This window comes from Stegastes partitus, unplaced genomic scaffold (assembly GCF_000690725.1).
Source record: "Stegastes partitus isolate 25-593 unplaced genomic scaffold, Stegastes_partitus-1.0.2 Scaffold671, whole genome shotgun sequence".
Classification (NCBI taxonomy): domain Eukaryota; kingdom Metazoa; phylum Chordata; class Actinopteri; family Pomacentridae; genus Stegastes; species Stegastes partitus.
In genome coordinates this window covers 28,325-100,413 of record NW_007578402.1, presented here as the reverse complement: position 1 = coordinate 100,413, position 72,089 = coordinate 28,325, and the positions used below count along the sequence as shown (strand labels likewise).

At 40.3% G+C, this 72,089-nt stretch overlaps 3 protein-coding genes across 3 annotated transcripts in view; 2 read left to right on the top strand and 1 right to left on the bottom strand.

Annotated features, from left to right (window-relative positions):
• sh3kbp1 (SH3-domain kinase binding protein 1) overlaps nucleotides 1–7,310 on the bottom strand; it is a 60,350-nt gene extending 53,040 nt beyond the window's left edge. The window contains exon 1 of the mRNA XM_008290400.1: nucleotides 7,130–7,310. Coding sequence (XP_008288622.1) covers nucleotides 7,130–7,133 — 4 coding nt within the window. The 5' untranslated portion in view covers nucleotides 7,134–7,310. The remainder of the gene's footprint in view (nucleotides 1–7,129) is intronic.
• A 10,380-nt stretch (nucleotides 7,311–17,690) lies between these two features.
• On the top strand, nucleotides 17,691–40,043 carry tfr1b (transferrin receptor 1b). The gene is made up of 19 exons (XM_008290399.1): nucleotides 17,691–17,745; nucleotides 21,383–21,434; nucleotides 21,659–21,860; nucleotides 23,629–23,863; nucleotides 26,301–26,438; nucleotides 27,285–27,369; nucleotides 28,002–28,124; nucleotides 29,279–29,374; nucleotides 29,489–29,628; nucleotides 30,099–30,268; nucleotides 30,357–30,476; nucleotides 31,164–31,249; nucleotides 31,336–31,399; nucleotides 31,485–31,552; nucleotides 31,636–31,703; nucleotides 32,232–32,322; nucleotides 33,827–34,054; nucleotides 34,155–34,304; nucleotides 36,811–40,043. Exons 2-19 carry the CDS (start codon nucleotides 21,399–21,401, stop codon nucleotides 37,021–37,023), a joined length of 2,313 nt encoding a protein of 770 aa, XP_008288621.1. The 5' UTR covers nucleotides 17,691–17,745; nucleotides 21,383–21,398; the 3' UTR covers nucleotides 37,024–40,043.
• Nucleotides 40,044–42,681: 2,638 nt separating this feature from the next.
• On the top strand, nucleotides 42,682–71,577 carry tnk2a (tyrosine kinase, non-receptor, 2a). Its single transcript, XM_008290398.1, has 20 exons — nucleotides 42,682–42,758; nucleotides 49,930–50,092; nucleotides 50,281–50,351; nucleotides 51,591–51,797; nucleotides 51,943–52,092; nucleotides 52,559–52,654; nucleotides 53,005–53,186; nucleotides 53,331–53,457; nucleotides 53,577–53,723; nucleotides 54,999–55,093; nucleotides 55,512–55,706; nucleotides 57,464–57,555; nucleotides 57,680–57,724; nucleotides 57,816–58,051; nucleotides 62,666–62,869; nucleotides 63,021–63,673; nucleotides 66,265–66,406; nucleotides 67,219–67,314; nucleotides 67,906–68,033; nucleotides 69,243–71,577. Exons 2-20 carry the CDS (start codon nucleotides 49,930–49,932, stop codon nucleotides 69,247–69,249), a joined length of 3,036 nt encoding a protein of 1,011 aa, XP_008288620.1. The 5' UTR covers nucleotides 42,682–42,758; the 3' UTR covers nucleotides 69,250–71,577.
• Nucleotides 71,578–72,089: the final 512 nt, after the last annotated feature.

Genomic DNA, 72,089 nt, shown 5'->3' with positions numbered 1-72,089 from the left:
GACCTCTCCAGCAAGAACACGCAGAACTGAAAGCTATACACGGTCGAATATGTAAACAAACAAGCGTGCACAAATGAATAAACCATTCATCCAGCCACCTGGCGAGCCGTCCCTCAACAAAATGTCCTTCGGGGCTTATTTTTGTGTTTGCTTTCAGTCAGACGAAAATAAAAAAAAAGTTTAAAATCATTCATGTAAAAATCACGCTTTAGGAACGCTTGTGTGATTCCAGTTTTTCCCTGAATGTCTGCAACGCAGGTAGTACAAAGTCAGCATGACGCATACAGCCACAGTAACTGGCTATTGGGAGTTTTAGAGTGCATATACAGATCAAGAACTATCTGTGGCGTGACCCATACCTCCTGTCTGATCTAAAAATGAGCCAAAAGATGGAGCGTACATGGAGCTGAGGCAGGCTATGCAAACATCTTTGGACCATGGACTGCTTTATAAGAACACCCAACTCTTACACAACGCAGCCTCGCACTTAATTCTGCATAACTTTAGGCCTTCATATAGGTAAAAAGGTGAGTTATACAAATAGCCACCACTCATACAGCTGTCATGAACAGGAAATGTAGCTATAGGGACCAAAGCTGGTTTTGCACCAGGTTGTAAATGTGTTTATTTCTATTGTAAAGTTGGACATTTTAACATGGGGGTCTATGGGGATTGACTCACTTTTGGTAACTGCCTCAAGTGGCCATTCAAGGAACTGCAGATAGTCAAATTAAACTAGAATTACTTTAGTGTGTTTCGATCTTTACTTTTGTTTGCGTCTTTGTGTCATGCCAGCGACCATGAACACCATAGAAGTACCTTTACATCAACTCAGTTCTTTGGCTGTCCTTCAAATACCTCCGATGAAAGTTCCTGCAGATGACTCAGAGGGATTATTCAGTTTGAGTCACTGGAGGAGATTTAATACGAGATACGGGAATGATTGTTAAACACTGATCTTTTTTTTTTTAAATGGCAAAGTAGACGTGATAGGTATTAACCAACTGAGTCAAATCAGCAGGCGGGTAGAACTGGTGCTGTGGAGGTGTACATTATGTTGGGCTTTTAAAGACTATGGTCAGCGTTAATTAAATATGATTAATACATGACTGATAGTAGCAGGGAAATCAGTAATTAGTGTCAAAGTGAATGCCTTGAGCTGAACAACCACTACTTAATGAAATGCATACAAAAACACATGCAAACACATTTTCTGCCGCTTTCCTCCAAACATCACACACTAAGAATCGCACTTTCACGTACACACACACACATATATATATATACCTTGTGACTTGCTTTTGCGGCTGCTAATGCTTGTAAAAATGTACTGAATGTGTCATATCACATATAGCTTTCTTAACGCCAACCCTCGGCACGCACGCACACACACACATACCGGCCGCCGAGGCCTGATCCTTGTCTAAACTGTGCGGGCAGCTGACGGCGGGGATGCAGTGGGGGGAGTTTCGGGATTGGGTAACCATGGGAACAACAGCATAAAGGGGTAGGTATGACTCAGACACAGTGGCCTCCTTCCCCCCCCCCGAAACTCCTTCACACATGTATACAATATTAAATGCACAACATGGTGACACTAGGCAGAACCAACCACTTCTTGTGCGCTAAAGTGGAAGGTCAGAGCGTCGCTGGGAGTTTACATCACGGGCCGAGGAAGCCTCGCGCAAGACATCAAAACAGACAAAGCAGATGACTGTAGTCCAAGTTGGCCTGCTGCTCAGATGGCGAGGATACGACGCTGGCATCAGATAACGACGGAGATTAGTCGCAGCCGAGACAGCGACGTGGCACAAATGCCATTTTCCTCTTTTTGCTCTCGGGTTGCGATGTCCGTGGGGAAGCGGCGGACACCCTGGGAGCGGAAAAGGGGGGAAGGTTCTGCAGCAAGAAGTGCACACGGGTGAACTGATGGCTTGTGGCAGTTATCTCGCAAACTACATTACAGTACATCTGAGTGGCAGAACGGGACGACACACTGCAGTCCGCCCACCCACCCACGTCCGTCAGCGACACATGCACTACTGAAGAGCACGACAGCTTGTGGCTCCGCACATCACCGAGTGCAAAGACGGGTGCAAGTTAAAAGTGACACAATGTTAATGCCAAAGAGGAGTTCTGTCTCGTGTGAAGCAATGCAGAAAGAGCCGAGTCCCCTGGTTCTGATTTTACACGGCAAACAGTCTCGGTTTTTATTGCCTGCGTGATGTACAGCACAGCACGACAGCATCAGAGGTGGAAAGTACATTTACTCAAGTGCGATCTGAGATACTTGCACAGGATTTACCGAAAGCATCTCTAATTTATGCAGCTATACGCATACCGACGTCCCTGCAGAACCTCTCTGATGCAGTGCACAGGCTGGGATTTAAAGACGCACTAATTAGAAAGATACAATTAAACCTTTTGCAACGGGGAAGCTCTTTAAAATGTTTTTTATCTGCTGCACAAAACAACTTGTGCACGTAGCTCATGATGTTCTACAGAAATCTACTTTTGTCAACCTTGGAGGCCTCCAGAACTTTACACTCTGAAAGGTGCCACTTTGCATAATAAGTAGACAGTATAGGTGCAAAGCTGCCATACAGCAAGAAAATCTGACAGATGTGAAATGCTCTGCAGAGCTCTGTTTGCACATTTTCATGCTTTTATTTTCAAGAGTAAGTGCGGTAATATTCCCAATTTTTCTTCTTGTCAAGTAATCCCATGAAAACACCAGTATCGTCCAAGTATTTCATGCTCATCGCCTGCCGTCATTATTGTCCAATTAAAGGCACGTCACTGAGCCACAGTGTTGCACAGGACGGCATCCTGCTCCAGTGCCATCAACACACTCCGAAGTTTATTTTGACTAAATCCCTCACACACCGTCCTGCTGCTGTCAACACTTGCGCGCTAAATCTGCAGCAGAAAATAGTCCAAGAAATCTGTTATTTACTCTTGTCTGAGTGAAACGTGATTGATTTTGGTCTTCAGTAGGATTTGCTGACAATAATGAAAACCAAAGACAGGCTGCAGCAGATGAACCCTAGTAATAGTTTATACACTTTCACCTGCTTTGACCTGGAAAGCACCAGAACTTAACTCCATATTTAGCCTCGATCCCTGTGTGCAGGATCGACATACCAAGAACTTGTTTAAAATGCCATCGCTGGCTTGTGAACGCAACATTAAGATACAAATCACATGTGATTCCACGTGAACGGAGATTGCATCTAACTGTTAAGACGATTAGCCCCTTTTTAGCTCGCATTTCTGTAGCTATGAAGCTAAATAAGTCAAACGTGTAGCAGTTAAAGACATGTTTTTCCTCAGGAGTTGATGGTAAATACCACAGATCGAGAGGAAAATGAATAATGTGCGCATGTTAATCAGGTGAACAAAAGCAAAACTCCAAAGTAGGCCGCTGTTTGCTAACGCACCAACAGCTGCCTGCTAATGATTGCTAACCCATTTGGATAAAATGTGATTAAGAAAGCAAATACATTTTTTTGTACCCTAACAAAACCTTAAACTGTTCTAGCTCCAATTTTAGCTTCAGTAGGCAAAAACAATTAGCTTAATGTTAGCTACTTCCCTCCCCGAACACATTCAACATAGCTTCACATGCTAACATACAACAACTGCTAACAAGTTTGGCTCAAATACGCGGAAGAAAGCAATCAATACTTTTAATTTAGGACTTTACTAAAACCTGAAAAGCCTGAACAGCCAAAGCTACAATTTAAGCTATGATACTAAAATATAATTAGCATGGTTAAGCCCTTTCCTGATTGCATCATATGCTAACACACTCCAACATGCTAACAAGTTTGAATCATACTATTCAGAAGAATTCACAAATATTGTTTATTTTGGTTCCTAACAAAACATTCAAATAATTTAACAAGCTAGCTGAGCTTTTAGCTTTGAAGGGACAAAATAACAGGCCTAACGTTAGCTTTGTTAGCTTGGCTGCTTCTTTCTACCGATTGCTAACACGTTTCGATCAAACATAAGGACTAAAGCTATCTTGGACCTTACCAAAGCAATAAAATACTTTTACAAGTTTAGCTGGTATTTTAGTAGTTTAAACTTTAACAGTTTTTAGCAGGGCTGCACAATTAAGTGAATATTTAGCGCAACTTTAATTTTAGCTTCCGACAATCCCATGAACATGATCAACCGCAATACCGGTGTTTGAAATGCTACGCTATGAGACAACAACCCATGCAGATAAAAAAAAATGTCTTTTTTTTCCAATTTGGGCAGCACTGCTTGTTTTTTTTTGTTGTTGTTCTTGTTTTTATAACAGTACTGGCATTCAAGTATCCAAATGAGCCAGAGTTTCTTTCGGTTTGTGGCAGAATGATAATGAGGTGCGGCCAGCCCATTCTATCTTGCAAGACTAAGAAAACACGTTATTTCACTGTTTCCGAAGCAATTTTTAGTCGCACACCTGTCTGAGTGTGGTACAGGTAAGTGGGGAGACTTGAGGCTATCAATAAGCAGACGTTCACCAAGTTATTTTGGTTACATTCATATTTCAGTTGTAGGAGATTAATTCAGGTGTGGAAGAAATCTTATATTGATGCAAAGATTTGTACATTAGCATCTAAATGGGCGGTCCTCTACCTGTAAGTGAAAGTGAAAGCAGCATCCTGTTTATTCAAAAGTAAAAGCCCAACAAAAACAGTGTTTTTTAAAAATCTATAAGTAATTGTTACAAATAATCGCGATCTCGATATTGATCAAAATAGCGTGATTAGCATTTTGGCGATAATCGTGCAGCCTAACTGTTAGCTTTTCAAGAATTCAGTCTACGAATACATGGCTATTTTATGGAAATGCAATTTACAGAGAAGTAGAGCAACATGCAACTTGTTAGAAAGATACAGAGCTACAGTGGTTAGTAAACTAAAACAGAATAATTCTGCAAATTTAAGCAAAAATGCAAAATACTGGCTGCACCCAGCTTCTTAAATGTCAGGATTTGCAGCTCACTTGTATCACAAACGGCAGTAAATGAATCACCGGTTTGGGCTTTGGGAAGTTAACTTCACTACTTCTCACACACTAAACGGTTAATCAGTAACTGCAGCCCCTCTCACTTACACTTGTACACTCATGTTTGTGGTAATGCACCGTTTCTACGAGGCCAAAAAAGACATAGAGGAGGCCTTGAGAAGACGAGAGGCCGAATATCTCGACGCCTGCAGACAAAAGCACAAACTCCCACTCAAGTGGTCAAAAAAAAAAAAAAAAAACACACTCGAACAGGAACTGAGACGGGCCCGTAGCGTCCTCTCAACAGCTGCGTCAAGTTTAGATAAGGGGAAGCTACACATTCAGAGCTCCGCAAAGCCGCGCTGACATTTCGCTAGTTTACAGCCGACCCGTGTTTAGTTGTGGGTGAGTCTCAGCTCTGCCGTCGCTGATGATGTCAAGAGCAGCTGTGTGTTTCTGTCTGTAAAACATTCGCTCTGGACCGGAGCCCACTGGGAGTCCAAGCCACCCACTCCAACTGTGGATCGGATCTCAGGCTTCAGCAGATTCTCCCACATTAAAGGAAAAATTCCAGCCATTCTCTGCTCGTCGCTCCGCGGCTTGCGACAAAGTCCGCTGTATTCCCTCAACTCGCGTTATCTATTTCGAATTCTCGCCGAGTCCCAGAACGCCCGGTGACGAGAGGAAGAGCTCGACGGGTTCGTCTTCGGGGCTTTGAGTGTAGGTGGGGAGAGCGATGCTGGCGGAGAAAGCGAGAAGGAGAGCGAAGGTTTTTTTTTTTTTTTTCAGTTTCGCATGAGAAAAGTGAAACATTGTTTGGCTACGCAATAAAGGAACTGCTGCTTTCACACGTGTAGCTGTTGAATATATATGCGAGAAATGGAAAGTTTTGAAAGCCTCGTCTTTATATGTGAGGTCACAGTCGAGTGTCTTCTTGAAATCTGCAGCAGCGACAGAATTACAGAAATAAGGACTAAAACAGCTAAATGCATTGACCCAATCTGTACTGCCCAGCTTTTGCAGGAGAGGTCAACGTAAAATGACCTTTAAGGTGCGTTTAAGGACCATTGGAATTTCCATTTTGGCTAACTTTGCAGGAAAACAGTGCATATTCAGATACTATTTTACACTAACTGAATCAAAGCAGCCTGTAGAAGCAGGGAATGAGGGGATTTAGGTGCACTGACATATGATGAAGTTTCCCTCTGAGGACAGCCATGCATCCTTTGTTTACATGCATCCAGCAGAAAGCCTGCACGCAAATCCAAGGAGAGGGGCTGCAACTAATGAACATCCTAATGACTGGAACTCCTCTGCAGAGACATGGGATGTCTCATAAGGTCAGAAGATATAAAAGTAACACGCGAGGAGAAAAGGAAGTCAAACCTCCAGCTTTGCATGCATTCTCTGACAACCGGCACGTTTGCAAACCCACTTGACTGATTGATTGATTACTGGAGCAGCGGATCTGCAACCAATTAATAGCCATGCATTGTGTTCAGCAGCAGCAGCAGCAGCAGCAGAGCGGTGTCGTGGGAAATGATGGCGAAGATGAGAACAGTCAGGCCTGTTTCGTCCACAGAGGCGGAGAGCTGGAGAGAGCCAAACACTGTGCAACACAATGGGGCACACACACACACACACACACACACACACACACACACACACACACACACAGAGTGAATGTAAACGTGTCAACATCTGCAACTCATCAATGTGACCCGCCGCTTTTTTTTTTTTTCCTGAAATCGCAAAAATCAAACCCTGCGCGGCCGAGCTGCACACCCACGCGTGGCTTCTTCTTCTTCTCTGTTTTTTTATTCTCTCTCTTCTGAATCATGAATAAAGCATCGGAAATGCGCGACAGAAGCCTGCGGTATCTTCTTCCAAACAGCCCCGCTATGCGTGAAGGGGAGGTGAGGTGAGGAGCGCGGAGAGGGGAGGGGAGGGGAGGGAAGGAGAGAGAGAGGCTGCGCGCATCTGGACCGGGCGTTGATTCATCCAGATGCGCAGAGGCGCTGGAGGCTATTTTAGGTCTTTTCTCCAAATTGGAAGCAAACGAAAACAGAAGAAAAGAAGAGAAAAAAAAGGGGGGAGAGAAAAAAAAGGGGGCGTCGCATCTCACCCATTTATGTGTCCCGGTGTGCTGGCAGTGCTCCTGGAGGCTGGTCGGTCGCAGGGAAGGGAGCTTGTCTCAGGTACAGAGAGGGGGTTTTGCGCCGGACTGAGCCCCAGCCTCCTGCTCCGTACTACAGATCCGCTGAAACGGGAGGAGCGTCAGACGAAACCATATTCCTTCCTCTTTTTTCCCTCTCTCTCTCTCTCTCTCTCTCTCTCTCTCTCTCTCTCTGGTGACACGGCAGAGGAGGCAGAGCGAGTGGCCAGAAAACGGAAAAGCGCTGATGATCAAATCTCTCTCTCCTTTCTCTCTCTCGCTCTGGCTCGCTCTCCCTTTTGGTGCCTTCAAGTGCGCCGCGTAAACTCCGGCTTCCCCATTTTCGATTCCGTGAGCGCGCCGTGACGCAATGTGTCGCACCACGCGTGATGCGCTCCGGACAGATGGCGGTGACACAAACACTGTGTTCTGGGACAGGAAATCTCACTGCTCCATATGAGCTGCTGTAGCATGCGCCGGAAAGTTGAGCACGGTCATTCGAGTTCAAATATTTGAGTAATTTTCAGAAAATCGGATCCCTTCTGTCACCGAGAGCCACAGCTCACACTCCATTCTCTTCTTAGGCTACTTTATTTATAATAATAATTTAAAAAAATATAAATACATGATGCGATTCCATTTCAAAATCTAATATTTGTCTCATTATTTTAACCTTAATATCTAAATTAGTCCAATAAATGTCTACAATGCATATTAAAGGGTCTTAATCTCAAGATTAGTCAAGGAAATGTGCTTTTTATATAACATAGTTGGCTCTTAACTTAAATTATGCAGGTTAACTTCTATAATAAATACTATTTTATGGTTTAGATTTGATTTAAACTTGTTCGGTAAAACCATGGTTCAACATATGTTGTTTCAAATGTGTCACATAATTAATAGTGACTTAATTTGACATTTTATAATCTCGCTAAATTGTATTTATTGGCAGAGTGTAACAGTACTGAAACTTCAAAACAAATGTGACACTTTCTTTACTCTTTCTGCCTCCATCTCAGGTGAATTTTACCCTTTTTTTTTTAACTTCATTTCTGTTCAAATTTAGATTTTACACACAACACCTGTAGCTATATTTGAGGTTAAATGTTTAACATTATGAAAATGTGTAGAAATTTGTTAAAATTGGCTCCATTCCCACCACTTACACCAGTAAAATATTGCTTAATCATCAGATAGTCTGATGTGTACAGTCAAAATAGGACTTAAAGGACACATTCTGCTGCATAAAGGCTACTTTTAACTTCTTAAATGACATTTTACTTATAATTTCTTACTTTTACTTGAGTAAAACTTTAAATGTAGTCTTCTAATTTTGGTATTTCTACTTTTGCTTGCAAAACATTTGAATAAGTCCATTAATATACTGTTTGTAGCCTACTACTGTTATACTAAGCAGTTCATTTAAATGTGAATTTGATTCGACTCAGTAGTTTCTTTGCCCTCTGGCCTTAAAATATCTCTTTTCTGGGGAAAATTGTCAGTAAACTCCGTATCAGCTGATTCTAATACTTTCTTGTTGGGTAGTTTATGTGAGTTGTACTAATAATGGCAATATTTCCAACAGCCTTTGAAAGCAGCATACGTCTTCGCTCAAAGCCTCGCACCTGTGTAGCCCAAATCTCGCGATAAGCAGCTCTAATGAATGCGAAGCTACCCCAACATCACTGTGAGGGAATTACAGCAGCTTATACTGATATGATCTTAAACTGAGTAATTGATATATTTTACTGTATTGTCAGTGTAATGCTGTGACTAATTGTTTTTCATTCAAAAGTTTTTGTTTTAATTTAAATGATTTAAAATAAATATATTAATAAATCCTCATATACAGAAACACTCCCCATGCTGATGCAGTGCTGTTGCCCCCCTCTGGATCAAACCACATGCAGAGGAGAATGTGCTGGCGGCAGCAGAAAGAGGCCAATGAAATGATGCAGCGATAGCAGAGAGAAAGAGATGAGGAATTTAGATTTGCCCCCCTCCACCCTCCACAATCAGCTGTCACTTGGCTGCAGTACAGTGACAGAACAAGCTGCTGCACACACAAAGAAAATCTGATATGATAAAGTGTAGCGCAGCGCAGAAATGCCATTCAGACGACCGGGGATGGGTTATATTTGTAAATGCATCTCAGGTATCTGTGACGCAAGAGATGCTTGTCTGACCTTGAATGTATCAATGATTTTGTGGACAGTGCTGCAAGTTGATATCTACAGCACAGAGGCTACTGGAGAGTTCACAGCGTGTAGTGGTGTAGTTCCAAAGTGCAGGTGCTGTCAAAAAAACGAGCTCACGTATGTGTAGAAGCCTTTAATTAACCGTCATATTCTGGATTTCTTGTCAAGATTTCGAAGAAAATATTGCCATTAAGTCCCATAATACCCTACTTTATTGTCCATTTTACTCTAAGTGGGGCCAAAATGTCCAAAACGAACATTATGCTGTATTGAAGGAGGCTTAATACTTGCAACTGAGACCATAAACACGTTAGAAAAATGTTGACCGAGGTAACAAATCAAGGGAGAAGTAGCATCATTTTCTCATAGATTTGTATACATCTTTTTGCAACCAGAGAAGTCGCCCCCTGCTGGACATTAGACAGAATGCAAGTTTAACACACTTTCACATTTGTTTCACTTTGCAGACCTCGTTTCCCTGTTATCTCTGTGTACATATGCAAGTCAAGCATATGAGCAGATGCCTATCAGTCCTATAGGGACTTCTGTCGTCTCAGATGTGTTTGTGAAACCTCTGCTTCAGCGAGCACACATCTCAGTTTGCATACCAGCACTGTAACATTGCAAACATGAGGTTGGATATCAAGGAGTTAGTATTTGTTGCAGCTTTACCAAAGAACAGCAAAGATAGTTTCCCGATATGTGAACTTGGGAGATTCTGCAATAGTTTTTTGTAAAGCAAATGACTGAATAGGAAAAGGGTTTGTGTTAAATGTATCCGAAAGAGGACTCTTGGTGTAAGTCAAGAAAATGCCAACACATTTTAAATAATCCGTCAACATTAGGTGCTTTCCAACAGAGAAACAAGATTATTGTGACAAATTTACTTAACAAATTTAAATATTAAAGACTCTAACAATATTTGTGATTACATAAATTTATCAAACCAATTTTAGAATTAATGGCAAAAACCTGCAATAATAAATAATTAGATATTGGCATTAAGTCTTTGCAATGTTTTATACAATTAAAGTTAAATTGACAGATTTCAATATTAAGGTTAAAAAAAACTATGATATTTTATATTCTACCAAATTACCTGACGAATGCAAAGTTAAGGCTAGAGCTTGGAATATTTGCTATTTGCAGAAAGCCCAATAAATCCAAAGAGTCCCAGTGAGCAAAGAGTTTAGGACGAGAGTCTTGATGTCTTTCCAAGAAAAACAAAAAACAAAGAATGAACCACGAAACCTAAACTAAGCAGTCAAACTAAACTCCTGTTCCTAACTTTGCTAAACAAAGGGAATGTTAAGTGAGTTTGTGGGTCAGTTTTAGTGTCTAAGCAGGTAGTAAAACGTGTACCTCCATACTGTTACAACAATCACAAAAACTATAAATCAAATTCAGATGTAGATCTATTTCTCTTTTGTATATCGTCTTATCAAGTTTGCCAAGCAAGCTAACGTGCTACTGTAGCTTCTTATTTAACAGACAGGAATGAGAAAGTGTGACTTTAACTAACTTACTCATGCTTTGAAAACATTAGCTCAGTTATCTTAGCATTAATATGCTAAGCTAATTGTCACCTGGCTCTAAATTGTTAGCTTAGCATAATGATTAGCTAATGATTTAAAAAAAAAAAAAAAACGGAACTGACGTACTCATAATTTGTCAATAGCAAGCGTCAGGCTGCTAACCAGTTCAAGAAAGTAGCTAACCGGCCTTGATTTACTCCAGTAGGACATAAATACAGTTTTGGGGTATGCTACTTCAGTAACCAGTTTCTATTTTAGCATGTTTTGGGTGCAATTATTGTACTTTTTTCTCCATTATATTAATTTAACTGATCTTACACATGAGTAAATTTAGTTTAGCTGCACACATGGTAATACGTCAATGCTAAAAGTCAAACCTTATAACATATCACTGACCAGGGACACTACTTTTGTCCATAGCTCATTGCTATTTAAAGTAAAATAAATGCAGGATTTACCGTCAGCGTGTTGTCATTATTTTACTTAATTGACTACTTCAGTGTTGCGCCTGTATTTCTATTGTCAGTAACACAAGATTGTCGTTTCCTTTGTGCACTGTGGTTGCAGCGGCAAATAAATATCACACGTTTGATCCCACAACAGCCCACAACATGTATTTAACACCAAAGCTCCTGAGTAACATGTGGAGCGGTTCTCAGGCACTGACGTTGTGACAAAAGATCAAACACATCTTTTCTCACTCAGAAAAGATGTAATCTGTGCTGCTGCTGCTTTAAGAAATTGTTTTTTTTAATCATCCAGCGATGCAGGTTCATTTTCTCCAGAGAGGGGAAGTAATTTTAACACAAAGCACTGAGGTGACACCATCTGGGACGGTGCTGCTATTGCACCATGTGCTCGGCCCCAATTACATTTTGCCGCCTCCTGTGGAGTGGAAACACGGTGAGAAGTCTCAGTGTTGCAGACAGTGTTTCCAGCACCGTCATCCCTCCTCTGCATGCATGTGTTTGATGCTGCCCGCGATGTTGCATTTAAGACAATTAAAATGAACTTAAAATGAACATGAGTTGACTGGGGAGACCATTTCCATGATTAATAATATTTTTTAGTGCAGATTTCCATTCCGATTCGTTATTTTATGGGTGTTCTGCTGCTGTGCAATGATTATATTTGTGAACTAATTTCTGTAAGGGTGCTCCTACACAAAGTTCCCCAACGGATAATAACCAAAATCTATCTTGATTTGATAATATATTCATAATCCTCAAGGTTTGCCCACAGTTCACACTTGCTCATTACGAGTCGTTTACTGTCCTATTGCTACTACACTGACTAGCCATGGTAAGCAGCAGGTCTGATATTTATGACAACAATCTCATTTTTACTTTTTCGGTGAGTAACATCTTGCAACAAAGACAGTCTGTAATTTACTTTAGGTTGCATGAGCATAAAGGGATCAAGAAGACCAACAGCCCCACCTGGGGGATCACATCGAGGATTACCATCATAACCATCATAAAAACCTGGAATATTGCGTGCAAAATTGATGATAAAGCGCACAGAAGCATAAACCAACTGCTTCATGGAAAAAATCGCATGAATTAAACAAACAGAAAGACGAATTGCTGGAAAGGGGGGGAAAAAAATGATAACCAAGTTCCCTAAACTAATTAAAGAGAGAAAAAGTAGTGTTTCAATGCAGTAAAGAGCTGCAATAGAGTGTAAAGGATACATGTAGTCACTGTGATGTCACCCCACTGGTTTGTAGACTACAATTGTAAAGCTTTCACTTTGGTATTTGGCATCGTTTTGGTCTGTTGAAGCTGGTGGATGTGATATAATGACGTAGTAATGGCCTGTCAGCCCGACTGTAACACTTACAACCTGCTTTATTGTTTATATTATTATAAATATGACCATAATTTACAAAACGCACATCATGTCGCATTCAAAAAATCTTAAAAACTAGCATCTGAGACCATAAGTGCATCAGGGAAAATGTTTACTGAGGTAATAAATCAAGAAAGAAGTATGGACATCAAGAGGAGTCGCCCCCTGCTGGCCATTAGAAAGAATGCAGGTTTAAACCATTTACATGTCTGCTGTAGGTTTTAAACCTAAAAGCTACATCTACCTTTTATATACATTCAGTGTTTTGCCACAGATGCGTACAAAAAGCCCTAAAATGTCCCTGTGTTATTACTGACATAATCTCACAGGGGGTGCCTCATGCTCGCCCCCACAAGAAAATGGTTCCCTGCTTCCCTACAACAGAGAAAGTCATCCATCCATCATTTATACACCGCTTAATCCTCACTAGGGTCGTGGGGGGCTGGAGCCCATCCCAGCTGACTCAGAGCGGTGCTATCTACCGCCCCACCGTGCAGCCCCAGACAAAGCCAATGAGAGAAATTATTACTAAACAGCCCAGTTGTTCTAACAGTAAAGATAACAAGTCATACAAAGAAACCAGTAGACCAAACAAAAGAGGAAGGAAACCAGCAGCAGGTGGAACTACAAAAAGGGAGCAGGAAGTAGCCAAACAATGCTGCATCTCAAAATAATGCATTTCAGTTGTTGGTACCTCTGAGCTCTGTACTTCTGTACAAAGCAGGATTTGAAGTTAGTAAGGTAGCTTCAGGTTTAACGCTGGGTTTTCAGGGCGACAGCTGCGTTTCACTTCTCGTCACTGTAACCTATGCTGAACGCCTGATATATTCAAGATAACAGATCAGTGGTTTTAAAACACTGCCTACTGACCCATCAGATCTCTCAGAAGAAAGCATCACCATTCCTGGGACAGTACGGGTTGCAAGAGGCGCACCTTCAAAACCATTTAATTGCTCTGTAGGCCTTTGTATATCCATATAATCCGAGAACAGAGACTGATAAAGTACTAAAGCCTTGCAGACTACTTCTTGACTTTATAAGATTTGCTTTAAGTCCACTTTTCAGTTCAAATGATGCTTTCATGTTTGTTCTTGATTCTTCCTAGAACTGTCGAACACCACCAAGCAACTGAAAGCTACAAAAACTACAAGCTTACGTTGCATAATGATAAATCTTGAAACCTTTATCAAAGCAAGTTGTACAAAAAAACAGCTTTCTTTCCTGGTTTTGGCTGCTGCAACACAACCAGGCAGGTGTGTCTCTCTTAGTTCTAAATTCCTCATCTTGGTTTAGGATTATAGATTGTTTTCCTGGTGAGAAATGTGTGACTCTAAACCTGCTCATGTGTGTGATTGGTCATCTAGTGACAACTCTCAATAGATTTCTTGAGTATGTTGAACTTGCTTCATAATACAGGCCTCTGTGGGGTCTTAACACATTGTCTTACTCAAAAAAAAAAAAAAGGGTGGGTTCGAGCACAGAATATACCTAACAAACATGTCAGATCAGACAGAAGTCAGTCAACCAAGGACGCAGTGTAAGGATGCATGTTAGGTGATCGGTTTAACTACAGTACATACCTGGAACACCAAACACCACGAGCCAAGACAGAAGCAACAGCCCATCTGGCCCCCCCAAAAAAACAAAAAACTAATCAAAGACCAACAGGTGTTTTATATAGTCAGGCCCTGATTGGGGAATTGACTTGGAGGAGGAGTCAGGTCTGGGGCTGCGTTCACAGATGCTGTATTCACCGACACAAGGTGAGCATTTCCCACCACAGTGAGGCCCGATCCGACATTCTGCATCCATAGACCAACACACTTTGATTCACATGTCTCCCAAGTGTGTGAAGGCATCGATGTGGTCCACTGTAGAGTAATCGAATGCATGATGTGGATTTTTCAACGCTAAGTTTATGCCCCTGTCCTGCCCCCTCCACAAAATAACCACCAACCAAAGGTGGATGGTGCAGGGAAGAAGTCCAAGCTTATCTGTAAATAACTGCATCTGGCTGGTTACTAATTGTTTGCATTTTCAGTCAAATGTGGGATTCACAGATGTTTGCAGCTGTCCTGACTTTTCATAGTTTGCTAAAATGTAGAAGCACCATCAGGTCAGAAACAGAGAAGTGATCGACTGAGCAGCTGCTCAAACTAAAAATGAAACACGAGGCATGTGCTGTTTCCAAGCAGCACATGTTGTCATGTTAATGCGTCCCATTAGACATTTTTGTACCATTTTAAGTCTTTGTGAAGTCACACACTCAAACACTGCAGCTGTGACATGAGATACGTTTTTAAGGGTTTAATGTTCAGGCCTTAGGAGTAAAACTGGACTTCAGTCATTGAATATTGCTGACTAGAAATCATATTTAAAAGTTTTGTAAATGAAATTTAAGACATTTTAATGTCCACTGAACAAGATCAATGCTTTTGTACCTTATAAAGATCTGCAAATACCCTGGATTCAATTTAACTTTGCACTTTTTAAACCTGATCTGTTGACACTCATGTTTTCCAGAAAATAAAGTCCTATTATAGAAACAGGATTCTTGCCCTTCACATTTGGCGAAGCACACCTGTATCTGTATGAAATGATGTCTCTTATGTAGGCAGGTGTCTGATGCATTTGTGATATTCTCTTTAAATGCTGTGCTCAGGCCTTTTTATTCTTTTTTTTTTTTTTTACAAGGAGCTTTTGATCAGTGAGGATAAAGTGCAGCTTTTTAAGGCAAAGCTTTCCTTTTTTTTTTTTTCTTTTTAGGTAAATCTGATTAGATAAAACAGAAATGTGGGGCAGTAATTCTCATACAGTCCCTTATTTACTGACTCAAACATCTCCCCATGCCAACACTTCCGACATTTTAAAGTGATACAGCAAAGTCATCTGTACCAGTCTGTGCAGATAATTACTGAGAAACCATCTGCGATGCAGCTCCACAATGAGCTCATGTTCCTATAAACGTCTCCCTCCGTATGATGTGGTGATTTCCCGTCTGTTGTCGTTTGCTGATACAGAGTCACAAAGTGCTTTAACACAAAACATATGACAATTCAGCAGTTTATTTTCCTGCTTGTTGCATTAAAAAAAAAAGGTGGACTATGAGGGGGAAAAAAAGTGCAACAAAATGGATGAAACATTGTGTGCCAACAGTTCATATCTTGAAGGATGAGTGCCAGAGGAATGTGAGAGGCATCAACACGTACTGAGCAAACTGCATTTCTGTGGAGCGCCACAGCACGTACATGTACCACTGCATTGCTCAGGTGCCTCAGTTGTTTGTTTGTCTTTTTAAAGGAAAATGTTAAACGTTCAAGCTGTTTTTATGACAAACTAGAATTTGAATCACAAAATTTTATTTGTTTTACTTCAAATAATTGTAACAAAAAAAACATCTAAATTGAATTTCATAATCTGAAATTAAATTGATTCAAACTTGGGTTTCAAGTGGCACATACTTTGCAAATATGCATAAGACACAACAAAAAAAGGAAATAAAAAAATAGAGACGATAAAACAAACAAGCACAAAATAATACATATAAACAAACAAAAAAAGCTTGCTCATCTGGGATTTTTATATATATATATATATATATGCAGAGTTGTATTTGTACCTTTTGGGGAGGTTTAATCCTTAATATCTGAATTACTTGGGCAAATTTAAAAAATTAATAATGCTGATTAAATGATTTAATAAGCAACAAACAAAAAAGTTTCGCAAACATTATCTGTCTGAATTAGTTTAACCTCTTTTTTTTTACATTAACTTTTCTTTTTACTCTGTTTTCGCTGTTTTTTATTTTGTTTTATTTTATTTAAAAGCTTCCTGCTTTGCTTTTTTAAATTTTCAACAAACTTTATTCACAAACAGAAAATGTACAACAACAATCAACATGTGCTTGAGAAGAGGGAGAGAGTAAAAAAGCACAAGTAAAGGAATGACGCAAAGAAAATTACAAATCATATTGCTCCCATAAGGCTAGGAGTTTCACAGCTTCAGTTTTAAAGAGTCCATATAACAGTTCAGATAGGCTCAGAACACATTAAAATTGGGGGTTCTGTTTTACAGATTTACTGGTATGTAAATGAAACTTAGTAAATAACACAAGAACGTTAATAACATATCTTTTTTCAGGAATTTGAACATTAAACATTCCGAATAAAATATGCTGAATATTAAGTGTAATACGGATATCCAGTTTTCCAAATTAAGGTCACACCCAAAGGACTTACTGTAAGCACTATCCCAAAAAAGGTAAGTTAGTGTTTCACTTTCAAGATGACAAAGAGAACACAGAGGGTGGTTATCTGGAATGTATTTCACTTTCATGACTGAATAAACAGGGTAACATCGATGTAATGTTTTTAATGATACTTCTCTGACTTTATTTGACACACAAAAAAAATCTTTGACAACAAGCAGGTTTGTTCCCAATCTATACCTGTGTACAGTTTTTTCTAAAACAACACAAAAGCAGGTCTACAATGGGTCTAACATCTGGTTTCCTAGTTAGCTTCCTGCTTCTTTTTTTTTTTTTAATTCATAATACACAAAATACAAAATAAACAATCTTACTTAAATTAACAAAAATGACAGACAAAAGCAACCATAAAAATCACATAATAAACACTAAGTGTACATACACCAAATTAAAATACAAAGAAAATCCTCAAATGGACATACAGGAATAGATCTTGCATTACAGCTTTTTATTTATTTATTTTTAGACACACTTTATGTCATCATGAGAATAACTTACCCTATTTCATTGTATTTTATTACATATTTTGATTATATCTTCATTATTCTTAGTATTTTTCTTTTTGTAGTTTTTTTAATTTTATTTTTAGCTTCCTGCTTGTCAGGCACGTCCTCAACGGCTGACCTTACGTAACCGATTACGAAACGACGTAAGGCGGAAGTATTATCGCCTTATAAGGAAGGAGGCGGCGCTCTGACCCGAGAGCCCCGGGAAGCTGCAGAGCGCGTCGTGAAGGTGAGATGACTTCCATCCGCCATACATTTATTTATTCAGCCATTCATTCATTCACACCGTAATAACTCACTTATTTGTTCAGCTGTGGCGTGTCTGCCGTAACTTCTGTCTTCCGTGAAGGCGCGACACAGCGGACACACACACAGGAGAGACGTTTAGCTAACTAGCTTATTCACTAATAATGCCGCACCATCACCTGCGCTCCTTCTGTCACATTCACCGTCAGGCTGCGGCTCAAAATCCCACAGAGGAAATATTTAGCGGTTTAATTTTTAATATTTAATTCCCGTTTGGGTCTATTTGTGTCTCTAAATTCTCTCCTAGGTAATAAATATTAAGACTTAACAGCTGCTCAGACGTGCTTTCAATTCATCCAGGAAGAGCTTTCATGTGGAGCCACATGTGGCCTCTCCCATCGTTTCCCCTTCAGCCAATTTCACCTCTAATTTACTTATTTTCAATTTACAAATCATAACAAACGCTCCTAAGCTTGTTTTGCATTTAATTCAGTCATGTCATCCACAATAATGTGACTTGATGGCATAATAGAGGAATGATGCTGCATTTTCAAGGTCCTTAATGACATTTGAGGCTCTAAAAATCGCTTTTATTAATTATTGAAGAATTTTGCTCCAGCAATTTCACTGAATTATTTCATTTCTACGTGTTATTTTATTAGTTAAATAAGTGAGAAAAAAATCCCTAATTTTATTAAGCTAAAATGCCAATATTTGTTTTTTCCAGCTTCATAAAAACCTGAGAATATTCAGCTTCTCTCTACATTTAATACATATTTTCATACATTAAATGATTGTGGAATGTGTGATGATTAGTTAATTAGATAAACTGATCATGAAAGAATTATTTGCAGCCCCTGTTATGTCTGCAAGGTGAACTAAGTGGGATATTTTACAGCTAATTAAAAAGAAAAAAACAACTTTTTATTCCCTAAAATGCCAAGATTTGTTTGTTTTGTAGCTTCTCAATACCTGAGAATATTCAGTTTTTCAGTGTTTAATATTGCGAGTCAGAAATAAATTATTTGTGATTGACGTTTTCCCACTTATGTGTGATTTTACAAGGTTTAATTAGATTAATTTGTAGTGGAAAAAGTACTTGCAGCCCTACTTGTGTCCACGATGTGTATGGAACAGGACACTTGAAAGCTGTAAAAAATAAAAAAGAAAGCACTTCACTGATTAGCTGAATGTTTAAAAAAAACATATTAATTTCTAATAATGGGACACTTATCTTGTCTTCTCTGGTTTTAGCTTCTCAGTTTTGTGAAATTATTTGTCTTTGGTGTGAAGATGATTTTGAAGACTTTCTATCAGCTAAATGTTTAATTAAAAAAGCAATAAAGAGAATAATCTGCAACAGAGTAGTTTGTTGCAGATGTGTAGTGCTCCATCTGAAATTGTGACTCCAAAATTGTGTCCTAAATAATAGAAACAGCTCTGTGTGATGCAGTTCAGCCTCAGCAATTGCACAAGACGACATGAGATCAAGCTGAATCCGCCGCCTCTCGAATGTTGTTTCAATGAAAGTCGATCACTGTAACCTTCATGAAAGGAGGATTTATTGCAGGACTCAGCCGGGACGGGATGCACCTGTCAGGCTGCCATCAGCAAGAGCACAAGGAAGTATTTCGATCCTGTGCAGACAAAAAAACCCCAAAAACTTCAGAAGTCTTTACAGAACAGAGGCGGGACATCTCAGGCTGATGTGTAATACTGTTGGCTGTTATTTCAATATCACAGTTTTCAGTTGGGGAGAGGAAACCATCACCAAGTCAGCCACATGTAGACCGTAATCGTCCAGGAAGACTCGTAGCTGTTTCCTCCTTCTACACGTGTTGCGTTGGCGCGCAACTACGAGGAAGTAGACAAAGACTGAAGTACAGACCGAGGCATCACTGGCATGTTTTGAAATGCAACAAAGCCAAAAAACAAAGTGTTGTTGTGTTTTGGGGAAACAGAAGCTGAAGGTCGCGTTTTCCTGGTATTCGTGTGTTTTGTAAGCGAAGGGCAAACCAGTTTCTGGATGTCATCTGAGACTTTACGGTAAAAACGATATCGCGTCAAGACAGGAGGCTTTTGTAGCGATGGAAAAACGCCTTCGTCATTGATGAAAAGTCATTTTTAAAAAAGCTCTAATCATGTCGTCTATAGAGCTCAGAGCACAATCATTTGATCAAGCGATGGTATAAATAGTCGCAGCTTGGTTTCCTGTTCAGCAGCTGATTAATTTAGCGTTTGCTGCAGCTGTCAAACATGTCAAACAAAAGTGAAAATAATGTCTGTCACAGTAAAAATCTGCCCAACAGTTAAACATTAAATTTACCTTCACAGGGGAAAAACATCATCCACAATTCTTTTAAAAATTGAGCTGCCTGAAGGGGTTTATTTTACTAACAAAAAAAAGACTTGATAAATTAATGATAGAAATGGTGACTGTTTACATTTTGTTCATTACCTTGTTGATTGTTTCAGCTCTACATTTGTCACAGTTTGTCAGACTAACACGTAAATATGTTGAACACTGCGTTACCGTTTCTGTATCAGGTGTTTAATGAGAAGTAAGGCTGAAATAAATTTTTTTCATTTTAATTGGGTCAATAAAATATCAGAAATTGGTGGAAAGTGTTAATTTTGTAATTCAAAATGGCATCCTCAGATGTTTGTTTTTGTTCATAACGTAAAGACGTTTATCTACAATCATCACCAGCCTTCTGCTTCACCATCTCTGATGTGCAGGAAACTTTTTTTAATGCCATAAACTATGGACATTTCAAATAGTTTTAGATTAACACCTCAGTACTTTTTGAGATACTTTATTATGCAAAAAAAAAAAAAAACAAAGTATGAAAAGTGGATCGCCAGTTTAAAAAAATATAATAATCACCTGGGAAAGTATTTTATATATCAAGCTTAAATGTCACAGATAACATAAATATGAATATTTGATGCTATAAATATATATATATATATTTTAGATAAATCAGTGATGGTTGAGCAGAAATTGTTCTCACAGTCAGATGATTAGAGATGAGTGACCTTATTTGGCTTACAGTCGTGGGGGAGTTACAAAACTGCAAAGGTGTAATCAGATAAATCAGCCTTTTTCCTTTTATAAAGTTGCTCAAACTAGTGAAACAATTATCAGGAATAGTTGACCATTAATCAAATACATAAGTTGCAACTGTAATGAGCGTTCTCTTTAACATCACACACTGATCAGAATCTAATCTCATCATGAGTCCATCTGCAGCACTGCTCAAAACACAACCACACAAGTAAAGCTTGTCAAATCCTGTATGAGTCTGTGTACAAAACACACATAGTGCAGAATACTGTATATAAAATAAGTTCATGTTTTTTTTAAGCATAGTTGGTTCAGCTTGTTTTTCTGCCTCCGGAAATGAGTGACCCTGTTTACACAGAAAAGTCTCTCCACCCTGCAAAAAACCCCGAACAGTCATCTGAATAGCAGCTCTGTTGAAATCCTCCTCACCTCACGTCCTCACCCCCTCCTTCCTCCTGCCCTCCTGCCCTGCTTTCAACTCTCCTCCTCCATGTGCTTTCTTAATTTACCGCTCACAGCCTCATCGCCTCTTTGTCTCATATTCTGTCTTCAGAAGAACAACATCGGTGATGATGGATCGAATGAGGTCGATGTTTAACGGCATGGTGAGTGCATCCAGAGTTCATAATTCACACATTCGTCACATGTTTTTGTGCCTAGAGAGGAGTTGCTAAACGGGTAGAATCAACATTAATGTCTAATGCTTCATTTTGCAGTGGCCAGTCCTGAAATAATTTGACCTTTGCAGCCTCTTGGCCGCCCTTCCTTTCATGCAGCTGCCTAATCAGGAGCGCATTGCTCTCATATTTTTTGCTCTTATCTTCTCCAGGTTAAAAGCGAGCGGTACAGCAGGTTCACTCTGCAGCAGGCGGAGGACGGAGAAAGACACGCTGAGGTCAAACTGTCAGACTGTGGCACTGATGACGCCACAGAGGCGGGAGGCTCTCCGACCTTCAGGCCAGCTCCTCTGCAAAGGAGCCACCGTACTCTCTTCTGCGTGGCCTTGGGGACCGTGGTGATATTTTTTTTTGGTAGGTTACTTTTCAACTTTCTCTTCCTGTATTCTAAATTAGACTGTTTTAGACATTGGTACGACAAGTAAGAGTTGTTCTCATTTTAGATTGAGTTGCTATTTTTTTTTTCCTGGTCTGAAATTCTATAAACTGTCAGGAAAAAAAATCCGTCCATCATCTATACACCGCTTAATCCTCACTAGGGTCGCAGGGGGCTGGAGTCTATCCCAGCTGATTCAGTGCGAACTACACTTAGAGACAGACAACCAAGCACACTCACATTCACACCTACAGACAATTTAGAATCACCTATTAACCTCAACATGTCTTTGGACTGTCTGGGAGGAAGCCAGAGAACCCGGAGAGAACCCACGCTGCACGGGGAGAACATGCAAACTCCACGCAGAAAGATCCCGGGTGTCCTCAGCGGGATGCAAACCGGCGACCTTCTTGCTGTGAGGCAACGATGCTAACCACCGTTCAGCCCAGCAAAAAAATGGCTTGTGCAATTTCTCAGATATCTGCTTTGTCTAAATTGACCAAAACTGAAAAACATTTAGTTTTTTCAGCGTAGAAAACCTTCAAGTTTTCACATTTGAGAAGCCAGTGACAGCAAAGTTTTACCTTTTATTCCCCCCCAAAAGGAAATCACTCTTAAAATAAAGGGTACTGTTACTCTGCTGGTTGCTGTTTAGGTCTTCTTTTTTATGCGAACTTTCTGTCGGCTTTCTAAGCTACACGGTATCAAGTAACAAATATTTTCATGAAAAAAAAGTCAACCAGACAGCTTTTTTTCCAGATTAAAACTTGTCACAAAGAAGTGATCAGTGCTCCTTACAAGGTCTTGCATATCTTGCTTTGTCCAAAACTATAAAGTATTTACATTTCTGTTATTTAAAAAAAAAAAAAAATCACTGAATTAAAAATGAATAAGTAATTCAAATAATTCTAATAAAGTGTAATTTTCAAATATGTTTAGAAAATATGGGAGACTTATTGTAAATAAATGAGTATTGATGAGTGAACTCCCTTTTTTTTTTTTTTTAAATTGTGTATTGAAATTAAGCGCGTCGCAATAACTGGATGTTACAAGAGAAGACTGTTTCTGTACCAGTGATGACACAGTTACAGCTTCTCTTTGCTCTACATTAAGCTGAGCAGATTCTGAGCGTTTTTCCTGCTCATGATACAAGACAGAAACGCAGATAGGAAGCTGTCGGTCATGTAGAGTCATTTAAACATGAAGAAGTGTATTTAGGTCTAACACCGTTCCATAGTGAAGAATACGTGGACATCGCTTTAGTTTTTGGTCAACTCGAAGTATAATTAATGTTGTTATTTCATATTCTCTAATAAATGCCAACAAATTAATCAGTTTTCTGATCTGGGCGAGGCAGCAGACCAGGACCGAGCATTGAAACACATTTTCTGCATCACCAGCTGAATGCGTTTAGTTTACAAAGCAACGCACGCACTTTGAATTACTGTAATTGCACGACTTCATTCAGTGGCATCTCTAACCTGCGGCTCAACAGGTTTGCAGATATAACGTTGTTCCTCAATTGAGAATCGAGAATACGATCAGAAAAACAGCACTGATGAAAAGGTGGTGGTTTTTAAATCCCAAACTCAACTTCTAAGTTCCTTTTTTTTTTAGTTATTGTAAGTGGTTGGAGCAGAAAATGTAAACGCTCTTTTTCCGTCTATGTTTGTATGCTGGGAGCAGATGGCAGATGAGCGGCTTTATATAAGTTTTTAACCAGTTTGGTGTCTGTTTGTGTTCCAGGATTTCTGATTGGCTTCATCAGCCACAGTCAACCCCAAGCGGAGCCGGTGAACTGCAGCACGACAGCTGCTCCAGTTTCTACATCTCCAGGTGCTCCAGTGACTAAACGTCCAGTTGCTCCATCTCCAGTTGCTCCAGTTGCTCCAGTTGCTCCAGAAGTTCATCTGGACTGGAAGGACATCACCCAACTCCTCACACAGAAGCTCACCAGCCAGGCCTTTGACAAGACTCTGAGGTACGTTGTCAGCTTTTAAACCACACAGGCTTGATGTCATCACACTGACGGTAAAGCTAAGAGAACAAACTACCAAATCACTGTAGCTGCAGGTGCGGTTTCCTTTCCTGTCAGGGTGGGAAAGGACTAAACACATCAATTAAATACATGAGTGTGGATCAAAGAACTTTTTGTTTACAGTGTTGAACCGTAGACGGCCGCGTTACAGTAAGTGCGGTTATGTATGAAATGACACCAAACGGGTTTAATGGGTGCGTTGGATGACGCTGAGGCAAAGAACCAGAAGTCACGCTTCCAAGGTTTCTTATTATCTCCAGCTGCCACCGACCAGATTCACTCAAACGTCAAACGCAGCTGAATTTGTAGGCAGATGAAAATAATTTAAGCTGTAATCCAGGACTGTGAAAAGTGGAAAAAAAAAAAGTTCCAGTCCTGCCTGTCTGGAACTTTATTCCATTTTCCCTTCTTCTACTTATGCAATCCAAAAAAGGTGAAAATTAATAAAAATAACATCTTCAAGTACAACACAGTGGAATTAGAATGGGGGGAAAAAAAAGATCTGGACAACATGTAAGGTTGTTGCTATGCATATATAAAGAAAAAAGATTTGATGTCACGATCAGATGTTTTAAGTAAATCTCAAATGGAGCAGAAAAATAATCGTCTTTCTAATCAATCCCTCAGTTTGTCCCTCAGTTTAGCTTTGTAGCTTAATTTGTTGTGTACTTAGCAGTATATAAAGATGACAATCACCTACAGCTAACATTATTATTATTGACATCTTTTCTTCAGCCGACCTCACTTTTATGAAGTCTAATAGTCACTGCTGACAACCTGCAGGTCACCCTCACGTTTAACCGTCCTCATGTTTTAACCCTCTGAACCCCAAATCCCACCGGTGTGTTTTAAAAGACATGTAGTCTTTGCCAACATTACAACATCAGAGCCAGGAATTGTTGCGTTTTAAACCAACAGTCCTCCAATACTCATCTGTGTTGTGGCATTCAGTTGGGGAAACAAGTCCAACTCTTAACTGTAAGCGTCAAGTTGCGATCTCAATTTAAAAATTCGTTTGCAGTAATCAGCCTACAAATAATCCAAACATCCTGCACTCCTCTGCGGCAGCCGTGAGTCATCTGTGACAAAAAGTCCGGGACTTTTTGACTCAACTGGACTGAACTGCGGGGGGAGGTAAATTGGAGATGAGTCAACCAAACAAAAAGAAAAGTAAGATATCTTTAGCATGTCCAGCCCCTATTTGTTTCAGTATTGGTAACGTCTGGGCTCACTTGGAAAACCGTTGCACCTGCTGAAGTTGTTTTTTTTTTTTTTTTAATTTTTGGAAAACAAGAAAATAAATACAACTTCTTAAACTTTTTAAAAAATAATTTATATCATTACAATTTTGCTATACGCCACAAATACAATTTTAAGTTCCATGTGCTTCTAGCAACTGTTTCCATCGAGGCTGCAGGACGTCATAGTGCAGTAAAAAAAATACAACAGTGGTAGAAAACAGCCAGACACTACGCTGGCTTCAGAGGGTTCATTCTTTTTTTTTTTTAATCGTTTGTGATATAAAAATGGCAGCGTCGACACAGTAAGAAATAAAAACAAAAAGGTGTGTCCTGGTTCTAAGCTATAGCATGCCAGCGCACCGCAAGAATGAAAGATGCTCGCTGGTGCATATTCCAGAAAAACCTTGACCGTGTTTCAGCAGGCTTCCTCATTCTGTGGTTTTGGCCTGTGGAGCAGTCAAACCAGCTGAACATGTGCAGGAGAGATTTTCTTTTTGGCTCCATGCATGCATGAAAAGAACAATTGAAAAGAGAGCATGTTAAAAAAAATAAAATAAAAAAATGAAAATCACTCCCTGGAAAGTCCTGGTTTAACTATTTTTTGGTCGCACACCGCAGCCTGCAATGTGAGGCATTTCAGGAACATCTGTGAATTGTAGAGTCTATTAATAAGTAAATGTTCTGCAGGTAATGTGTATTGCCTGTGACCAGGAAGGAGATGCGGCCAAGTAAGAAAGTTGGTGGTACCAGTGCCACCAGTGAACCAGTCAGTCTGGAGCCCTGATTTGTGTTTGTCGTATCTGGTCGTGCACAGACGTCGCTGAAAACAAAAGCAAAGTTACGCTGATGTTGCGGGATGAAAACCTCCCAAAGCTGCCTTGACGTCTCATCACTGTGAAAACACTCATTCTGAAACTCTTTTGATCGTTTAGCAAGAACATTTCTCTGTTTTCTCGAAACCCCGCAGCTGACATTTGAAACAAAGCACTTTCTGTCACTGTCGTAATGAAGCTTGTAAGTCATCTGGATTGTTGTTTTTCTCAGAAATGATTCAGCTGCAAATGAAAGAGGGTGCATGCACTAAATGGAGACAAAGCTGCGGGTGGAAATTTGTTTTTTATTTTTTTGTATCTCTGCAGGGAATTTGATCTGCCCAGACGCTCAGCGGGAAGCGATGAGGATAGGAATCAGGCAGACCACATCTTCAATGAATTCACGAAACTGGAGATGGAGCCCTGGACTGACGTTCACTACGTTCGGCTGCCGACGCCAGACAGGTTGATGCATCACATTTTTACTTTGATGTTAGGATGGTGATATAATTCCATCCATCCATTATCTATGCACCGCTTAATCCTCACTAAGTTTGCGGGGGGGCTGGAGTCTATCCCAGCTGACTCAGGGCGAACTACACTTAGAGACAGACAACCAAGCACACTCACATTCACACCTACAGACAATTTAGAATCACCAATTAACCTCAACATGTTTTTGGACTGTGTGGGAGGAAACTGGAGAACCCGGAGAGAACCCACGCTGCACGGGGAGAACATGGAGACTCCACACAAAAAGATTCCGGTGCCCCCACCGGGACACGAACCGGCAACCTTCTTGCTGCGAGGCAACAGTGCTACCAACTGCACCAGATATAATTCTTTCAAAATATTTCTTTTGCAGTATTTTAGAAGGGAGGTATTTGCTGATTACATCCTTCATTAATGGGAAATTCAGTTCATCATCTCACACATCATCATCATCGCCATCTTCCATCCCGAGTCTCATTCAATTCTCATCAATCCTTTAAATATTTGACTTGTAATTTCCTCATAGGTTTTTATGAATTTCCTCAGACATTTTATTGCAATTAAAAGTTCTCGATATGAGAATGGAAATGGAGACGCGTATAAATAACAAATGAGAACAATATTAAACCAGCATGAAGTTTCCTCGAAATGGTAAAACCAGTGTTTACTTTGGTGTTGATGGAGCACTACAATATGTACTAGATTACACCCTGAAGCTTTCCTGGAAACTCACTCGGGAGTAGTGAGAATAAATCATTACCGAGCTGTAAAACGATACCAACGTTATATTTTAACCGATTTGTGTCCTTTCCTTTGCAGCAAGCATCCAAACCGTGTTGTGTTTGATTCTCTGAACTGTACGCCAACGGGGTATCTGGCCTACAGTCCTGCTGGCAGAGTTCAGGTTAGTCAAAAGTTTAAATGTCTTTTTTTTTTTTTAGATTTAATTACCAGGAGCTGTATTCACAAATTACAATGCCACTGGGAGAAACAGAGCTTGATGCTGTGATGAAATTGGACTATTTTGACTGTAGAAAAAGCTTTCTTCAGAGCTTTTTACTTAATTTTACAGTTCACAGTGTGCGTATTAGTATATTAATCAACTGCAATAAATAAATATAGGATTAAGCTGATTTTAATTTCCGTTGCTAGATTAAAACTGTTGCGACATGCAGAATTACATCAGTAAATGATAAGGATTTTCTCTCTTTTCTTAGCTTAGGCCTCTCAGTTGAGTCTTTTTTTGGGCTGTTTGAGATGTGAGTGGACAGAAATGTGGTTTGGCCGTTACTCATAAAGGATCAGGATACCAAATTAAGCCGACACCCCTCGGTCTCACAAAATGTTTTCATGCAGTAAACGTACTCCATCATTGTTGGCGCATCATATTAAGGGGCCTTTAAATAGGAGCTCTCCTAGCGGTCAGATGACTTTGTGGATGCAGCTCCAGAGTTTAAGAGACATTATTTCCTCTTTCTTAACGAATCAGTTGAACGGAGCTGCTTGTCTGACTCCTGCTCGTATTTGTGTTCACAGGGCAAGCTGGTGTATGGAAACTACGGCCGACCAGAGGATCTGGCGGTTGTGCAGAATAAGAGCGTCGAACTGAACAGCTCTGTGCTGCTGCTACGTGCTGGGAAAATCAGTTTTGCAGAGCAGGTTTGTGTGTTTGTGGATGTTGTGACACAAGGTGCAGGGTGGCGTGGTGAAGCATGAGGAGCACAAATCATTATGCTGGCAGGAAGAATGTAATCTAGTATGCAGGGACAGCTTTCAATTAGTTACAGTGAGGTAACGAGGGAACAGCAAATGCATTTTCTTAATTTCTAAAAGCCAATGATGGATCAACATTTCAGCTCAAGTGCTGTACTAATGTTAATACCAAATCTGACAACCTGCCTGCTCACACGACACATCAAGTCCTGCTTCAGAAGACGCTTACGTCCTAAGCAAGAGCAAACCGTGGCCTCTTCAAAGGAGTTTGACAGGAGATATGTGAACTCTCTGAACCTCAAGCAGTTTCTGGGTGTTTCACTTTCCTGTCCCATTTTTACTCTCCTTGGGCTCCTGTTTTTAACTGCAGTATAAAGTCCTGCATCTCTCTATAACAGGGGTGTCGAACTCCGGTCCTCGAGGGCCACAATCCTGCAAGTTTTAGATGTTTCCTTCTTCTAACACACCTGATTCAAATGATCAGCTCATCATCAAGCTCTGCAGAAGCCTGATAACGATCCTGATCATTTGAATCAGGTGTGTTGGAAGAAGGAAACATCTAAAACTTGCAGGATTGCGGCCCTCGAGGACCGGAGTTCGAGACCCCTGCTCTATAATAACACCACAACCATGGCTAGAAGTAAAAAGTCTTCAACCTGTCTTCAGTGCAGTATAACAAAATTAAAGAAATGTTTTTCCAATGCAAGAGAAAAGTGGCTTCTATGTACTGTAGATATTTTGCTAATTAGGCTTTTCATTTGTTCCATGCACGTCCTATCTGCTCTGCGTAAACACAGCCTGTAGTTCAATCTAGTGCAGTTGAAAACTCCCTCAGTTTTGGTCAAGTTGGTCGCAGCGGAGTCAGTAACGACTTCTCGGTTGGAGCAAGGATAGCAGTTCAAACAAACTGTTTTTATTTTTGGCTTTTCATGGTTGGAAAGTTGAAAATCTGAAGATTATTTTCTGTTTTAACAGTCAAATTTTTTATTGCTTTTTAAAAAAATAATAAGATGCCTTTCAAACCTGCTGGTGGGGGAGTTAATCAGCTGGTTTTCAATCAAGAACCTGAAGCTTATTTTTGTGTTCTGATGTCTCTTTAGGTGGATAATGCTGCACAGAAGGGCGTCGCTGCTGTTCTAATCTACCCTGATTCTCAAGATTACACTTACCGATCAGACACCGAGCTCTACGGACATGTGAGTTTGTAGCATGTTAAAAGCAAATAAACCGAGCAGCTGGTGAACTCTTGTTTTGTAACCGCTTATTTGTAATTTATTTGTGATTTATTTCGGTTTTCGTGTCCCCTTCAGGTCCATCTGGGCTCCGGCGACCCCTACACTCCTGGATTCCCCTCCTTCAACCATACCCAGTTCCCACCAACCAAGTCGTGCGGTCTTCCCAAAATTCCTGCCCAGACTATCAGCGCCAACGTGGCTAAAACTCTCCTACAGTAAGACACCAGCACACAAACACAGATAAACAACCTTTTACAGATAGTTGTGAAAAGGTCGCATATAAAAAAAAAGCTTTACCCACAATGAGACTGTGGTTGGAAAATGTGTTTAAATGCACCCTTAATATCTACATTCACTTTGGGCTGGAAGCTTGCTGAGGAACTTTTTGTCTTTATTTGTGGAGATCTAAGTTTAAAGAGTTTGTATTTGTCTTGTAATTTGTCTTTTTGTTATAAGCACAAATCACAGAATTTGCTAGCAATCCAAAGACCCAAAGTTGGACCGAATAATTCCAATTTGGCTTTTATTGCTGCACTGTATAATCCAGTTTTGTTATTTTCACAGTTTTTTCCCCCCACAACAGAATCAAATCTTTACGTATTTCTTTTGGAAATTATACATTTATTCACTCAGCTTTGCTCACAGCTGTCCACTGCGGTAAAATTCTCCGTCTGTCCTCCTCTAGGAAAATCGGTGGTCCTGAACCAGACGCAAGCAGCGGTTTTAAAGGCAGCCTCTTGAAGGAGCCTTACACGCTGGGGGGCAGCAAGAACATCGCTGTCGAGGTGCACAACTTGACGGACGACAAGGAGATCCACAATGTGTTCGGAGTGATCAAGGGATTCACCGATCCTGGTAGGACCAAACTCTGATTTACAACGAGATTATTTTTTCATCATCTAAGACGTGTGGTGCTAAGCTGCATTTGTGCATGAAACCGCAGATCGCTACGTTGTCCTGGGAGCTCAGAGAGACGCCTGGGGGGCAGGTTACACCAAAGCGACTGTTGGCACTGCCATACTGATGGAGCTGGCCAAGGCGGTCCACAAGATGGTGGAGGAAGGTAAGAAATGTCAAGCTACAGAGGCAGAGAGGCCAAAACACAAAATACAGGAGAGACAAGTTGGAGATATGTTGCTTTGTGCATCATGGGAAGTCTCCCTTGCAGCCTGGGCTTAAAGCAGCACAACTTAAGGATGGATTAGGGTCACCTAAGCAAGCACTAAATATATACCTTTAACCATTAGCTTCATGTGTTTACGATGCACTTGAAGTTTCACTGATTTGTTTCATCTGGCTTCATAGGTGAAGTGCAATTATTAACATGCTGCATGACTGGACTGCTGCATATTTAAGTTACACAGTTATTTATTATTTCTGTTTAACTGTATTCATATGTTATGCTGCTAAGGAAAAGCTGTCAGACTACTTTATTGTGTTTTTATATGCAATATAAACAATTAAGGGTCCATTCTATTTTAGATAAATATAGCAAGGTGTCATCTACATAGCATTTGACATGTGTGCAGTGCTTCTAAAAAATAATGCCCAATTGAAATATGTGTGAGGATGACGTGTATGTGTGAGGAACTCCCTGACTAAGTTTGGCTGCGTGAATCAAAGATACCAGATATTAATGGACTTGGATTGGTCAAAAAAAAAGTTATAGGAGATCTTTAATTTGCACTGTTAGTAGCAGAGTGGTAGAATGCTGTTATCATGGTGTTAAGTTAGTGTGTGTCTCCCATAGATGGGTTCAGGCCCAGGAGAAGCATTGTGTTTGCGAGCTGGAGTGCCGGAGAGTACGGAAGTGTTGGTGCTACCGAGTGGCTGGAGGTGAGATTACAAAAAACATTGTTTTAAGAAGAAAATACCCGCTGCATTGCAAATATGCTCTAATACGTCTGTTTTGTTTTTTTTAGGCCCACATGTCCTCTGCCGACAAGAATGTTTTTACCTACATAAGCCTGGATGGAGTGGTCATGGGTAGGTACAGAAACAAATATACTAATAATTGTACTCTAATGGTTAAAACTCTCCTCTGACTTAATGTTTCTTTATTTGTCACAAGGCCGCGGGAGCTTCATGGCCTCAGCGAGTCCGCTGCTCTACAGCCTCCTGGGGAACACGATGAAGGAGGTACGACGACACTTCATGGTGATCTAGTTCTTGCACAAACCAGCCGAGTTCGTACTGACTGTAATTTGTCGTTGTGTTTACAGGTGAAGAGTCCTGTGGATTCTGGCAGCATGTATGATGTGATGGGAAAGGATAAGTGGGAGGCCAAAGTGTAAGTAGGAAACCATTATTAAAGCCAACACATGTTCGGATAAATGAGGCTCATGTATGAAACTCAAACAAGAGGGGGCGCTTGCTTCTATTTTAGTCGGGTGAATGAAAAATGTTGGCAAAATTGTCGACTCTTATGGCTTTTTATTTAGCTTTTGTGTGCGTCTTTTAAGGAATGAAGCTTCTCAAAGTGAGCCACTAATGGTAAATGTAAAATGAAAAAAGTTTTAGTGCTGCTACAAACTTACATGATGAAAGTTTGTCTAAATACAAACATCCTTACAAGAACTTTGCTCTGGTAAAATGATCTCAGACTGGCAAAATAAAGATTTCCTGTCAAAGAAAACATTTAACGCTAGCTCTTGTATCTTCAGTTGTCAAGTGATGCATTTCAGCTGCTGCCAGTAAATGCAGAGATTTGATTTCAGGCCTACAGAAGTGCTTTGAGCCATTGTTTTTTCTGTAGCAAGGTGTTCTTGGACATTTTGTTGCTCATAACTGCTATAACCTCACGTTTTCCTGCGTGCAGACTGAGGCCGATGTCGATGGACGACCCCGCCTATCCCTTCCTGGCTTTCTCTGGAATCCCCTCCGTCTCCTTCCACTTCATCTCTCTTGACGTGAGTCTTCAAGCGTAATCGTCAACTTTGTTAGCGTTTTCCAGACATGCCTACCTTTGTTGTGTGTGTTTAGTAAACGGAATATTTTGAGGGTTTGGAAATTTCGGTCTCATAAAACACAACATTTTTTTTTTCAGACTGTGATGAATTTCAATAGGAGTTGAGAAAATAATGATCAAATTATTCAATGATTAAAATAAAATACACTATACATTTCTATTTTTATTTAATTAATTACCGTACCAAATTAATTTAAGTATTAAAACTCAAATTAATGGCAATGCTTAACCTGATCAATACAAATGTGACTAGCTCTGATAAATGGGAGTACAAAGCAGCGATCTGACATTTCCTTCTCTGTAACTGAAGAGCAAAGCTAGAACAAGTCATTCAGATCAAATTACGGAGATTTACGGCAGACCGCTATCTTTTATGGAGTCAGCATTGAGAAAATGGGGGAAAAAGAATACCGCTTGCCGGAAAAGGTTTTTTTTTTTCTTTTTCGTTATCACTCTATCCGTTTTGTTCAGACATGTAGTCGGCTGCCAGTATGAGGCCTTAAACAGACTTCAGCTCGTCCAGAATGAGACTCCAGCTGAGTTTAAAATGTCCACACAACACCAATTATCGTAACATGCACAACACACTGTACTGGTTCCCTGCAGAAGCTCACTGTGATTTACTTTAAACCCCATCAGTTCTCTGACTAGCTTTAAGATACACATAAGGATCGTCCAGTTTCAACGCATCATCAGATTGCAACAGTTAGAGAATTTGCAGATTTATAATTCATACATCTCTGCTCAACTCCACAACTGACCGTACGTAAAGCAGCTTTGATAGCCTACATTTATTGTGACAAAAAATATTATTTTAGCGCTACCTTCAGTTCTGGTTTATTAAGCAACTTTGTGTACTTGCTCATATATGCGTTTATGGCAGTGGTGGCTAGAGAACATTTTTGGTCGACGGGCGCAGTCTACAAATGACCCGCTGGTTTATGGTGTGTTTTGTTGTGGGCTCCAGAACGACCAACTTGATTATTATCCATATTCACCCACAAGAAGTTAACATCTGTATGTTAGCGTGGACACAGGCCTCCTGTGTGCAGAATCATCACAATAAAATGACCGATGTTGCAAAGCGTTTAAATGTACAGTTATTTTAAATTGTTTTCACGTCAATGCATATTTCAAAAAGTAATAGAAATTAGTTTGTTTTCAAGATATTCTACAGATAATTGTGTTACATCATCCTGATCAGTCAAGAATATATAAAGAAAAAAACAGTTTAAGCTGAAAGTAATAAAAAATACCGATTGTTGATGATGATGATGTTTAATTATCTGGCAACTTAAAGTAACAGCTAGAACTTAAAATGCAAAATAATCACTCAACCTTCGACCAACCATAATGATGCTGACCTCTATCACACCTCGTTCTTTGGTGCTTGTTATCATTATTGGTCTTTAAACTGAATTATCTTCATTTTTTACTGTTTAAAGTCTGAGTACTACCCTTACTACGGCACCAACCTGGACACGTCGGATCACCTCAGCTTCCAAACCAACCATCACACCAGCGAGATGGTGGCGACGGCGGCGCAGTTTGCCGGCCAGATGGCTCTGCGGCTGGTCCACGACCACCTGCTGAGTCTGGACGTGAGCCGGTACAGGGGCCTCCTCACCAAGACAGTGTCCACAGTCTACAGACGCGTCAGCAAGCTCTCACAGGTTCTCTCTCCTGCTTTTCCTGCTCTGGTTTGGGTTCATTTGTTTAAGTTTGAACCACAAATGTATTTATTTTGATGTCGTTATGACTTTTATTTTGTAGGATGGTCAGCTACAGGATGTGAATCCCACCTGGCTGTCCAGGGCACGAGGATCCTTTGAACGAGCTGCCAACAGCATCACAAACGCCGTTAAGAACACCGACTTAAACGACCAGGAGGCCTGTCGGATCCTCAACAACAGGATCATGAGGGTAACACGCATACCGCCACACTTGTGTTGTGCAGTCACATGAGTTTTTTAACGATTTCTTCATTAAATTCAACTGTTCGAGTGGATGCTGATGGCAGCGCTGCCCTGTGGCGATGTTTCAGGGGCGATACTTTAACCAATACCACACTGTATAAAGCAGTTTAGGAATAATATATGAACAAACATCTCCTTTACAACCTTCAGAATATAGATAGGAATAAAATTGGAAAGTGTTGTGTATGTCAGTGTTCCCCTGAGGTCAAGATTTGTGGCTCAGAACATGAGAACAGACGGGAGCCTTTAAAGATTTGTGTTCTACAGATGCAAATGGGGGGAAAAGGCAATAAAAGAAACACCTAAAGGGTATTTTAGATGTTTGCTTTCCATTAGTCAAAAAAAAAAGGACGTTTAGCTGTAGTGTCTCAGCGTAAAACACACTCTCCCTTCATTCAGCAAACTGTACGTGTTTCTTTAGTCGTTACGAGGTGCATATTTTCAGTTTTTAAGACATTTGGTGTGCTGTGCAGCCTCGCTTATGTAAGTTTGTTAATCCTCAGTCTGCTTCCACTCTCCTCGTGACTCACCAGTTGTGCTACACCTGAAGCTACAGTGTGCGATTTAGATGATATAAAACATCTCTGGCCTAAAAAAAACAAGTTCTCCCCTGTGGTAAAATCATTGTCAAAAGGCAGCTCATGTGAACAGGCTGAGCTTTGGTTCTAAACACTGCGTTGAAGTCGCTGCATCAGGGCGCTGAGCTGACGAACAGGACGGTCTGTTTACACCAAAGATTAAAACTCTACGCAAATGTTCTGCATTGTTCAACAAGGTTCAGGCACTCTTCATCTCATTTTGTTTCTCATGGTTATTCTTGCAGCACATACATTTGGACGCTGGTAATGACTCCTAGAGCATGACTCATTCTTTCCAAATGTGATAATTTTAAGTTTAGATATTTTACATGTGGATAGGATTCTTGTTTACAAGCAGTCAAGGATGCACATGCAGCAGAGAGGGAAGAAGCCCCAAGGCTTGGTGCATTTCAAAATACTGAACATGTTCATATATAAACCCAACAACTTTCTAGAAACCTGTAAAACGACTATTTAGAGGTGAATCTGTGAGCAAGACGCATCCTGGCACTTGTTTAAAAATGTTACCATATGTCAACTTTAAGAGACATTCGTGAGTTTTGGCTCACTGTTACGACACATTGCAGTGAGAAACGGCAGCTAGTGGCACAGAACCTTACCTCTAGTGGTAGAAAGAAATAAACGGTTGCATTAGGTCAAACACTCCCTGACTACTGAAGCCCTCCTTAACACATGTTTAGTTTATGAAACTCCTGCTGTATGACTGCTGCAAAAATGACCTGTTTAGATATTTGTAACAAGTCCTTTTGTCTTACTCAATGTATGCCAGATGCATTAATTCAAACATTGATCACGAAAAGACACCATAAACACCTGTTTGTTTTCTTTGCATGTAAGATGCACCATGCTGATGTACTGCAAAGTGTCACTCTGCACCTTTATCAGCAGTTCCACAGACTTCAAACTGAGCAACGTGTTGACAGCCAAACCTGACTGATGCTCACGCTGTAAACTCTCAAACACACAGTGTGAGCCGTCTTACCTTAAATCCGGCACATATTCCTGCAGCCTTCAGAAAATCCAGAGCTCCGACCAGGTGACTGGAGTTAGCAGCTAATTAGCTACTAAAATGAATATTTCCCACCCAGCGCTTTGCGTTCCTGTCAAAAACATAAATAAATCAACCTGCAGATCTTCTCATGAGCTCTCCGGTTTCTTTCTCACTCATGACGTCACCTACAAGTCTGTTGTTTTATTTACTTTTTAATCAGGAAATATGATTAACAGTATAGACTGCTACATTTTAATGATGGAAAACTTGTAACCAGCTCCACTATTTAACAAGACGAAGAATGGTTGTAGTTTGAAATCATGTCAGTGCTGATGTGAAAGCTGAACTTCTGCACCAAAACTATACTTTTTATTTTATTTTATTTGTTATCTCAATAAGTCACAATGTTACATGCAGTGCAAACACTAGCGGGTATTATTTTTGTAGTATTTATTTTAAAACTTTATGACCAAAAAGTAAAGCACAAATCAGTGCTGAGTTATGTGAACTGATTTGTTTTCTTGACTTTTTTCTGTTGCTGTTTTTCCTTTTCTTGAATACATGTTGCTCTGTTCCTCTTCGTTGTATTCATGAGCGTCAACACCAGCAGGGCAGGTTCTTTGCATATTGTACTAATATAAACAGATTTTAATTCTGCTGCGGTTGGATTTCAAGTGGACATATCCAACCAGTGAGCTCTGTAATATGCTAAATAGTGCTCTAATAATAACTGCAGCATGAGTCACTCATTTGCAGCAAGTACTGTGTGAATATTTCTCTCTTTTGGTGTTTTTGTGAACCTGCAGTAAAGGAGAGTTGATCCTACCCAGTTAGTAAATCATCTTCTTGTCTTTTTGCTTCAGATTGAGCACACCCTCCTCTCTCCATACGTGTCCCCCGTCAACACTCCCTTCCGCCACATCCTGCTTGGCCGAGGCCCCCACACTTTGGCATCCATCGCCGAGACCCCCGACATGAAGGAGCTCCGCACCCAGCTGGCGTTGGCCACCTGGAGCCTGCAGGGATGCGCCAACGCCATGGTGGGCAACATCTGGGACCTGGACAACCAAATCTAAAGCGGGCCGCAGAGATGAGAGCGTGGGAGTCGTGCGTTGGTGTGTGTGTGTGTGTGAGTGTGTTTGAAAAGAAACTTCGAGGTAAATTGTCGAGCTCCAACCTTAAGCACAAGCTGTCCGTCAGAGGTCCCATCCTTTAAATACATTCAGTTTTTGAGGGGGAATGCTACTCTTCAAGATCAAGGAGGAGATAAAGTATTGAATTTTAAAGTTTAAAAACTGTGAGATTAAAAAAAAAAAAGCATCAAATACTTGAAGACATCACATGCTACTGACAAATCCGCCTTTTCTCCTCCTCCTGCTACACCTCAAACCAGTCGAAGCCTTTGCTGCGACCCGTTGCCATCAAAGCACTGAGAAACCTTATTTATAACTTACTTTTTTTTTTTTTTTTATCAGTGGCAGTGCCCACTATAAAGTTATAGTTTGTCTTTTTATACGACGTTATCGGAAGCAGTGCCTTCCATAATTATGACGGTTATACTGTCGAAACCTACGGCGGCAGCATCTGCTACAGAAAGACTCCTCAACTGTTGCTGACAAAATGGAGCCTCAGATAAAATTCGATTCGTGTCCTCCTGGCCTTTATTTCTTCCTTTTGTGTGGAGCTGTATCGCAACGCTTTCGTCAAAAGGCAGAAATAGAGGGTTGAATAGTTTAATATATATAGCCAATTGGCATTTCAATTGATTTGCCCGAAACCAGACTAGAAACAACAAGACAACTGTCTGGTTGCTGCAGCAAACTGTTTATTTATCACAAACAAAGAGATAAAATACTGAATTTTATTTCTGCTTTTGATGGCAAGGTGATTGCTGAATTTAAGAAAAGCAATGCAGAACTTCCAGTATGATATCGACCCTCCCACCTTTCTGGCGCAGTAAACTGAGCTGATTGGATGCATAATTTGCAAGAAAGCCATTTATGTTGCACAGTCTACTTTGGAGCAGCGAGTAATATGAAAACGTTATCGGGAGCAGTGCCTTCCATAATTTAAAAAAAACCCCATTATCGGGAGCAGTGCCTTCCATAATGCTGAACAGTTGACGGTAGATTTTGCCTACCATTGTGTGTGTTTTTTGTACATGTGTATTTATCGAGAGCAGTGTCTCTCATATTTCACTTGAAGGTGGAACAACTTATCGGGGACAGTGTTTCCCAGAGTTTTATACTTGACATATTTATTTGTTTTATTTTTGGATTATGTGTGTGTGTGTGTGTAGGCACAGACATCCCCAGTGCATCCACTTCTGGTTTCTTTAGTTTTTTTTGTGTGTGTGTTTAAATTCCTGATCCATGGTGTAATCATAATAATGAAAACATAACAGAAATCTATCCAGGCGATGTTTTAATTATCAGGAAGTGACAGTTTGAGGTCTGTAACAGCCAGAAATGTCCTGTTGTGGCCATGGAAGAATTGAAATTGACTTCTGACACTCATCACTCTCACAGACATGAACCACATGGTACTCAGTGTTACTGCCGCTTTGTCATATTAGTCCGTCATGAATAAACCGCCACAAATCACACAAGTTAGACGTTGCCTGTAAATCATCACTTTTTTTTTTTTTTTTTTAGCTTTTCTGCAGTCTGAAAGAGTCCAGGGATGTTGTCTTTATGTTTCTGGGTACATTATAGTCAGGAGTCGCTAATGGCTAATTCAGCATACTTTTAATGGCCAAGTTGCCAAAATGTGTTTAAATCCAGTATGCTGATGTTTCTTTTTGATTTCAAGCTTCATATGTTTTCTGTTTCTACATATACATTAAGCTTCATCGTTTCTGCCTACTGCACTGTCATTCAATCAGATATCTACCTTAGAGCAGCCCACTGGATGAGCTTCTACACAGAGTGGCTGTTTTTCTGTCGATATATTCGTTTCCATGAGATTATCAGAAACTCTTTCGCTTTACACTGAGCTGATTTTAATTACATCAGTTCAAGCAGCTCTAAAAAAAAAAAATCTACTTATACACAGATGCACCTTCAGACCTGGATTTAAGCTACATTAGGAGCAGTTATAGTTTACTGACCAACAGACGAAGATCGCTTCTATAATTGGAGGAATTAAAATCACTGACCTCCCTCAGAGAAATCCATGTGGCATAAGATTTCAGTTTTGTTTACATCCCGTCTGAACAAACCAACGTATTTCAATGCACTGAATTCATGATAGTCAGCGACAAATCTGTTTGCCTCGATACCTCGAACTCTCCTCGTGGGTCAGTGACTTTAAATCCAGTCCAGATGCAGCTTTAGATTCCAGTTTTGTTTCGCATCTGATCCAACACACTGAAGGGTCTTTAAATGCACTGAATTCATGATAGTTAACAAACCTTACCTCCAGACTTCTCTGTGTGTTACTGACTACATAAACGCCACACGTGCTGCACAACACAGGAATTTGCTCCACAAGCTGCAACCCTCTTGCATGCGTTTCTTCCTCACTGCATGTTTCTGAAGCGTAGTTCAGACTTGGACCATGTTATTAAGGTTTCACATATGAATTAGGGTTGTTTGTTTTGTTGATCATACCAGATATTTTAACCATTTCTTCCCATTAAAGTTGGTGTTTTTTTCCCCCCAGAATTGTATTACCAGACCTCTGGAACAGAATTAAAGAAACTCAAAAGTTTAAAAAAAAATAAAAAATGTCGTAAAAAAGCAATTTCTATTCAGAAGTTCTAATTGGTAGCAAAACATGTTAAAGGAACATTATCTGTTAAACTCAGTAACTAGCAATGATTCAATAAGAGTGTTCAAACTGATTTTGCTTCCTTGGGACAGTTCAACTTGTTACTATTATGTTTACCTTTGTTCATGTCTCATAAAAAAAATTGGAAGAAATTTCTCTGAATCCTACGCTAGAAGTCAGGTTGCTAGGAAATGCGTTTCCATTCACTGTGTTGCTTTAAACCAACTGTTTAGTCTGAATTCTGTACTCCAGAAGTTATGAGATTCTGTTTGTGATTTCCATGTTCAACAGAAAAGTGTAATAAACCCTTTGGCTTAGCATCCAGCGCATCTCTGGTCGTAGTTTTTATCAAAGCCATAAAGAAGCACACACGGGGCGTTTGGGTGTTTTTCAGCATTCTTGTCTAAATCCTTAAGTTTTTTGGGGGGTTACAGCAGACTTCAAGGTCAGGAGGACTTTATTCATCCTCATCGCTCGTAGCAGAATGCTCGTACACAGACAAAATGAATAGCAAGGGCTTAAACCTGTTGGTAGGAAAATGTCAAACATGAACTTTTACAAATGTCTTCTAAACAGAATGCTTATTCTTTTGGCGCAGCAGCAAATCTAGGCTGAAAAGTCAACCTGGAAAAAGTTACATACCCTTAGCTGAAGGTCATAATGTGTATTGCAAGTATTTTATTTATTTTTGTTCCAAGCAATTGTAAACACTTCCTATGGCTAATATTAACAGTAAAGAAAATGGGCACAGGTGTATTGTTATAAAACGACACAGAGGCTAATTTTGTTACTTAAGCATAACTGTAAGCCACTTCTTTTGATTTTCTCAGACCAGTAATGTGATTTCCATGAAAATTGACATTTTTTTAATTGTATTTGTAGTATAACCAGAGCAACTAGATGATATATTTTTATTTTGATTATTTTATTTACATTATATTTTTAATTACTATATTAAATAAGAGACCAACAACATAGACAAGACATTTAATTATTATTTTTTTATCTGATATGACAAAATTATCCGCGCTTTTATTTTGAAGCCCGCACCTCCGCGCATGAAAGCGCCTTTATTTTGGCGGCTACGTCAGCAGCGTGACGCACCGTGACGCTCAGAAATCCCGGCACGCGCACTGGGGAGTTTACCGGAGGAGAGAGAACGAGGGATAACGGGTCCGGTGCAATTTTAACCGACTGAAAGCGGCGCGGTTTCTCTCCGCCGGGTTGCACACGGCGGAGAGCGGCGGGAGGAGCGACCGCTGACCGGAGGAGGACCACGGACGGGAGGAAGAGCGACCGTTACCCCGGCGGAGCCCGTCTTCCTCCTCTTCTCCTGTAGGTCGGTGCGCTGAAGGGGTCAGTTTGTTTGTCGCTCTGTGTGCTGGAAATGCGACATGTTGCACCAAAAAAAAACAACACAATAAATTATAAATGGAGGTAAATAATGGCGGAAAAAGTTTGAAGTGGTGATGGGACAGACGGGCAGGTGTCCGGCTAACGTGACCGAGGAGAGCTAATCAGCTTTACGGCGACTCTGAAGATCAATTAAACCCTCAACTGCTGTATTAATCATCTGTGTTTACTAACGGCTGCGTGTTTGACAATATTTATTTCCTGCTCAATTTTATACAATAATACATGAGAAAATCTCCCTATTTCAGAATTCGCTCTCTCTCTCAGTCCACATTTACTCCGTCCGTATTTACTAATTCACTAATTAGCCAGTGTTAACAGTCCAGCAATGGCTGCTGAGAAACTACCACATATTTATAGTAAGGTTACAAACGATGCTATCAAGTTGCATGATGGGAAGTGTAGGACAGCTATTGTGAACCCGCTGACAGAGCGCGTTAATTAGGAACACCTGCACACCTGCTTCTTCAATTGAGTGTCTGCATTGCAATACAGGACATCCTGCAAAATCTGGAATCCATGAAGGATAAATAGGATTGAATTGAATAAATAAATCTGTAAAACAATAACAACTAAACGTGTGATTGGCCTCTTTAAATATAGTGAATTGGACAGTCACATTATTTAAAAAAAACTAATTGCTTTGCAGTTTTTGGATGTGGATGTAATGCACGTACTTGGCCTGTTGTTTTTTATTGTTTGTTTTTTACAGGCAGCAGTTGTTTTTCTGTGATTTTACAAAATATAACAAGTTGCTGCTTTTTAGGGGAACGTGCAGTACAGTTTTCCTGTTCGTCATGTATGAAATGCCTCATAGACATACATTAAAAAGACTTAGCACTTAAGCTGGATACGGACTATAATTAAAAATTAGTGCTATTCTTATATAACCTGTTGATTATTTTCAGAATTACTTGATGTTGCTGATCGGTCTATAAAATATCAGAAAATTGTGTCTGTGAAGACTCTCAGTCATCCAGGTCATGGTTATTCTCGTAGTTTAAATCATAGCAACTGGACTTGCTTGAGTTTCTTGAAGACGTTTCACCTCTCATCCAAGTTTGTTTTGTTGGAGGAGCAACAAACTCCCAATTGAAACCGAAACTCAAGTGTTAATGGCTCCTTAAGGATATAAGTATCTCCCAACTAGTCAGTCAGAACTGCTGAAGCCTCTATGATGAGGGATGAAACGTCTTCAAGGAACTCAAGCAAGTCCAGTTGCTACGATTAAATTATGAGAATAGTCATAAAATTGTGAAAACTATTTATCCGTGAAACCCAAGATAACCAATGATCTTGTTTTGTCCACTAATCTGTTGGTTGTTGCATCTCTAACATGGGTTTTTTTGTGCTCTGAGACTTGATTTGGACTCAGCAGGTCTGTCTGAGCCTCCCTGTGGTGACAATATGGGTCCGGCTCGGCCTGCTGTGTTCGCTGTCACCGTCGCAGCTACGAGTTATTCAGCTGCTTTCTATGTAGCAGCAGATGGAACTTGTTTCTTGAAAATATGGTCGTGCTGACTCTCTGTCTTGGTTTCAATGTGTGTAGGTGTGAAGCCCGTCCATCCATGGCCGAATCCAGGTGACCTTAAGCGCTCTTGACTGCAGCTGATCTGACCTCTGCAGGGTAAGAACTGACCTCTGCATGTACATACATACACTGTGACCCTTCGCAGCTGAAGCCAATTGTGAAATTGCCGCATGTCGAGGTTTGAGAGACTGTAAGTGATCCAGCTGGATCTGCAGGAAGCTTCAACTCACAACTTCCAGATCTCAAAAGATGTGTTGTTAACATGCAAAGAGCCAGCAGCGTATTAGTAAGGTGGTCATAATCTTTTATACAGCATCTGTTCCCACTTAATCTATCAACGAAAACAAAACAGAGCAAAATCGATGTTTTTCTGCGAGTAGAGGTGTTTAAAATGAGAGGAAATAATAAGAAAAGGAGCTGAGAGTTGTTGTGTGTGATCTTTGTTTTGAGAAATGCTGACTTAAATTACCACTAGCATGAACTGGAGATTGGCGATTGTCTTCAGCATGGTTTAAAAATGCATTATAGTTAAGTTAACAATACTTTTAGAGTAAAAAAAAACAACCATTAGCTCCTCAAACAGCAATCAGTCTACAAACATCTTACTCTGCAAAATCCCCTCTGGTGGCCTGCTTGAGTGTTGACTGTGGCTCAGCAGGTTATTCTGAGAGTACACAGTGATCTCTGGCTGACACAGTTATGCTTTGCTGCTTTCAGGTCACTAATTTGCAGCTGATCACAGCGAGTCCTGCCGCTTTGCACCTGCATTACACCTGTGAATGAAGAGTAAAAAGTGACATATTTAGTGGAACTTTTGACCTCTGACTATCTGTCTGGGTTGATTTTAGGACATATAACAACACACGTGACATAATGTTGATTTTCAAGGGCGGCTGTGGCTCAGGTGGTAGAGCGGTCGTCCTCTGATCGTGAGGTTGGTGGTTTGATCCCCCGCCCCTCCACAGTTGAAGTGTCCTCGGGCAAGACACTGAGCCCGAAGTTGCTCCCAATGGCAGCTCTGTCGCCATTGGTGTATGAATGTGTGTGTGTGAATGGGTGAATGAGAAACACATTGTAAAGTGCTTTGAGTGCCACAAAGGTAGGAAGGCGATGTATAAGTGCAGTCCATTTACCATTCCTGCACCCTGCATCTGAGAATACCAGCCAGGTACTGCACTGTATGTTTCAACGAGAAAAACTTTACCACATATGTTACCTGGTATTTGCTGCACAGGAAGAAACTCTGGACTGTACAACATGAATGTGAAAGTGATGAATGACTGAAGGACAGAATTACATCACTTCAGCAGATTGATGAAACAGCAATGTCAGTGGCTTTGCTGAAAAATCCATCCGCTGATGGATTGCAGGAGGAAATTATTGTTTTCCTACTGTAAATAATGTTTATTTTATGCAGTTTATTCTCTTCCAGAGCATTGTTCGAGTCAATATTGTCTTGGATGTATGTAATGACTGTTAAATATGACACTGAGAGGCTCTGTCTGAACAATTTCTGCCTTTGCTGCTCACCTTCCCCTGTTGAATGTTCCTTCTTCACACCGTGCTCCGCTTCTATACCCTGAATTCACTGTGAATTTATTGAGCTGGCAGTCACAGCAGAGCAGACTGTCGTGAACAAGATTCAGAATAAATGACATCAACACTCATCGACTGAATCTCAGGTATCTGATGCTGAGATGAAAGTGAAACATTCACACCACTTCACTCTGCATGCCAGTGAATGGAAGCTAAATTTAGCGTCACCATTTATAGCACATCGGCCTCGATAAAACACGTGCTGCGCCGAGATGAAAGCTCTGATTTTGTACTCATTTAGGCCACATATGCACACATGAAGGCTCGTACTGTACGTGCAGCGACGTTGCAGCTGCAGCTCGTGCACCAGTTAGGCTGCCTGTGCTGTCACATGTTGCTAATGGTAACAATCCACTTTCTCACTCTTGTCATTCTTGCCGTCTCCTTCTCAATCTGCAGCTGAATCTAGAACAGTAAGTACACCGTAGCACTTAATACAGAAGGATTACAGCAAACACCATATATATGATCAAAAATTGGACATAAAATAAACACAATAGACAAACTTACCAATCTTCTGGCACGAAATTAACAAAAAACGGCCACATCTAGTCAAATGAACTGTGAATTTTGCATTGTGCAGCGATAGAGCATCGATTTTTGCAGAAATTCCTGAGATAAAATTCCAGAAGTTGCATATTTTTATATACATCTAAAGCATGTGAAGTAACATGACCTTTGTGTTGTCTACATCAGTCACATGCAGAATGTACATCGCTGTTGAATTTAGCCACTTTGCACCAAAAAACGACAAAGCAAAACATGCCATTCACTGAATTACCTGCTGAATATCTTTTTCTGGAATGTGTTCCAGGAAAAACGTCTCATAAATCTGTCTTTTGACTATTTTGCACTTGAGCACTAAACCCAGGAGGGATTGTGGAGGGCAGGAGTGAAAGGAGTCAGAGTGGGAGGCCACAAAACTCTGTCGCTGTAAATATCTGTAACTTTGAGGCTTTTGAGGTCTGAATAATGGGACAGAAATCCGTGAAATGTAGAACTTCCATTCAAGGCTACATCAGTATTTGACTCTGTAACTGCTGTTGGTAGAACAGTGTGTTCTGATCATCAGGGCCATGATTTAGAAATGCTGAGGTTACGGAGTCAACCTGTTTTATAACCTGCAGGTTTAGTTTCTTATAGTAGCTCAGCTGCTTAAACTACTGACATGTAGTGTAAAAACAGGACACACAGTTGTTTCTGAATGATGAAAACAAGTCCTTGTATTATTCTGTGTACAACTGATAAGACGTCATAATTAAGAAAATAATATTCCTTGTTTTTCATGCAAATCTGTTATTCTTCATTTGAGGTTTTGGCTGCTAGATGTTTTTTTTTATTTAAATGAAGCAACGTTTGTTGGGGAAAATTCATAGTTTATTTCTGTAATTTGAATGTTAAAAAAAATCCAAAATAACCACATTTTCCCCAAATATGACACGACAGATGAGACGAACTATGACTAGTTTGCTCCCTTTAAACTTTAACATTACCAGGAATAATATTAATGCAGATTTAAATGCTTATGTTTGCACTGATACAGAAATTTCCTGATAAGAAAGTATAACAAATCGATGGATGGATTGATTAAAAACATCCATCTCTGTTCTTGGCAAATACAGAAATTGTTTAATGTACTGAGCAGATGTTTTACTACTCTTTAAATGTGGAAAAAAAAGTGCCATGCATTCAACAGCTCTGCTATTAATACACAAAAAGCCTGATTGTAGCTTGTCGCAGATAAATCAAATCTGTGTGTAGTGTCAAACCGTCTAAGGGAGGTTTTTAGTGGTTAAGTGACCAATTGAAGCCAGTAAAAGGGCTGAAACCAGCTCAGTCTCTTTAATTTAGTCTGACAGTCAACTGTTAAACAGGGACATGATTACAGCCATTTAAAATGAACTAAATTAATTGGAGACCTGCTGTCGTTATACACATTTCAGATTTACAGGATGTGTGAAAGTAAATTATATTATGTTTATTAATGCAGGCATTGTTCAAGAGGAATGCTTCTGAATACTAAATACCAAATATTTACAGTATGATATAAAGAATATATGCAGTATACACACAGTGTGGTGCATTGCTACTAATAACCATTAGATATTGTATAATATGATAAACAATACTACAATATATGCACATTAATGAGAGCTAACATCTGTATTGTACAAATATAGGTGTGGGATAAGTGGAAATAATTAAGAAATGTTTTATTGTAGCATTTCATGATGCAAGTCTCGCATTGAGTGACAGGGTTCTGTATCAGGATCATATTGATTGATTATGTGTTTGTAGTAGAAACAAAATCCTTAAATTAATGTTGGATTCACCATTTGCTTTAAAAACCGATGAAGCTCAGGTTATACTACAAAGGTTGCAGGATCCCAGCCATTGTTAAGATATTTCATACTGGACTAAAAGGATAAACACCTGAAAACCCAGCGGTAATGTGGCTAAAAAAGGCTGATTTATTTTTATGATTGCAGGTTTTTTATCGATCGAAAATGATAAACTGTTAAAAAAATGTACTCAGAGCTATTTTAATGTCTTTTTTTTCTGCCAGAAAAGAGTCTGAAACACAAAGCTGTTCTTTTTTTACAGAGAAATAAATAGAGAAAAGCAACAAATCCTCAAATCTTAGAAGCCGGAACTGGTAAATGTTTTACACTTTTCCTTAATAGATCACCTGATTAATTTATATACGTTATCAAAAATGCTGATCTGATGCTCAGATCCAGTCATTTCCTCAAAAACAATCCAGAAATTTGCAGCATCATGTCTCCATCCTTTAGAAATGTTCTTCTTGTTTGGCTGCTTTGCCATCTGCATGTCGACATCTATCAGATGCATGCCAGGAGCTGTCTCATTGTCCTTTTTTCTTTGGCCTGACCATCCATCCATTTACCCATCCATCTGTCCACCTATTTGCTTCTACATTCTCTCCCCTCCCTTCCTCCAAGATCTCCCTCTCATCCTCCCCGTTAGAGCCGCTGAATTATTTAACATCAGACAGTGGGCTCGGCCGCCGAGCCAGGAGGAGGATGGAGAGGGAAGGAGGAAAAGCCGGAGAGGGAAGGGGAAGCATGGAGGTGTCCGACGCTGCAGGAAGTCGTGAGTCAGCAGGCAGAGAAAGGAACGGTGGGAGGGAAGACGGAGAGAGTTTATAGATAGCTTTAGGTGATACGACAGGAGAGAGCGGCGTCAAATGCCTCCCGTGGTTCGCGTTCGTTCGTTCGTGTGTGTGCATGCGCGCATCGATCGAGCAAGAGAAGGTCATGGAGCTGAGAGGAGATTAGCAAACTAGACTCGGAGCACGGCGAGCAGAAGCGAACGCCTCTCCCCTCCCCTGAATAGCACAGAAACAGGAGAGGCGAAAGACAAAAAAGGACGAGAGGAGCTGTTACAGTATGGGGGAGAGCTATATGTACCAGCGACTCCCCTACGCCAGAGGAGAGGGGGAGGGGGAGGATGAAGAGGAGAGAGACAGGAGTGTCGGGGGACAAATGGTAAAGTGTGAAGTTGTGCGACGTTTCTTCTTCTCTGACTGTAATTACGCCGTGTGTGTGTGTGTTTTCATGTCAGTGTGGTCGAGTGTGTGTTTCAGGATGAATGCAGCATGGATGTGTTTCTGAGATGTGTGTGTGTGTGTGTGTGTGTGTGTGTGTGTGTGAGGCTGCAGGTGTGTTTGCATGATTTTGATTTAAATCATTCGTTTAGTCCTGTGGTCCACCAAACCAGTGTTGCAAGTTCAACCAAAAACAGAGGAGTGTTCTTATTCAGAATAAATTGAAATGCCCTAAATTATGTATCAGTTCTAGAAAAAAAAAGCAGCAAACATAATGAAACGCCTTACCCGACCTGTTAACAATGAAAAATTACCTTGCTAGTGCACGTCTTGGTCCTGAACCAGGTGGAAACAGCTGGTCTAGTCTCTAAAGTGTTAAAAGACAGATTAACTGCACTGCAAGATCCACATCATTTACAATGATTTAAAACAGAGCAAATCAGTATTTTAGAGGCTTTTTTGTTCACTGTATGACTTAAATAATAATAAGATGTTTAACTTTCTGCAGAATATTGAACTGATTTGACAGCAAATGGTTTCAGCACCATTCCACATGTGCACAGCCACACCTGATGTGGAAAATATATCAGATAGTCATCTGCATAGAAATTGCAGTAGAGGGAATATATGTTTGAATAAATTAAGTAAATAATTAATAAATCCATTGTATTTTTACTTTTAGATGTTCCCCTCACTACAATTCTTGGTCTTAATGTGTAAAAAAGAACAACAAAAAAAACAAACATTTTAGGTCTCAGTTTAATAGAAGTAATTAGCCAATTAACTATTAGCCAATGTAGCTCTACTATATTTTCTACATTTAACAAACATTGTTAGCAACAGAGAGAGATAGAATCCTTAAAAGACAGAAGATTGCTTCTTAAACAAGCACTGAGTGTTGAGGTACAAAAAAACCCCAAAACATATTAACACATTTACAGCGTTAAATAATGTGGATTTCAGTCTTCTGTGCTGTTTGCTGATGCAGGCGGATGCCACAACATTCTGTAGATGACACGTCATTTTTGAAATGGTAGACCGATAGATGGATCAAAAAACTTTTTTTTTTCTTCTATCTAGCGGCTGGTTAGCCTAGCTTAGCATAAAGATTGCAAAGAGCGGGACATGGCCAGGTCAATGCCGTTCAGCGGTATCTGCCGTGAACATTTTATATCTTATTGTTTACAAGAACTGAAGTAAGACAAGTTGTGAGATTAGTTTTTGTGCAGATATATCAAACAAAATAAAAATGTATATTTATGTTGTTTAGGGGTAGCCTCGGTGGGCAAGCTTAGCTGTTTCCCTGTGTCTGGCCTTTATGCTAAGCTAAGCTAACACATTGGTGACTGTAGCTTCCCTTTAGAGAACAGAGGGTGAATTTGCACTTCAAGTGTACCACTAGATTTAGGCAAGAAAAGGAATATAACATGTAACAGGTCCATACTTTACACTAATACTGAAGTACTTATTTTATAGTGTACTATTTGGGCAATTATTTTACAGGAAACATGAAATGATGCAAACCTGCTTTACCTCACAAGTGTTCATGATTATTCGCTGGATAGAAAATTCATTTAAATAATCTTGTATGACAATTTTTAAGCAAAATTGTCCTAATTTGGTGATTTTCTGTGTTTTATGTTGTTATAACTGGAATATCTTTAGGATTTGGGAAGTTGATTGAACAAAAAGACCCTAAATTTGAACTTAATTAGCATTTTTTTCCCCTATTTAATAACCAAATCACTGATAATCTCGGCCCTGAATTGTCATCAGACTGTAACTTTGGATGTAAAAATAGCGAGTAAAGATGTTTTTTTCAGTGCTTTTATGATAGAGTTAATGCTGGAGCCACTCACACTCTAATCAATAATTTTGTCTTTTTGTAGCTCAGAGTAGCTTCTCCACTTTCACCACACATTACAGCGTGTCCATTAACGGTGTCCATTAACATCCCACTCAATAACTGAACAATTTCAGCACACTGGATACTCAGAACTGGGTTAAAGCTGTCTGCTGTAAAGAGCTAGACCTCAGTAATTAACCAGTGAGCGCGTCCTCCTGGCATGCACATGTATTAATGCAGATGAAATGTGTGTGCAGATGCAGTGTGAGGAGGGCACAGAGTGGCTACTGGAGCTGCTGACAGACGTGCAGCTGCAGCAGTACTTCCTGCGCATCCGTGACGAGCTCAACGTCACTCGACTCTCCCACTTCGACTACGTCAAGAATGAAGACCTGGAGAAGATCGGCATGGGACGCCCCGGTACGTCTTTTTAGGATCGGGGGGTGATATTAAAAGAAGTGGCTTTATATCCTGGACACACTTTTAGAATTTTGCAAATATACATGAAGACATTCAAGTTTATTTGTGCCTGCTGTAAATACTTGCAAGTGAACTCACTGAAATGTAAACACGCACAGTTTTCAGTGTTTGTGTTTTTGCTGGTTCAGGTCAGAGGAGGCTTTGGGAGGCAGTCAAGAGGAGAAGAGCTCTTTATAAACGCAAGTCCTGGATGAGCAAGGTGCAGTACCACCAACAATCCAACAATCAGACATTCCTGCACAACAGACACTTTTTTTTTTTGCACTTTTCACAGATGTTTGAACACCTAATGAGACAGTTAATATTTAAGAAAACTTCCTCATATTCAGATTTTAAACACATTTGTTTAACTTTACAGGCATGCGACTCATATTTTTACAGGGCAATTTTGTATATTTATGAAGCAATATATAGAACACAGCATAATTTTAGTATTTAAAGAAATGTATTTTTATATAAGTGCCTTATTTTGGAGAACATGTATGCTGCAATTTTATTTGAAAAGAACATTTTTGTGGTCTGCAGTGGTGGACAGTTCTCTGAAACATATTAATATCACTCTTATCCTGAGTACCACACAGTAACAGATAACAGGGTTTTTATATTTAGAAATTTTCCTCTTAAACCATAATGTAGCTTTGTTCTGATTCATTGACACACTCCTTTATTGAATAAGATGATGGGTTGTTAGTGACATGTGTCTTTAACCCCGTTCCGCAGTTGTTTTTTGGGCTTGATTGAAAGCTTAATACCTTCTTATGCAAATGTCATCAAACCACTTCCAATAGCTTAAACTAAAGGAGACTCTTGTACTGTTATTATTTTACACATTCATCACTTAGTTTGTTTATGGCATTGAAAATGTAGATACACAAATACATTGAAGACACAGTTTTCTCTGAAAAAGGCTAACTCACAAAATATATTCATGTCTTGCTGCTATAATGTGAATTACAAATTTTAAACATGGATCCCTCATTTCTTGTTCTCAAGCAAACCAAATTTCAGGTTAATATGTAAAAGTTTATGACTGCGCTGGACTGTAATAAACATAACATTAGTTTTGGAAGATATTTTTATTAATTCTGAAACAACAGAAGCCCTGATCAACTTTAAAATTTCACATATTCATAGCTTTTAAAGTGCCAATCATTTTTAGATCTGCATTTCTATGATACAGACACCAGGTGGCGTTGCAGAAACAGTTCAGTGTGAAATTTATTATTGGGGTGTTGTCAGTTTGTATTGATTTTTTTCTTGATTTAAATTTTCTCACGTCACTTGTTTTGTGTCTGTCTTTTAACATTTTGACTTCCTTCTCGCTGGAAATGAGAATTCTGACATGTATTTGTGTTCTTTTTGTAGATTCAGATATTAATTCTGTAGACCTCTTGATGAGCATAATGAGGAAAACCAGTTTCTGTCTCTGGACCTGCAGGTGTTTCCGGTGAAACGTCCGGACACCGACCCCCAGCAGCCCCTTCCCCAAGGTGCGTCGTCCGGCACAGTCCCAGCCAGCAGCGAGGCGGGGGCGTCGCTCACCTGCCTGATCAGAGAGACGGAGCTGCAGCTGTTTGAGCGGCTCGGAGACGGCACGTTCGGGGTGGTGCGGCGAGGAGAGTGGACCGGACCCAACGGCAGAGTGGTGAGATGAACAGAGACGGCAGAGGACAGTATGGACAACATAAGAAGCTGCTGTTATGGGTGCAAAGATGAACTGCAATTTAAACTCTGAGGGGTAGTTTATCCTGTTTGTTGTTGAGCTGATATCTGTTCTTCTGTCTCTCTAGCTGTCAGTGGCAGTAAAGTGTCTGAAGGCAGGCGTGCTGGACTCAGACGGTCTGGATGATTTCATCAGAGAGGTGAACGCCATGCATTCGCTGAGCCACCAGAACCTCATCCGCCTGTATGGTATCGTCCTCACACAGCCAATGAAGATGGTAATTCTCACACACACATTTCTAATACCACAGCAGCCTGATTATAATACGATATTCATTTCCTGGATTCAGAATTGATTCAAGCACAATTACCCAAATTCCCAACGTTGGAAATCGCTGCTAAGCTAACAATTCAGTGTGCTCTGAGTCTTTTAGAGTTCTACAGCAGAGTTTAACCTGCAGGAATTTCTCAAGGCTTGTGTTTTCCTGCCATAGAAGAAATAAATGGGGGAAAAAAACTAAAAATTCATAAGGTCTGCCAAAAAGTTGTAGCTACGACAGTCTAGGAAAGCCTAAAAGATGCTAACTGAAGAGAAAAGGCTTCAACTTGTCCCCAGATTAGTGTTGTCTCAGGGAAGTCTTAATTCAGGGCAGCACTATAGTCTTAGCAATACTTCATTTATGACTAACAAACCAATAGACAAAACTCAAAACTTTGCATTCTTCTGCTTTTGTTTGCGTGCAGGTGGCCGAGCTGGCTCCTCTGGGCTCCCTGTTGGATCGTCTCAGAAAGCGTCAGGGTCACATCCTCATCTCCTCGCTGTGTAACTACGCCGTGCAGGTCAGTCAACGCCAACAGGAAAAAAACACACGAGAGGAATTTGCAGTTTAAACCCAAGAGTTCCTGTTTTATGTTTTTTGTTTAGGTTTGAGCCCCTTCCTAGAGATCTGTGGCTGTTTTCCTTCCTTAGATTTTCTGCTGGTGAAGAAAGCACCAAAACTGCCAGTGTAATATTTGTGCATGAGAGGGGCTTTGCATTCAAATGTATGCCATTAACAGCTGTCATACTAACAGTTAAGGTTATGTTATGTTTGAGGGAATGACATCCTACTAGTTTAGACATTTTCTTTAACTTACGAGCCACTTAATTTACATGAACTCCACTGTTCCTGTCCTGTGTATATGTGCAGGTGGCGTGCGGGATGGCCTACCTGGAGCAGAAGCGTTTCCTCCACAGGGATCTGGCCGCCCGCAATGTTCTGCTGTCCACCAATGAGACAGTGAAGATCGGAGACTTTGGCCTGATGAGGGCGCTGCCAACACACACCGACCAGTACATCATGGAGGAGGGCCACAAAATCCCTTTCCCATGGTGAGGAGAGCAACCTGCTCATGTGAAATAATGTTGTTTTGGTGGCTTGGATTTTCTGTGAATGATTCTAAAAGTTTTCCTTTGCTTTTTGACATCCTGTCCCACGTTCTCTGAATCTCTGTCTTTACAATTTGGTCCCCTCAGGTGTGCTCCAGAATCTCTGAAGTCTCGTACTTTCTCTCACGCCTCTGACACCTGGATGTTTGGGGTCACTCTGTGGGAGATGTTCACCCACGGACAGGAGCCGTGGCTGGGCCTGAATGGGAGCCAGGTGCATCTTTTTTACTTTGAACTTCACCTCAAAACGTTAGGAATGAAAGAAAGCCTATAGCATCATATTTCAACAAATGTAATAGTCAACTATAATATTATTTCTGAATATGTGTGCAGATCCTCCACAAGGTAGACGTGGAGGCTGAGAGGCTGTGCAAACCAGACGACTGTCCTCAAGACGTTTACAACGTCATGCTGCAGTGCTGGAGCCCCAAACCTGAAGACAGGCCGACCTTCATCGCCCTCAGGGACTTCCTGCTGGAGGTAGTGCAGTGGTTTTTATAAACTGGACAACAAGGCAAGAAGTTAACTCATGAATTCCATCTAAAGTTATCTGCAATAAGGATTCATACAGCTGCTCCAGTAGACACAGACAGCATTAATGTTTTTGTCGTATTGGTGTCAGTTGGTCATTTGTCTTGCCAATTTTGCAGTCATCAGTTTTGTTCAGCACAGGGTTAATAAATCTTTCCAAAGTTGTACAGTTCAGTTGTACATAAATATCCCAGCAGTAGTGGCTAACCAGCTAAAATGGCTAAAGCAGGGGGATCATTTCTTTGTGTATTTTTGGTCACTCAATGACAGGCGTTAAAATTGATGTCAAAACCTCAAAGTTTACGTAGAGGGTTTTTCCTGATAAACACTTTATGGCCGACTTTAGGTTGTCTTAGTCTCTACAGCAGAGCTAGGGAGTGCGTACATAACTCAGTTGAAAAACCTAAACTCTTACAGATTATTTTTAATTGTCGCTCGAGAAGCTCATTTTTGAATAATTAATTTCAGCAATTGCGAATGTGCTGCGACGAGCATCTGATTAACTAATAAAGGGTTTGACTTCTGCAGGTAACAAGCTCACATTATTTAAATGCTAATGTGACACAAGCACTCTCAGCTTTGTCTTCAGCCGCTGTTGAGCAAAAGACAAGAATTGTCAGCATGAAAACATCAAACCGTAGCTCCAAAAGTCATTTGCCACATGCTGGTTTAACTGGCAAATGAGACAATGAAGGGGAAGGAAGTGAAAACAAAGAAATCACTGTTATAGAAAGTGACATTAACAGTCAGTTTATCAATTCTGACATGGATAAAGATAGTCTTTAGTGTAAGACTAGGCTTCATGCATGTCTGACATGTCATACAGATATCTCTTTCCGTTTTGAGCACAGAACAAGTCTGATTTAAATGCTGTCCAATAAACGTAAACACCGCAACATGCAATACATATGCATAAAATCAGTTAATTAAACTCTAAAATGGTGTGAAAGAGCCAATTTTAAAGGAGATTAGTATCAGATCAGTACATAAAACCCATTTCTCTTTGCGGTAGATGAGATTAGCAGCCCTCCATGTGTATCTGGTTTCAATACCCACCAGCAAAAACACGTTCCATCCAACATGTGTGAGGAAGTACGACTCAAACCTGCTATTTAATGCTCTGTGGCAAACGGTTCAGGTGAACCGAAAATGTGTCCTCTATGTTTGAAATATGCTTCTGATCCTGCAGGTGACAGCGGCATTGTATTACTGTGTATTTTGCAGACTATGCCCACAGACATGAGAGCGCTGCAGGACTTTGAGGAGGAAGACAAGCTCCAGATTAAAATGAACGATGTCATCACCATCATAGAGGGAAGGTCAGTGTGTTTGTAAGACAGCACATGCCACAAAAGAATGCCGCAGTCCTGTAAGTCATTGTTCCAGGACGACTCTGGTACAGAAACCAGTGTTTTAACCAAATTACTGGGTTAGGAAGTCATGCTTGTGTAATTGTAGAATGAAGGTCAATCCCACAAGACAACAAATGCATGTCTTGTTGTAACCGAATTCCTTGCATTATGGGAAGATTACTGTAATTACTGTCCTGTTACTGGCCTATTATAGAAATGTTCCTGTTTAGTCTGTGTGCGCATTGAAACCCCAAATTCGAACCTAGTCGTGAACACTTTATTTATAACAGACAGTTTATTGTTTTATCTGTGCTAGTAGAATACAAACTGCTGTAGGGATCTTCTTACCTATTGTTTTGTTTGTTATTTATTTGTATGCCTGTAGGGCAGAGCACTACTGGTGGCGAGGTCAGAACCGGGGCACGCTGCGTGTCGGACAGTTTCCCCGTCACGTGGTGACATCGGTCGCCGGTCTGTCCGCCCACGACATCAGCCGACCGCTAAAGCACTCCTTTATCCACACTGGACATGGAGACACAGACCCTCACAGGAGCTGGGGACACGCAGACCGCATAGACAGGTTAACACTCCCACCTAATGTAACACAACGTGAGATAAAGCAGCAAACACATTCTTGGGTTTATGTTGATTATTATAGGCTGCTTTTTGGCATGTAAAATGTAGCTTTTAGTGTCTGTTTTTTTGTAAATTCCAAATAAAGTCATACTAGTTTTAGCTATGTTCATGAACTCAGCTGCCTTCATACAGTGAAAGGTAGTTTAAAGGAAGCAAATGATAATGATGATTCAACAAATAGACCCTTGTTCGCTTTGGTTGCCCTGAAATCCCTTTTAAAGACAGTTTTGTCCTTCTTACGATCTTCTTAGGATCGAAAATAGTGAAGCTCAGAAAACTTTTAGAGCAAAATCTGAATCATGTGAACCCCTCAGGTTATTTTTTGGCATGTTAAGCCTTTATTTGATACTAACAATGAAGAGAGAGACAGAGGAAATGTGGAGATAAATAGTAGGGGAATAACATGCAGCAAAAAGTTCAGCCAGACGGGAAACAAACCAGGGACTCTGTGTTTAGGGCATTTGCGGCCATGTGGTATCTCTAATGTTTTTAAGAGATGGTTAGTGCCCTAACCACTAGGGTCGTCTGTAGGTTTCTCTTTATAACAATAATTACAGCACTCAAGATGACAAAGTGCTTTCACAATGAGACAACACTACAAGTTACAAAATACAACAATAGAATCAGGTAACACAACCAGAAACAAAGGAATCAAAGCTAGTGATGAACATAAAATGATAAACATGAATGATTATAGAACATTTGTCCACCTGTAGACTCAGTCATTGGCATGTTCCTATTTTTAAAGCCACTCTTAGTCTGCTCCCTTCACATCTAGGGATCTACTATGGCCATCAAAAAAGTACAAGAAGCTGTTGTCTTAAAGAGCTGTTCTCACAAAACGAATTCAGATCAACTTCATGTGACTTTATGTCATGACTGACTCACATTGCCACTGAATAGTTATTGACACTGATGATTGGCGACATATACTTTTGCAATTTCACCATACGATACGCATTCTTAATCTTCATGTGAACCTTATGTATCCTGTCTTGGCCAGGATGCTCTAGTTAAAGTTACTCTTATTCTCCATGAGACTAGTCTTGGTTAACCTATAAATTAAAAGAAGAAAGACAAAAGACAAATTGACCTGAGGTTGTCAGGGTGCACGAGGACCCACAAAAAAGTCTCTGGTCTCTAATGTAGCTTCAGGCCTGCATAAACTGCTTTAAAAGTATCAGTAAAATCCCACAGGCAGCCATTTCTGGTCAGCCTGTAAAGCATGTTGAACAGTTCCAGTGTCTCTACAACTAAGCATCTTTGCAATATTCCTAATAACAGGGTCAAGAACAAGATTTATAGATGTAGGTTGTGTAAATCAAGATTTCAGTTTGATAAAATATGAGGATAATAACCTAAAAACATCTGTTTGAAAGCGACAACTCCTACATAAACACTAAATCCTGTGTCTTCTAGCTGGAACACTGTCTGTTCTCAGGCACCACTGTTGAACTGTAGCTCTCCACTGGAGGGCAGCAGTTGACCACATGTAGTTCAACAGATGTTGAGCTTGTTCAGGTGATTTTAGAAGACGCTCACATCCAGAGCTTCCCACAGTGGCTGCAGGACAGTTTTTACAAGCATCTGTTACAGTAGCACACATCAAATAATGTTACTGACTAATACTACCATCAGCACTATCAGTGAATTCAACTGTGCAGTTTCATTATGCTATAATGGATTTCTGTCTTTCCTCAGTCTGTATTTGGGAAACCCGATGGACCCTCCCGACGTCCTGGGAATGGACTCAGGCAACGCAAGACCAACCAAACTCCCCAACCGTGCCAAGAGTAAATTCATCCATGCATCGACACTTTCTTTGTTTTTATTCTAAGTTTTTCTACTTTTATTTGATCATGTAGAAAAATGAGCTCATTCTTCACATTCTAAAGTGTCTAAATCTGTTTTTATCAGAGCAGCCTCCACCTCGTCCACCCCAACCTGCCGTTCTGTTCAAGAGTGAGTTTTCATCTTTGCTCTTTCAATCTGACATTCAAACACAATGCTGCTGCTGCTCTGCCCTGACTCTGGTGTGTGAATCTGTGTCCAGAGCCGTTCTACGACTCAGTGATGGACGATTACGATGACGAGGACGACACCAGCGCCTCGTCGGGGCTGAAGAGGCTGGGGGCGTCCCTGGGTCTGAAGCTCCGGCCGTGGGAAGGGTCCGGCGTGCGCTCGGCCAAAAGCGAGGTGTCGCTCATCGACTTCACGGACGACAGCTTCAGCTCGACCACGCCGTCGCCGCTCACCGAGTCACGGCAGCCGGATGAGGACACGCTGAAGGTAGAGTTGTGGCTGGTTCAGACTGCACACTCTCAGTCGGATAATTAGGAAAACACATGGCTGCCGCACCGTAAAAACAAAAACGTATCAGTTTCATGGTGTAACATAAAAAGTTTATTGTTAAAACAAGATGGTTTTCACATTACAAGAAGATGCTTCCACTTCAATGCAACATACAAACTTTGAAGTCATAATGAGAAACTTTTCTTTATACTGTTTCTCTTGTTTCTTGAACTTTACGTTTATTATAATTGTAGAAAATTGATCATTTACACGATTTGATTGAGTTATACTTCATGCTTGGGTTCAGAGATCGAGACATTGATTCTGCTGTTATTAAGGACAATGAACGATGTTGTGATAAGTCATGTATCGATGGAGACTTGAATATCCCTCCAGCTGATCGATGAGCGATGACAATGATCTCAGAAGGGACAAACTCATTCCGTCTTCCGTGCATTTTAATATGCTTCTCTGTGTACGCAGACTTACCACAATATCCGTACTTAATAGCATAACATAAGCCATATTCATCAATTTATCCTTTCTCCACACACCATTTCCTCATTCAGACACGAGTTTCACGCTACATCAAAATAAATTAACATTTTATGACGTGAAACATTGCACGTTATGTAAGATAAAAAGTATATTTTTGTAACAACATAACGTGAAAATATCTTGCTACGACAATTTTTCACGCTATGACGTGACACTGATTCGATTTTCTCTTTCTGGTGTGGAAGCGATGCACTGCTGTAGATAATTAACCAACCTGACTTGTTAAAAGTAGAATTAAATATTATCTCAAACTCATAAATTCCAAGAAGATGTATCCAAGTCGTTTTGTGATCATCTGACTTTTTCCTTTTGCGCCACAGTGACTTTCACATTTGTGGTTTTAAGTACAATATATTACCACGTATTGGATTATTTGCCATAACTTTACTTGAGGCACAATAATAGATGTTTTTGTTCTGTTAGTATTTCATAGTGGACACCTCGTGCTAGTGAAGCTACAGGACTATGATGTTATTTACTTCTCTCACGCCATGGGACTTTCAAACTTGTCCGAGATGTTGACTAATAGGAGCCCGAAGTGCTCTCTGTCAGTTTTTCTTTCCTTTTTTAGACCTTTCATGACAGAAGACAAGACTTTTTTGTTTGCTTTCAGTGTTGTTTTGTGAGAAAGACCAGATTGCGGTCTGTCAATTCAAGTCACAGCAAAACAGTATGACTGACTCTGTATGACTATCACCTCATCTGACACAGTGACCATCTTATCAGGCAGAAATGTTTGAGTTTAACTCAGCATTAGAGAGAAGATGCATCTCAGAAATGGCTCCAGTTTGAGTCTAAAGAAAACCAAAAGTTACACATTTGATGAAAGTGGTTTGACATGTGTGACGAATGAAGCATTTTGTCAATATGAGCTTTCAATTACAAAATGAACTTTGAAGTTGTAGGACACATTTTAGGAGCCAACAATGACAAAAGCAGCCAAAGAGCGACAGTAGGCTAGTTTTCGTTGGCTTGTCTAGTTGTTCATCAGTGAAGAATAGAGCAGCATTAAAGTTCAAGCTCAACATTAAAGGGAAAGCATGGCAAAAAGCAATAATTAGGTTCTGATAGTGCACCTAATCAAATGGTTTTAGTGCACTTATTCATTAGTTTATTTATTGGAGATTGTGCACAATAATCTGCTTTTTAGCAAAAAGGCTGTTTTTCATTATTTTATTTCCACAGAACCTATGAAAGACCTAAAAGTGCAATAGTCTTCATGTAACGTGAAGTGAGAATGCAGTTAGCATGTTCTTTCAGCTTTCTTGTCCGATTTAACTAGATAATTCAAGTAAATAAATTTTATTTTGATTCTTTGTATTCTATTGTTTATAAGGATTAGGTTAGTGGTTTGCTTTCTTAATGTTTGTATTTAGTTAAATGTAATTAACAACAACAAATACACCAAATAAAGTGTCACTTGTATCGGAAGCAGAGATGGCAGGCACTGCTCCGCTAGGCTAGGCTAGGCTAGGCTAGGCTTCTTCTTTTTTCTAGCATAATTGGATTTAGAAAGTGCCTCATTAAGTTGTGTCAATTAAACATATCATATCTCAAAATGTACATATATATATTTGACAATTGCATTTTCATTTACAGATATCAGCTTGCTAAATTGTTTTTTGCATTAAGCAAGTTAAGACAAGCTGCTTAGCAGTAAGTAGCGATTAATGCAAAGGATTCTGCTCCATGGTGTTGTTGTAGAAGGACAGAAGATTAATTATTTTTTAATTCTACTTTTCTTCTTCTTCTACTTTTGTATATATGATAAAATTGTAGTAATGGCTCACAAACATGATAGCTTATTAGCTTGCTAGCGGTAGTGCTAGCTTGGCCGTCTCATGACCCTTGCTCTGTAAGTCATAGATGCTGAGAGCTGTGTTTTAATAAAGTGTTGAAGGTCACTGAGTACATCTTTGTGCTGGGTGGAGAATTTATGGAGGACAACACGTCTTCATTTTGTTCACCGGTCTATCGAGCTGAGGTGTAGAGGAAGGTGATTTGTTTTTCCAACCCCCCAGTGGAACCCAGCAATCATAGCAGAGGGGACTTTACACTATATTCACTTTTCCCCTAGTGATCTGGAGATTTAGGCTTCTGACCTTTTAATTTTGCCCACAAAAAGCGACTGTGCAGCAGTTCATAGGTTTTAGGGACACGTGAAAGACCTTAGATGGCTGCACTGCAAAAGAAGGAAAAAGGAGCATGAAATAAATCTGCACCACGACTCACAAACGTACCCTCCAAAGACAGCGGTTCAGCCTTTGGCCTGGAAATGTCATAAATAACCCTTTTCCTCTTGGATGCACCCGAGGCAGGTGCCGTGTGATGGATGATTGGTGGTCATTGATTGATCTTGTAGGCGTTCATGCTTTAGTGGTCTGCTGTGGGGTTTCACAGTGATTCCACCCTGTAGCTTCTGTCTGCCTTCGATCATCCCGATCAAGCTGTGGCTAAAAGCGTGGTGTCACAATGCTGTATTATAAGTTTATCTGACTGATTTTCTTTATTTTAGTTCAAACATTCATTCCTCTGAGGATGAATTGTATTAACTTTTAATAATTGGAATACTATTAATACACTTAATTCATATGTTACAGTGTCTAACAGAAACAAAAATGTTTAAAAAGACGAATAACAGACATAAAGTAAAATGCAGATCATTAAATGGAGATCATAAAGTAGCCCGAGAGCATCAGAACAGAGAATCAAAGATCATATAAACAGCAGGCCATAAAACAGAAAGGAAACAAAAGAAAGGGATCATAAAATAGTCTCATATAACAAATTCACAAGAATGTTTTCAGAGAGGTTTAAAAGACACTAAAGATGCTGTACGTCAGATCTCATTAGAAAGGCTCTTCAACTGTTTATTTGTTCTACTGGTAAAAGCCTGGTCACCGGCCAAGCCCCATTTACCAATACAAGAGAGCACTCTGGGGCATAAGAGGTTGAAAGGTCTTTGATGTGATTTGGAACAAGGCCAAGTAATGCTTTAAAACTGATTAACAGAATTTTAAAATCAATACGTAGCTTTACAGGTAGCCAGCGTCAACTGGCAAGTACCAGGGTAATGTGATCAGCTGGGATCTGGGCTGCAGCGATTCAAACAGGTTGGTGAAGTGAGCTCTGACCGATGCTGGTATAAAGTGGGTTGCAGTAGCTGAAGCGGGAAAAGTATAAATGCATGTATGGTCCTATGGAGGTCAGGAATGATCTGCTCTCTTCAACTGAGCATCAAAAATAGCTTTCAGGTAGATTGCTTAATATTCTTGTTCAACCATGTTTACTGGGAAGCACGCTAACATATTAAAGTGAGATTGTTAATATTTTAAAAATGTACCCTAGTAAGCATCAGCATGTTCCAATTCATGTCACACTTCTGTTTCTATTGCAAAAAAATAAAACTATCAATACCTTAAAGCACAGCAGCATAAACAGAGCCTCACAGAAAACAAGGGAAAGTAAAAAATCACAATATTAATATTTATTATTAAATAATAAATAATACAAGAGTATGCAGAGTCACATAGACAATAATAAAACAGAAGCAAGGTAGACGACTCTGTTGCCTGACACATTACATCATATAAAACTCCTCCATTACCTTAAAAAACTTAGGGTTGGTTTGTAATGTGCAGTTGAGCTGAAAGAATTAAGTTGATGGATATATAGATAGGAAGAATCTGCAATTGTTTTATTATCGATTAATCATTTAAATTTTTCATTTTTTAATCAAAATGGCTCAAAAAAATGTTTTACTACCAGGTTTTAAAATGTGAATACCTCTGGGTTTTAGAGCTTTCTATGATATTAAACAAGAATAGTTTATGTTGTTTTTAGACTGAATGATTAGTAGATTCATCAACGTTATTATTGAGTAGTTGCAGCTCTACATTACAGATTTGTAGGACATATTGTCACAAAACTATCACAACATTATCCTGCTGATAGCTGATAAATGATAATGCTGAATTATTTCTTTTCCTGTTTACTCTACATATCCTCTATTGCCTGCATAACTTTTCCTATTAAATCATTCCTCCTCATCAGGACACTCCCTCCATCCTGGACTGGCCTCTTCCTCAACCATCCTACGACGAGGTTACTACAGACCTTGAGGACCAATCGGAGGACCAGGAGGTTCGATCAATCAACAAAGGCTTCAACGAAGAGGCCTCGACGAACCCCGGCGTCGGCATGGCGGGCAGGAGCGAGTCTCAGTCAGCCGACCTCTTCCAGGAGCTGCAGAGAGAGGTAGGAAAAAGTTGTGCACCAAGAAAGTGACGCTTGTGTTTTCGAGCCGCTGAGCACGGTTTCTTCTGTCCAGATTGATTTTTGTTGTTGCTGATGAATAATTAACACAACACATATTTCATTCTGTGCTAATATTTCTCTGCCGACGTAGGTGATGGTGAAGCTGCAGGTTCCCATGGCAACAGGCCGCTCGCTCCCCTCCTCCCCCCTCCCCATGCCTCTGGCTCCTTTGGGCCCCCACCGCCAGATCTACCTGCCTCCTCCCTCCCCGTCCTCCTCCTCCTCCTTCACCTCCCCCTTCGAGGACCGGCCGGTGTTGCCTCCTCGCAGCCCCATCCCTCCCCTGCGTCCCTCCAAACACAACCTCTCCACCCGCGCCACCAAACCACAGGCCCGGTCCAGCTCCATTTCACTGGGCGACGAGGACGACACGCCTCCTCAGATCCCACCCAGAGACCACGCCTTCTCTCAGCCGGGCTCCCGCTCCTCCTCACCCCTCCCGCTGGTGCCGCCACTCTCCAACTCACCCGTGATCCTGCCCCCTCCTCCCATCTCCGTCTCCCCACGTCGGGCATCCGGACTCCTGGGTCCCCTGCTGTCCTCCAACTCCTCGTCCTACTCATCATCCCCACCTCAAGCCGCATCCTATTCCTCACGGCTGGCACCTCCAAGCTCGTCCTACTCGTCCAGCTCCTTACTGGATCCTCTGGCGTTTCGAGAGGGGCGTGGCCTCTCCTCGCTGATTGACAGCTCCCAAAGCCCTGCTCCCATCCCGCTGCCGGAGAGACCAGCTTTTCTAGAGAGGTGAGTTTCTCACATCAAACACTGTCTCTCAAAGCATCAAATTTTAGATGCTCTTTGATTAATAACAAATTAATTCACAAACCATCAACAAATCCACAATCTTGATTCATTAAAGGATTTGTGGCCCGACTTAAAGTTTACCTTTTGCTTTTTTTCCATAGTTTAGTTCAGGGGTGTCCAATCCTGGTCCTCGAGGGCCACAATCCTGCATCTTTTAGATGTTTCCCTCGTCCAACACACCAGATTCAAATGATTAGGATCGTTATCAGGCTTCTGCAGAGCTTGATGATGAGCTGATCATTTGAATCAGGTGTGCTGGAAGAGGGAAACATCTAAAACATGCAGGATTGTGGCCCTCCAGGACCAGGATTGCCCATCCCTGGTTTAGTGTTTTACTAACAAATCCTATGAAAAGAGCAAAAGCAACAATGAATTGATCAGACTAACCACTATTAACCTAATTTAGCTTATTCTTCTGTGGTATAGAGCTCCATTGATGTCCACACTTACATACTGGGTGACTTGTTTCTTAATTACAAAAAATATTGATTTAGAAACAGCTCCCCAGACTAAAACATGTGACCACTTTCACCGTTTCCAGAGCACAGTACCTGTCAGGTTCAAACTGGCTTCTCATCTGACACTTTCTTCTTCTTGTCCAAATCCTTGTATTGATCACAGACAAGCAGTAAATGTCTCAAAGACCTTTAGCTCAGCTGCGTGCAGTAAATTTGCCAACAAGTAAATAAGCTAAATGATAGAGCCTATTTGTTTTTATTAGTTTTGGGAAATCAATGGAGCTGTATATCACAGAGGAATAAGATGTATGAGCGTTTGGACAAATAGCCAGTACTTGTTAGCTGAATCATTAGCTTTTAGGTTTAAAAAAAACCCCCAAACATGTCATTTAGAAGAGTTTAAGGTTTAGTTTGACATTCTGAGAAATCTCTAATGTATGCACTGTAAGTATTAACCCACTGGACACATGTGGAAATGTAGCAAATTCCCCTTTGTGCTAAGCTATGCTAACTCGCGATAGCATGTTCCGAATGTCTCATCTAACTCTTGGAAAGAATAAGAAAATTTCCCTAAATGTCAGCCTGTTCTCACAGTTTTAAATTGTTTTATTCTCTAACTTCAGGCAAAACTTTGGTATTTTTCAGCCTGGGTCTTATTTTCTAAATTATTCCAGCTACTGTGTAACTGTGTTAACGTTGCACTTGAGGCCCGTGTCGTATCTGTTACATACAGGCTTATGCACTTTATGAAACAACAATTAATATCTAGTTATTGTAGAAAAATAAGTAGCTTACTAGTTGGAGCATTAAACAAAACCAAACTGTTAGCTTTGTTGGCTGGGAGCATGTACATGTACATGTAGATTCCAATTCAGCTAGCAAAGGTAGCTAATCTGGGGGGTAATTCGAGTTGGACTCAAGACTTTATAATGATTTGTGGAGTGAAAAACATGTGAAGTTCACCTTGCTAGTGTCACATTTCCCAAACCTCTACAGCGGAAATCATGAGTGCAAAGTTTGCAATGACCCATTTAGTCAAAAATATCCACAACTATGAGAACCAAAATCAGATTGCCAGAGTTTTCCCTTACGTGTTACTTTAAAATCTAATCTTGTCGGTTAAAGGCAAGGACTGGAGGTTTTGGATAAAGTCAGTCTTTAAATATTTCTCACAAGAAACTCTTCAACATTCCAAGTAGAAATGAGGCAGCGCTGTTTCGTTGGCAATGAGCTGACTTCCTGTGAAAATCCTGCATGTTACGCAATAAGACAGTTTTGCCAGCTTGCTGGTCCTGAAATGCTGGAAACACTAAAAGACCCTGACGTATTATGACAGTTTCACTACAAAAGCTCATGTAACACCCGGAGAGCAGCAGGCTTCACTCAATACAGAGCGAGAAAGTGCTGTTTGACTGACGGCCTGGATTCGTCTCCTTGTGAAGCAGTGTGCTGTACACACAGCTTTAATCCACTTCCATTATTTTGTTGGTTTTGTGACAGTCTGGCGTCGCCTCCATGAGATATTTTTGGTGTTTTTCTTCTCTCTTTAGTCTGCAGGGTTTTTCCTAATCTTTATGAGCAAGTTATTAAATTTTCCTGAATGAAAGACTGTAGCAAAAATAACTGGAATAATTAATAAGTAAAAACAAAATCAAAACTATTATTGAAATTAGAAGTCATGTTTTGTACCCATAATGTAAAATTCAATGTTTAAACTTAAGTGCTAACATCATACATGAGCCTAAATCCTAATCAATAACAGATCAGTAACATTTTAGAACCGTTTATGATGTTTTATGGCTTCTTTTTAACTTTTAAACAAGTTTCAGAGGTTCTTCGTGACCTTTTAGGCAACAGTTGACAAAGCAATCTCACTTTAAGGTCATTTGAGTGGAGCTTATGATAATGTAAGTTAATAGGTAAATCTAAAATGAAAGTATATACATAATAAATGCGTATAAATAAAAGTTATTATGTCATGCTAGGTTTTATTTAGTGCATAGGTGCAGTTTTCACAGATAAACATCACCATCTGTTCAATATTCATGGACCTTACTTTGGTTTCCTATTCAGATACGGAGCAGCCAACATGGCAGCAGTGAAGCCCATGATGCAGCAGCAGCAGCCCGGCGGAGTCAAACCAAACACCTCGTACAACAACAACAATGGGGGAGCTGCAGCTCCCAGCATGCAACAGGAGCAGAGCATCACACAGGTGAGGGAGAGCAGAAAGAAGAAGAGAAAATCCGTTTCTACTTATTTAAAATGTCATCACTTTTTTTTTCTTCTTGTTGACAGTCACACAAATGCCAAACACCACGTGTGGTTATATGCCACAGGCAGACAAATTGGAGACGTTAATATCTCAGTAACATTTGGAAGCTGCCTCTTATTAAGTCCACATTCCTTTATCAACAAAACTTTTAATTGGCAGAACAGTGTGTGCATAAAGCAGCCGACTTTATAAACACTTATCACTTGGTTTTCTGCTGTCTGTACTGAGGGTTGTTGTAACAATAATGGAGAATTAATAAAGAAAACCATTAACTGTGTTGTTAATTTCATTATCATGTGTATGTGACTGTAAACTGGAGGAAAACTTCAAGTGCTTCTGGCTAATTTGAAATCTTATGCAGTTTGACTCATTGTACAAATGACTGAGCAAGTCTGAAATTAAAAATGGAAGCCTGATTGTTATTCTTCTTCTTCTGCGCACAAGAATACTTAGAATAGACTTTTATTGTAATTCTAACAATTCATGACTTATACATCCGTCAGAAAATGTTGATGACATGAACCAGCAGGCTTGTATCAGTCTCTCAAGTAGCACAGATGTAGAAATAAGTTTACATTTCATCTCCTCCTAAGTTGTGATTCCTGCTCTCTGCACCCAGGAAGACAGTTGTGTAGATGCTCAGCACATAGCAGACTTTACTGTAGACTCTATCGCCCTGTTGCCGTTGTTTAAAATGCAAACAATCTATAGGTTCAGACAAGCTTTTTTAAACTTCGTTATCTGATTGCCAGGTCCAAGGAGCAGTGCACGGCGTCACGATGGAGGAGTGTCAAGCCGCTCTGCGAAGTCACAACTGGAGCATCCGGCAGGCCATAAACCATTTGAAAGTACAATAATCTGTCCACATGCTTACTCATTTTCAGATGTGCCACGCAGGAAGTAGCCACGGTTTAACAGGAAATATATACATGAGCCAGAAAAGGCTAAAATAAAAAACTGAAAAAAGATCCAGTATTCATATATAGCACTGGTTTTGTCAATGGGACACAAACAAAGTGGCTTGGACCGATTCACACAACATTATTTCAGAACTTTTTCCAGAATCTCAGACCTTTAAACCCGTTGCAGTACATATGATCAACCAATTATATATTACAGAATAGGGCTGGTGATAAAACAACACACTGACATTTTGATCAATAACCAGTGCGAACACTAGACAAGCAGAGTTTATCACATAAGAATTCTCAAAATAAAATAATGAATGCAACCATGCACACCAATTAATCTAATTATCACAGTCGCAATAGAAAAGAGCCTGATCGCAATCGCAGGCTGAGTGTGAAAATATCTGGAGTGACAGAGACAGAAATGCACAGAAATGGTCGTCAGGACAGCAGGAACATGCGACAGCACAACACGTGCTACACAATACTGCATGCCTACCTAACGTCCCCCTTTCACCATCTGTGTCGTAGGTGGAGCAGCTGTTTCGGTTGGGGCTGCGTTCGAGAGCGGAGTGTGAGGAGCTTCTGCAGCGCTGCCAGTGGAACCTGGAACAGGCCAGCACGCTCATGCTGGACACATACGGACCACATCTCAAGAGGTAATTAATAATAAGCTCGAGAAATCAATAGAGAAACAAAAGGGAAAGCAACAAAAAGAGGATACCTTGTACAACAGTTACAAAACCCTCAAAGTATCGCTGACAGCAAAACCACACATGACGACATTGTCCTCTCGTCTGTCTGCTGTCCAAGAGTTAGTGCTTGTTGTCACATTGCTAATGCGAATGGATCTTTGGCACAAGAGTAAAGCTAAAATAATCTCTCAAGTAATTTCCTGTCTTCAATTTGTCAAGTCAGCTCCAGTGTGGCTTAGAGGTCAATTTCAGAGGCAGCTTTAAATCTGTTACTGTGCACTTGTCTTGGCGTCTTCTGTCTCCTCTGTTCCTTTTGTAGTTTATCTGTTTAACCTTCTTTCTAATGGTCTAAATTTATTTTAGTTTAGTGGGTTTTCTTTTACAAAAGTTGATGCCATTCCTAAGGCTGGATCCTAGTATTTAGCTGTAGCCATGAGGCCGTTAGCTTAGCTTAGCATTAAGAACTTGAAACAGGAGGTAACACCCAGCCTGACTGTATACAAACCTGACTAATTTGTTAATTAGCGAGCTTTAGAGATACTTGTGAAGAAAACCTGGCTGACCATTTCCTTCTGCTTTGTCTTTATGCTAAGCTAAGCTAATCACCTCCTGTCTCTAACTGTAACCCACCAATATGCAACATTTTGTATTAAAATTTTCTAAAAGCGCTTCATAAAAAAGATTATATCTAATATTAAAGTAAGTTTTTTGAAACCTTGCTGACAGAAGAACTTCTCAAGACCAAAGACACTTTACCCTTTAAAACACATATGGCTATTTTGCTTTTTAAAAACAACAACAACAACAACAACAACAAAAAAACAACAAAACAAAAATAACATAAGCTTATTTACGCATTTTTGTTCTCTGTTTTGGTCTCCACCAATCCCTGACAACAATATCTAATTTCCTATTAAATGCTAATGTTTAATCTGAGGTATTTGACTAAAAGTAGACTGAGGTTAGTGGCGTCAAAGGCAAAAACAATAAACTAAAAAGTACTAAAACTCAAAAAAAGAAAAGAAAAAGCCTCATCAGAGTTGAGGTTCGCTGGGTGCAAAGTTTAGTGACTGTTGCCTAAGAATTCTAAATCTGGGTGGGAAAAAGCCCCCAGCCCATATCCGATTTCTCGAACAATTGCGCATATGATACGTTCTCTTTCTGCGTCGCCAGGAAGTGACAGCGGGAGAACACAGTGATCAGCCCCTTGCGTCACCTGGATGACTCATGGCTCCGACGAGGCAAGATGCGTTTGAATGAATGGAGGGACATAAGGCAGTACATGTGCCTCACCTTCTCTACTGTGAATAACTGCTACAACCTGTGTCACACGCATGCATGCTCATTATTAGCTAACAGAGCAGCTTGTTGAATGAGTCACAGTATTTACTTGAACAGTTGCTATTTATGTTGTTATTTTTATCATTAGATGAATTCCGCTGGTCGCTGCTGCAGACTTTATCTGACTTTGTCGTGAATGCGTGCATGTTCCAAGTATGTGTGTGTCCAAACACTGTAAATGCCCATGCCTTTTGTTTGTTTGTTTGTTTGTTTGTTTGTTTTGCTGTTAATGAAGCGATATAAATCAGGGAAGTGTCAGCTAACATATGGTTGTACGTTTTGTGAAAATGTACAGATAATGTTGTATATAACATTTTACTGAGTGTGTCGACACACGTGCTAACTGCTGGTCAGAAGATTAACGATTTATCTAGTTTGTGAAGTGGAAATAATACTGATATGACTGATATCAGATATTATTAATGTATCATTTGTGTTTTAAAGGTTCCCTGTGGAGGTTTCTTGTCAACATTCAGAAATGCGAAACCTGAGTTAATCATATCTAAGGTCTAGTCCACATGTACGCAGGTATTTTATGTTAAAATGGGTTTATTTATCTCATTTTGTTCCCCCCCAAAAAATCTTCATCCACACGAAAATGCAAAAGCTAATCGTGATTCCACCAACAATGGCACCAAGAGGAAGGACTAAATCATTAGTGTGGACTGATTCTGATGTCGTTGTTGTTAAAGTGGAAGAGTTTCTTCACATTTGTGAGTAAACGTGTTAAACAATCCTGTTCACCCTTTGTCCACATCAGCCATTACAAAAAATCAGCGTGTCGGGGCGCCGCTATAGCTCACCTGGTTGATCTGGCATCCGATGCACAGGGGCTAAAGTCCCCGACACAGTGGTGGTGAGTTCGAGTCCGGCTCATGACTGTTTGCTGCAGGTTTTTCCCTTGTTCTCCTACTTTCGTGTCTCCCTCTCTCTGGCCTGTCTAATAAAGCCAAAAAAGGCCAAAAAAATACAGTAGACGGATTTTCAAACAACCTTAATCGTGGAAGAAGTTTAACAAAAAGCTGCGTTTTTAGTGGACAAAAAGCCAAAGTGTATAGAAAAATCACCATTTTAAAAACATAACCGTGTGCATGTGGACTGAACCTAAATTTACTAGCAAGCTGTCTTCTTCCTTCCTGCCTTTGCTGGCACATTGAAACCACCTGTTGGATGGTGAATCACAGGAAAACGGCTCCACAGGACTATTAGAGTTCACAATCTCCACAGGTTACCTTTAAACGAGGCTTTAGAGGTTTTATAACAGCAGGACGTCTGAGAGATTGATGGATTGAGGTCTTTAAGTATCATTTTCTTCTGTCGGATGAAGACATCCGCCATCTCCTCATGAATACAGGGTATTAGTCAAACCTGCGAATTAGATATTTAATGCAACTCATGATTGGTATATCTTCCTATGAAACTGCTGTATGATAATCATGGACACACGCTGAAGAGCTAACCTGTCGTTCAGCTGATTAAGCAGGCTGCTGCTGTGTAAATGCGTGCTTAGCGCTGCAGGTAGGCAGCTGACGTCCGACTTTATTGTGTGTGTGTGTGTGCAGATATCGATGTCTGTGTAGGTTCTCAGTCCTTCAGGCCATTGTAATAGTAGAAGTGGACTTTATTCTGGTTCTGCTCTGAACTCAGAGGCTCTGGTTGTGAGTCGGCAGTAACAATATACATCTGGGACTCCCCCCGCCAGTCATTTAGAACTGAAGAAGCCTCTTAGATGAGAGTCAGACGTCTTTTAGATGAAGTCCAGCTGCCTTCTACTGAAGCTCTTGCTGGTGCAGATATTGATCTTGAGTGTGATGTGCTGTAGGAACTTATCAGCAGAATACAATATTAATAACAAACAGTAGATTGTTGCAGAAGCTTTAGCTGTTAACGGACCATCAGTCGCAGGTTGTTTCCAAAATAAAAGTTTAGACGGTAAGATTAGGAGGTTAAATGTCACATTGTGGCAGGTGGATGTTTAAAACAGTCGTGAGTGTGTGTGTGTGTGTGTGTGTGTGTGAGGCGTCGCTTACGCTCAGCTGTAAGCTCGTGTGCTGACATGTTTTTTTGTGAAGCCGACTGCGTTATGCTGTTTAGTTAGAGGAGCTTGAAAATGTAAAATGCAAAAATGGCCTTTGTTGTTTTATAATAAATTGAAATGCTCTTTTCACAACTGCTTGCGTTTTCTCTGCTTATTTCGTTGGCTGGACACAGAACATACGCGACTCAAGCAGCTCGCCATGGATGTTGAAGGTCAAAAGGTGCCGATAACGGGATAAATGAATGACACTTTTCAGGTTTTAGTGATGGCTTATAATTTCATGCTTTTATTTTCTAACAGCGTTGAGGATTAAACACAAAACAGTGGACTTTATTTAGAAAAATCTACATTTTTGCTTCTATTACTTTGACACAAACACACTTTTGTCGTCAACTGCTCTATAATGTGACTGTTTCTAATAATGATCAGAGCAGTTCAGCTTGGAGTTGAAAATACAGCGATCACGTTTGAAGCATTTGACGTTTTCAACATGAAGTGAGCTCCAGAGTTCAGCCACCGTCTCCGAGCAGAGCAGGACTCCTGTCTCTAATGGAAGTCTTGTCTCCGCTTCCTCGGGGATCAAACCTGTGACCTTTCCATTACGGGAGCGTCGCACCCACCGCCCCCTCTCCCCTCCGCCG

Bases quoted from the DNA above. Each gene is read 5' to 3' on its own strand.
- tnk2a (XM_008290398.1), top strand. From the start codon at position 49,930: ATGCAGTGTGAGGAGGGCACAGAGTGGCTACTGGAGCTGCTGACAGAC. The intron at 58,052-62,665 runs GTAGAGTTGTGG...CCTCCTCATCAG, and splicing joins CGGATGAGGACACGCTGAAG to GACACTCCCTCCATCCTGGA. The intron at 67,315-67,905 runs GTACAATAATCT...TCTGTGTCGTAG, and splicing joins AGGCCATAAACCATTTGAAA to GTGGAGCAGCTGTTTCGGTT.
- tfr1b (XM_008290399.1), top strand. From the start codon at position 21,399: ATGATGGATCGAATGAGGTCGATGTTTAACGGCATG. The intron at 27,370-28,001 runs GTTAGTCAAAAG...TTGTGTTCACAG, and splicing joins GTCCTGCTGGCAGAGTTCAG to GGCAAGCTGGTGTATGGAAA. The intron at 31,704-32,231 runs GTAAGTAGGAAA...TCCTGCGTGCAG, and splicing joins GATAAGTGGGAGGCCAAAGT to ACTGAGGCCGATGTCGATGG.